General features: G+C 41.8%; 1 protein-coding gene across 1 annotated transcript; it reads left to right on the top strand.

The window, feature by feature from the left end:
* The first annotated feature begins 15,549 nt into the window (after window positions 1-15,549).
* Window positions 15,550-62,264, top strand: SEMA3E (semaphorin 3E). The gene is made up of 16 exons (XM_070947813.1): window positions 15,550-15,660; window positions 20,387-20,446; window positions 21,458-21,577; window positions 35,996-36,089; window positions 42,165-42,284; window positions 42,821-42,963; window positions 43,953-44,067; window positions 44,678-44,747; window positions 45,448-45,592; window positions 48,322-48,544; window positions 54,192-54,283; window positions 55,077-55,118; window positions 56,750-56,916; window positions 57,234-57,301; window positions 57,894-58,033; window positions 61,809-62,264. The coding sequence occupies exons 1-16, from the start codon at window positions 15,565-15,567 to the stop codon at window positions 62,262-62,264; spliced, it is 2,151 nt and encodes a 716-aa protein (XP_070803914.1). The 5' UTR covers window positions 15,550-15,564.
* The last annotated feature ends 9,825 nt before the right edge of the window (window positions 62,265-72,089 follow it).

Genomic DNA, 72,089 nt, shown 5'->3' with positions numbered 1-72,089 from the left:
ATAAATGTTGAACAGAAAGGGCGAGAGGACCGACCCCTGTGGCACCCCACATACAAGGGCCCTCAGGGTCAACCTCTGCCCCCCTGCCAACACAGACTGCGACCGGTCGGAGAGCCTTGAGCCTGGTGAGAATTGAACTCGCAGTAATTGCAGGCAGCTGGAAGCTAAATACTACCTTTAACAGTAGCATTAGTCTGCTGCGCCACTCAGGCTCTTTGAACTTTGTGAGCAGGGAGAGCTGATTTATCAAACTCTACCACTTTGGCTATAAGTGAACATTAATTTGGGATATCACTTCACAGTGAGTTATGGAAAAGTAATGGGGGAGAATCTAACTTTATTAACCTCTGCATTTTCTTTATTTTATATATAATTTACTAAAAGACAGTATTACACAAGATTGAAATAATTGCAGACACTTAAACAGAAAAATAGAAGAAATAAAAAGTATAAAAACTTAAAAAGTGAAAGACAGCAAAAGACAAAGAGGAAGGGAGGAAGTAAAGAAAAGAAGTAAAGGAAGGATTTAAAGATGCCTCTTCTCCCTTATGGTAATTGGTGCAAAAACTTGGATATCCTCTGTTTACCAGTTGTGCTGATTGGCCAGAAACTGAATTAGCTAATTTTCTACTCTCAAGCTTTTCGCTGAAGATTTTCAGACCTGGCATTAGAGGCGTTGGGGCCATGTGGATAGTTTCAACTAGATCATTTTCTTCAGTGTTCCCTTCATTGTATTCTTTCTTATATTATAGTATCATTTGTTTTCTTATTATTTCTTTGGTCTGTGATGATAAATCAGTACAGCAGAGTGTGAATAAAGTCCTGGTTCTGAAGCTGAAGTGGCTGAGATCCTGAGATCCAGGGGTGTGGTGGGTATTTCCCCCAGTCTCCCCATTGAGGAATCCAGCTCAGGAAGGAAGAGAGGAAGACCCTGGAAATGAACAACCGGCTGTGCAAATGGTGGGGGGGAGGCAGATGCAGCAGTTTCATTTCTTTAACAACAGCAACAACCACGGAGGCTCCTCCATGAGGAGATGGGCTGCACTTCACAGGATCTGGGAATGAGCTTTTGTTTGCTTGCAGGTCTCATCCAGAGACTTTTAAATTGTGGAGAAGAGAAAATGGTGTGATGCCAAATATCCAGCAATTCTCCTTCAAAACCCAAAAGGTCACCCATCCCCCTTCATCCGGCTGCTCCTTACTAGTTACAATCAGGCCTAGGGCAGCCGATCTAGTTGTCTCTTCTTTCAACTTTCTGGAAACAGGCAGTGATAAGGCAGGAGAGTAAAGAGATTGTTAAGGAGCATTTTGTCATCATGAACATGTCCAGCACCAGATGAATTTCACTCTGCCTTGCCTGGGATTTTTGAAACTGATGGAGGAGAACTGATGGAAGACACAAAGATGTGGAGACAGAGGCCACCACCAGGATACAGAAATAGGTTGACAGGCTGAACAACGGGCAGAAGACAAATTTCAATGTGAACATGTGAATTTTGGTAGAAAAAAAATCAAAAGCATTAACATGGAACAGGGAAAATCTTACAGAGCAACAGTACATACTACTACTACAACAACAACAATAATCCCGGTGTCTTGACATACCACAAGCTGATCAAGAGGCAACCGGACAATGCACTACAGTAATGGGATTCTAGCTGCCTCCATGGAAGTGAAGGGTCAAGATCAGAAGGAGCCATTTTTCTTCTCTGTCCTGCAGTGGTCAGAACAGAAAACCTCAACTTCCCAGGGGGAGGCCAGAGGCATTGGGTGTGCTTTGCCTGGAGAGGAGAGGGCTGTGGGCAGATACAATATTTGAAAGGCTGCTATGTAGAAGGCAAGGCATATTTTTTCAGAGAAGAAACAGCAACTTTAAATCACGATGAAGTACATTTGAATTCCTAACATTAAGCTTTGCTTAACAATGGACCAGACTAATTTAAGAGGGGTCTTGGAGGAAAACTATTTATGTGGTCGCTAGGAGTTGAAAATGATTTTGATGGCACATTGTCATCATCATAAAATTACTTAAAATCTTAATACTTCAAATCATCTACTTTGATCTTATAGTTGTTTTGGTCTACTGTATTATTTATTACATATATGATTGATAGATAATTTTCATATTTTGTACATCCACAGAACATTCCCAAGAAGTAGTCTCTGTCTCCACACATACAAAGTGCTTTGTAAAACCATAAAATAATTCATTTCAATTCACCCCAGCAAATAAAGTAAATATTTAATAGAAGTTACTTGTCACTAAGCTACAGGGCTTAACTGAAATTTACCTCTAAATCTGGTATTTCAAGAAACATAAACAATATGGTTTCTGCTTATAGTAGAGAATGTGAATATATGCAATGAAACATCTGACAGAGACAGAATATGGTAAAGAATTTGGACTAAGGAGAAAGGTTTAAAATAGTATTTTTCTATTTTTTTTAATTTTTCAAAAACATATCAGAATAACAGTTGGAAAGGATCTTGGAGGTCTTCTAGTTGAACCCTCTGCTCAAGCATCTCTGTTTTGAAAGTAATCTAAAACTTGCCATTGAATTTTCCATAAATTGGAGTGTTACCAGTTTCTTCATATTTAATAGTTTCAACCAAGGCATAAAAACCAATGCTGTACACAAAACTACACAAAACATACTGCTTGTCTTGGCAGTTACTGCAGCTTTAAATCTATCGTCCAATTGCTTTGCCTGCTAGAATTGATGGAGACAAATGCAAAGGCATGCATTCTGGGTATTTCAGAGTAGCAAGATATATATTTGACATAAAGAAAAGTATTTTCTTTCATTTTTCTTGTGGGAAACTGCATTTGCTTTGAATTTGTTAAAAAAAAAAAAGACTAGAAATTGGACAGTAAGGGAAACTAAAGTTTACAATGAAAGGAGAAAAATAGTCAAATTCCACTTACTAATACAGAAGGAAGCAAAACATTTTAGCATTGGACATATTGATGGATATTTTTGAACAATGGACCCAGAAGTTAATTTAAGAGTGCTTGTCTCTGTAGACAGACTGTGTTTAAAAGATGTTATGGAAGAGCAACAAGTGAGGCTGTTTTGAAAGTGGAATTAAGAATGACAAGCTAGGAGTATGACCTGCAAATATTGTTACCCAGGAAATTTTTATTATATTTTATTATAAATGCAAAAGCAACGGGCTGATGTATCAATAATTAAAAGGAATTTACAGATAATAGACTAAGAGAGTGACTTGAATAATTTTCCTATATTGGATTTACAAAAGAGGCTTGTTAAGCTTTTTTTTGTCTCAATTTATGTCCTTACAAAGACGATCAAAATGACAAGACAAAATATAACTTTTCAACCACAACAATACACAAGCACACAATAGATAACAAACTTGTGGTAAACCGTGATAACGTGATTGCAGAAAACACGACTTCAGTAACAGAGTCGTTAATGCCTGGAATGCACTACCTGACTCTGTGGTTTCTTCTCCAAACCCCCCAAATTTTAACCTTAGACTGTCTACTGTCGACCTCACCCCATTCCTAAGAGCTCTCTAAGGGGCGTGCATAAGAGCATCAGCGTCCCTGCCATCCCTGTCCTAATGTTCCCTTTTATATATATCCATTTCATGTATTCATAATTATGTTTATACTTATATCTGTTACCTATTACATGTTTGATGAAATAAATAAATAAAATAAATAAATACATTTGAAGAATTTCGTGAGAAAGCACAAAGAAAAAAATGAAATCAACATTTGGACCTTATTTGAAGGGACTAAAGGTCAAGTTGTTAAAAGGGAAAGGGAAAGAATAAAAAGTAAGTAACTACGTCTCTGTTGAGGGGCTGATTTATCTGAATGCCCAGCTTCCAGGATAACCTGGTGTTTTTAGAACTGGCTTAGTGTAGGATGTTCATTGTTTCGCAGCTGAAACTATAGTTGATTCTGTCCATGTATTCTGGGATTAAGAAGTTTCCATGGTGCCTTCGGACACCCTGTTGGTGTTTGGGGCTCAGCTAGCCAGAACTGGCTAACATCTAGGTCCCCAGTGTGGTATCTGTGGGCTGGGCATCACAGCCTTGTATTTTGATTGAAAGGCAGCCTCAGATGACAGACAACACCATGCAAAGCTAAAGAGGGTGGAGGAAACCAACCTTACCAGTTTTGTCTGGTAAAAAGGTGTTTTGGGATCACTCATCTCTATTTTAACAGCTTTTCTATGAGATTCCCTTTAATAGAATCTTAAAATTCCACATGTTTAACTGCCCAATATGGAGTGCAGCATTTTACAAAGCCACAATCTATGGAAGCTGCCAATTGTATCAAAAACAAAGAAGACGTACGCAATACATCAGTGCACTGACCTGGAAAGTAATCTACTGAACACAGAGAGCAAAGCAGAATTTTCAGCTTCTAGTTTAATTTCAGCTTTAGAATGAGTCAGAACATACCTCACCTTGGTTGACCTCAGAAAAAGTAATACAGGCTCGATTCGAACCTTGTCAGTGCTTCGGTGGGAGGCAACCGGGGAATTGCCCAACTGGGTAAACCTGCAAGCCAAACACAGGAAAGGGGAAAAATAGCAAGGCACATCTGTACGGTTGTCCAGAAAACTTCATAAACAATGGTCACCAGGACCGCAGCTAGAGAGAGATTATTCTCCTTGCTTAGATAATTTCATATATAGTTACCTTTTCTGCAGCCTCACTGATACATCCTTAAATTCCATTTTCCTAACTGTAAGATGACATAACTATATAGTTGTAGTCAAATGGCCTCACCATTGGAGACATTCTTCAGAGTTGTAATTGTAATGCCTTTTTCTTGCAATCCTTGCTTAAGTTAAATTATAAGGTGATCTTACATTTTAAGAATGTTCAGGTGGTTTCACAACTGAGTCATACTTAACAATTCTATTATTAGAGTTGAGACCAAAAGCATCTACATCTCGGCAAAAGCCACTTACATCCAATCCTGTCATTTTTGGAAAGCTAAAATGCAGCTATCTTTCTTTGACTTCCAAATAGGGGCGAAGCAAACATTTAAATAAAGGGAGCGTGGAATGAAAGTTTCCCTTCCTTGTGAAGTTAGCTCCAAAGGGAAACCGTTCTGCCCCACTTAGGGCCAAACCTCCATCCTCCTCCTGTCTGCCTGCCTGCAAGCAAGCAGAACCTTTCAAAGAAAGGGAAAATAGCAGGCAATCGAAGGCTTTGATCTCTCCCTCCTGGCAGGCCTAAAATATTGCAGGAACAAAGCCACTAAAAGTTGTTACAGTTAAATAAGGCGTCTAAGTGGTTACATATTTCTTATATTTGGTAAATAGAAGAGGCTCTGTCTCTGATGTCTCTCCTGCTTCTGATCTGTTATTAAATAAGAACAAGTCACTTTCTTTCCTTATCTGCCATGTGATATAATCTTGCTTTTTATAGAATACAGATCTACTTTGAACATGTTATGAAATTGTACCAATTTACCTTAAGGAAATAATAATGTTCAGCAAGTAATAAAAGTCTGCATCGAGACCAACTGAAATTTAGGGCTATGGTGTTTTTTTTATTTGTATTTTTTTTATTATTTTATTTTCTTCTAATACAAACATTCCATCTTTCATTGAACAATGTAAAATTATTTGTGTCTTAACAATTAAGCTTACTACCATATTCATTTCTTACATTCATTCTTATATTAATACTAAATAATAATAATACTGATAAAATGACAAAACCCTAACATTTCTCTTCTTAACTTATCTATCCACCACATATGATAATACGACCCCGATATCTGTTGACATTTCCAACATATAGTTGATTTATATTTAAACATTTTTGCCAGTCTTTTGGGTGATAAATGCCACCTGTAAAACATCTTATATAAGTTTTCCTTGTATGCAGTTGACAATGTTAATTTGTAATTCCTATCCCATAATTGCTGCCATTTATCTAGCTCTATCGTGTGATCAAAGTTTTTCGCCCATGCTATCATTGTTTCTTTGACTTGTTCTTCTTCTAATTTAACACGGTATTGTGTTCTGTATTTTACATGCTTTTGGCAACACCAGGCAGAGAGGCAAGGATGACAATCTAGCCTGCTTTAAATGGAATCTGGTTGCTCCTTTGGTGCCTGAGATTTCAGCAGCTGTCCTTCACCTCTCCCAGACAACCTTAACCTGTCCATTAAGTTTAGGCACTTGTTCCAAACCATTTCAATGAATAAATAGCTGACGTTCTCAATAAGCTGCATTCTGGTTTCATTAATAGGCACTCCCGAGAATGTGCAAATGCCATGAAAGCATGTCTTAAATCAGGCAATAAAGCCACAAACTCTTTCATTTTAAGGCACAGTACATTAAACAGAAAAACAGAGTGGGGGGGAGAGGAGACGGGGAGGGGGCTGTAGACCTGGTACTGTCCTGTAACAGATGGATAAACTCTGATGGCCCTTCACCCACATCAGGGCAGATATTTGTTCTTAATATCAACCAGGATACCCAAGATTGTAGGAGTCACATTTTAATGGATTATGCACTGGGTACAAATCTCAGGTTCTTCATCGTTAAGAGAAAGAGGCTAAATCTGAGCTTTTCTTTGTGTCTGTTGAGATACATGGCACTGCGTGATTCTCTACAAATATGTGTCGCTACCTTGCTCTGACTTGGAAATTTTGACCCAGTCACATCACCTTCATCCTGCTCTTCTTTATAAAAAGGCAGGCAGAGATTAGACCCATCTAACTCTTTTAATAATGGGCTTCTCATTCTTAAAATGGAGCAATAAAGACATTGATCTAATGGCAAAAAAAAAAAAAAAAAATCTGTTATTCCTACCAATCCCCGTGGGGCATCATTGGCATCCTTCAGTCTCAAGAGACGATGGTATCGTGCTCTGGAAAGAGGTCCTAAAACAGCATCTAGTGTGACTGAAAAGGCCAATTGGAGAGTGGCTATCAATCCCTTCCACACTGAGGGCAGATCCATTCTGTCCCCTGCTCAGCCCCCAGATTTCGCTGGTTCTGGGACTGCCTCTTTGCCTCAGCCTGCCGAACAAGTGTCTCTTCGAATTGGAGAAGGCCATGCTGCGTCTTTAGCCTCCAAGCTGAACGATCGGAGGCCAAGGTTTCCCAACTGTTAATGTCCATTCCCAGGGCCTTTAGGTCCCTCTTGCAGATATCCTTATATCGCAGCTGTGGTCTCCCTCTGAGGCGCTTTCCCTGCACTAATTCTCCATACAGGAGATCTTTCGGAATCCGACCATCAGTCATTCTCACGACATTCCCCAGACAGCGTAGACGTCGCTGTTTCAATAGTGAATACATGCTAGAACTTCCAGCACGTTCCAAGACTGCGCTATTTGGGACTTTTTCCTGCCAGGTGATGCCAAGAATTAGTCGGAGACAGCGCATATGAAAGGTGTTCAGCTTTCTCTCCTGCCGTGCGTAAAGGGTCCAAGACTCGCTGCAGTACAAGAGTGTGCTCAGGACGCAGGCTCCATAGACCTGGATCTTTGTATGTTCCGTCAGCTTCTTATTAAGCCCTACTCTCTTTGTAAGTCTGGAAAATGTGGTGGCCGCTTTACCAATACATTTATTCAGCTCAGTATCTAAAGAGAGAGTGTCAGAGATAGTTGAGCCGAGGTACACAAAGTCATGGACGACCTCCAGTTCTTGTGCAGAGATTGTAATACAGGGAGGTGAATCCATGTCCTGATCCATGACTTGTGTTTTTTTCAGGCTTATTGTTAGTCCAAAGTCTTGGCAGGCCTTGCTAAAACTGTCCATAAATTGTTGAAGGTCTTCAGCAGAGTGAGCAGTGATGGCAGCATCATCAGCGAAGAGGAAATCCCATAAGCATTTCAGCTGGACTTTAGACTTTGCTCTCAATCTAGAGAGATTAAAGAGTTTTCCGTCTGATCTGGTCTGGAGATAAATACCCTCTGTTGCAGTTCCAAAAGCTTGTTTCAGCATGACAGCAAAAAAGATCCCGAATAAAGTTGGCGCGAGGACACAGCCCTGCTTCACTCCACTTCGAATATCAAAAGAATCTGAAGTTAAGCCATCAAAAACTATCGTGCCCTTCATTTCCTCATGAAAGCACCTGATGATTTTGAGGAGCTGAGGTGGACATCCAATCTTGGGGAGAATTTTATAAAGGCCGTCCCTGCTAACCAAGTCAAAAGCCTTCGTAAGATCTATGAAGGCTACGAAAAATGGCTGTCTTTGTTCCCTGCATTTCTCCTGCAACTGTCTAAGAGAAAATACCATGTCAGTAGTGGACCTGTTGGCTCGAAATCCACACTGTGATTCTGGATAGACACTCTCTGCAAGCACCTGGAACCTCTTCAGTACGACACGGGCAAGCAGTTTCCCTACAACACTAAGAAGAGACATGCCACAGTAGTTGTTACAGTCACCCCTGTCACCTTTGTTCTTGTACAGTGTGATGATATTTTCATCCTTCATGTCCTGTGATACTCCACCTTCCCTCCAAAAAAGACAGTTCAGTGGAGATGTCCTCTTTGCTGCATTTAGTTTTTCTAAAGTTGGTTCACTGTCAAGCTCCTCCAAGACAGGCAGGCACTCAATATTATTTAATGCTTCTTCAGTTACCACATTTTCTCTGGAATATAACTCAGAGTAGTGCTGCACCCAGCGTGCCATCTGCTGTGCTCGGTCCTGGATAACCTCATCTGTAGCAGACTTCAGAGGGGCAGATTTCTTCTGTGTTGGACCTAAGACCTGCTTGATGCCATCATACATCCCCTTGATGTTGCCTGTGTCAGCTGCTATCTGGATCCGAGAGCAAAGCTGCAGCCAATAATCATTAGCACATCTCCTGACGGTCTGTTGGACTTTGCTACGAGCAGCTCGCAGAACTTGTAGGTTGCGCTCACTGGAACAGGCTTTATATGGAATTAGAGCTCTCCTTTTTTCCTCGATGGCTGGCGTCAACTCCTCCGAATGGGCTTCAAACCAATCTGCTGTCTTTCTGATCTTACCCAATACTGACAAGGTGCTGTTATAAACAGCATTCTTGAAATATTCCCATCGTTCAGATGCATTTACTTCAGCCAGGCCTGGGAGAGTTTCCTTGAGTGCTTGTGCAAATTCCTCCCCTTTGCCCTGATTGGGGGTCTTGTTGATGTCAATTCATGGTCTTCCTTCTTCGAGTGATGCAATCTCTTTGTTTGCAGTTTTATTCTGCTGCACACCAAGGAGTGGTCTGTATCACAATCAGCACCCTGATAGCTGCGTGTGATTGTAATATTGGGGAGGTTGGAGCGCCTGGTAAGAATCAAGTCGAGATGGTGCCAATGCTTCGATCTTGGATGTCTCCAAGAGACTCTGTGTTGAGGCTTTGTTTTAAAGTATGTATTGCTAACACAAAGACCATAGTAGCAGCAAAACTCCAGCACTCGTTGGCTATTTTCGTTCATCTTTCCGATGCTGAAGTGACCTAAACAAGTGGGCCAAGAACTATAATCAGCTCCAATTCTGGCGTTAAAATCGCCAAGGATAAACAGTGGTTCTTTCTCAGGGATTTTCTTGATAGTAGCAGCCAAATTGTCATAGAATTTGTCTTTGGATTCTACTGAAGATGATAATGTCGGAGCATATGTGCTAATAAGAGTAACAAGCCCTGCTGATGAGTGGAGCTGCAAGGACAGAATTCTTTCACTTCCTGCAGCAGGTGGAGTAACGGATCCTAGTAGGGTGTTTCTGACCGCGAAGACAACCCCATATTCCCTAGACTCGTTTGATGGTTTTCCCTGCCAGAAGAACGAGAAGTTTTTTTCCTTAATAGATCCCGAGTCTAACAGTCTTGTCTCTTGAAGGGCAGTGATGTCCATCTGCAGTCTGCTCAACTCCATGTCAATGGCAGCTGTCTTACGTACACATCTATCTCTTGTAAATCATCAGAAAGGCCGGGGGTCATTGTCTGAACATTCCAGGTGCCCAACTTTAGGGCTAAAGTTTTCTTATGTTTGTTGCATGGTGCAAAGTTATCGATCTGCTTGTCAGCTTTGACCCTAAAACCCATGCACCCTGTGAGGTTAACAGACCGTGGTGGGACAGCACCTTACTGGCTAGGGGCTGCCCAGCTTAAGGTGGGTGGTAGCTGCCCAATGAGGTACAATGACCTCTCCCACCGACGAAAGTGGCCCCTGGTGTCACACTCTATGCCAATGAAGCAAAGACCTATAACCGGTAACTGCCACTTCCCGTGTTGTTTCAATGCTGTATGCAAAGCTGGAGTGTCATCTCCAGAGCATGAGGCCTGGGTAGATTAATATGGAGGACAGACTGTTACCCAAGCAGCAGATCCCCCGTCTCCACGTCGTTGAAATAGTCCAATGGAACGGCAAAGCCAATACGATTAGTTCCAGCTGCGTCGCAGGAGTTACCAGAAAGTGATTGTACACAGTCACGAACTGCTTCCAGGACTCCGGCTCTGGATTTTGCTTTGAGGTTGACTCCTGAAGCCTTTTCCAGTAATAGATATAGCAGCCACAAGGCAGTGGAGGTTTGTAATCAGAGTTTCCCTTCTCCTAGAAGATGGTTCTGCCGTTTTATCTGCTGTTGGGCATAAAGCCCTCTCCCGCCTTCAAAACAGTTGACCTTCTTCTCCTGTAACCCTGGATAGGGGCCCTTACGAGGTGCTACCAGCCGAGCCAGCTGGACCAAGGTTTTTTTTAGAGAGGTATTACTCCTCTAGCACTCCTCCTCACCCCAGGACTCCTGCTCCAGGTTTTGCCTCGAGGTTGACTCCTGAAGACTTTCCCATAGATGGGTATAGCCACAAGGCAGTGGAAGTTTGAGATCGGAGTTTTCTTTCTTTTACATAAGTTGCCTTCCAAGGCTAGCGGACACCATCTAACCGGTTTTTCCCACGCACACAGCTAGCAAGACTTCCCACTTACACTCAATGAAACAGCCCCTCTCCCCTCCCCCTAGAAACAAGCAGATTCATTCATGAGGTGAACTGGAGCAGACCTTCCTCCCTGCAGTCACACGATTCACTCACACAAACAGACACTCCCCTTCCCCCTTAAAACAAGCAGATTTACCCATGAGGAGAGCTGGAGCTTGGGGGGAGAGGGGCATCAGTCTTTGAAAAAAAAAAACATCGTTTCAAAAGATTCTCAATAAGGGATGTTTTCAGAATATTCCATAGGCCACCTGTGAACTTCTCTGTAAGTCATATTTGTCCCCTGTTATTTCTGCACCAGTGTGCTACCCATTATCATGTCTTAACTCCTTTTTCATAAGGAAAAGATAGTTACCATCTAGCAGCTGGATTACTCAAAACATTTTGAACATCAGGCCAAAAGGACAACTGCTTTTCTTGCTTTAAAAATACAATCTTTGCTTAGCTTAATCTCATTCTCATTTCTCTGCTTATAGTTACCAGGATTGTGCCATGCATCAGATTTAAAAGGAAAACTGTCTTTTTGAACAAAACAGGGTACTCATGTAACAAGGACGATCTACATCTCTGTAAAGCAGCTGCAATTTTTCCCAGGAATGTGCCGCTGCAATGAAATCCTGAGAAAATATGACAATTGACAATTAAAAAAAGATTGCAAAAACAATGTACAAAGAACAAATTGATCCTACAATGTGCAGCTCCTTTATGTAGACTGGGGAAAATGATAATTAAATTTTAATGGGCTTTGGCAACAGGAGATTATTCTTTGGATGCAACTAAAATTCCTGCTAATAATCTGCAGAATGTTTGGATATCCAAAGAAAGAAAGAAACTGTAATTTATACCAACTGTTAAAATTTTGTTGGCTGTTTGAGATAAGAAACATGTGACCTTATCTATCACAAGTCAATAAATTCCTGTATTTTGGAATAAGTGATATTTTTGTGGTGGTAACATCAATTGAAATCTTAGTCCATGTCTGGTTTTTTTCTATAGATTGCATCAGTTAAAAATTCTTTTTCATGCACGAAAGGCTGACCTTGGTTTGACAAGGTAAAAAGATAAAGATGCCCTTGAGTCAGGCTTGACTTCTGGTACACACACACACACACTTCCCAGTCCAAATAATAACCCGCACCAGCTTGGCTTCCCAGTCCAGACAAAGTCAGATGCTTGCAAAGAAATGATATTTTTACTCCTGATTTATGTGTTGTTTCTTTTTTATCCACTCTGGATTCAGTTTTTCAAAGTTGCACTGTATTCGTCCTCCCACTTCTTAGGCTCCCTACATAGTGTATCCTTTGGACTCCCTCTGTCACACACAGAATCTTCCTTCTGAAAGAAGAAGCCTTGTTTGCTTGTCAAAATGCTATGGAAAGAATGCCACTTGGTCTCAGCTAGCAATAAGCCTATTCTGACTAAATCCTGACTGAATAAATAGTTTTCCCCAAGGGTTTGTCTGCCTGCATAAGTAGAAGACTGAACTGCGTTTTATGAATCATGTTTTTCCTAAAATTTAGTAAAGTGCATAATGTGAGCGTTCACTACAATTGTATTTTATGTTCATTACATGTTCATTATATTCTTGGCAAATAGTGTGAATTTTGTCCTTTTATTATGTATTACAGAAAGCCAGTTTGGAGTGGTTAAGCATCAGGTTAGAAACCAGGTGACGGTGAATTCTAGTCCTGCTTTAGGCGTAAAATCAGCAGGGTGACCCTGGGCCAGTCACTTTCTCTCAACCCTAAGAAAGAGGCAGTGACAAAACCTTGCCAAGAAAACTCAGGGACTTGTCCAGGCAGTCTCTGAGAATTGCACATGACTGAATGGAAGAAGAAGAAAAAATAATATTACAGTACTACAAGGGTTCCTTTTTCTTACACGTTGATATTTATTTTATATAGCTAAATGTCCAGACGAAATAGATTTGACGTTGGATTTATGTGGAGGTGTAAGTGAACTCTCTGTTATTTGCAGAATGTTGTTAGGGGCGCGTTGTGCAGTCATCAAACAAACCAACAAAAGATAAATGGTTCTGAAATTAAGACTTTCTGCACAAAAATTAGATATACAATTAATGCAATAGTACATTGTATGCCTAGTAAAAACCGGGGATGGCAAACTTGGTATTCCCTTAAAAAATGCATGTACATTCCACGTGCCAATATTCCAGAAGGCAACAATGCCCTTCAAAATCCAAAAAATATTTCAGACATGTCTTATCAGTAGTAGGTTGTCTGGATCTAGTAATGCAGTTTGCTGAATGTTTTGCAATTCAGAGATTCCTGGAATTGTGAAACCAATTTGAGCATCAACTCTAAACTGCTTCTCCTTGCAGGAATACCTATGAAAGCCTCCTCTGTCTCTGCCTGATGCCATCCAGCCCAGCAGTTCCCTGGGCCGTTAGTCCCCTTGCCAAAACGTTCTGACATTTAACCAGAAATTGCCTTCCCATAACTGCATCCATTATTCCTTCCCACTTACTCTGGAATAAGGGAGAAGAAGGCTTTGATTTTTTTGTCTCTGAACTCAGAGATGACCAATTCCATCCACCTTTCCTCCTGGGACTTAACTTTTGACCTCCTGATCATCTTCCGTGGCGTTATGGAAGGGAAGCAGTGATGTAAGAGGGTGGCAGGTTCATATCCCAAACTAAGCACAATTCTGGCTTTAAAATTAAGAGGCTTTCATTGATACTTTTCAAATCAATTTTCAAAAGGTTGTAATTGATCGAGGCAGATGTAAATGGCAGAGCAAGGACAATCTGGCGAATGTTAATCAGTTGTAAGTAATTGTTTTATTTACATGGATAAAATGAGATTTCATTGCAATTATGCTTTAGAGATTAGAGTATTTATTTTATAATTTCCAAATCTTGTTTCCTTTTCCCCCTCCTTTTCCCACCTGTTTACTTCTTTGGTAATAATTTTCATTTTTAAAAGATTGTTGAGTCTTTTTTTTTGTTCTCTCCTCCATTAGGCATTTAAAAAATCCTAATAAATTATATTCCTTGGCAGTGTGCCAGTATCCTGAAATGTATAACCAGATTCCAAGATTTCAGGAAACCCATTTATCAATGTTTTCCTGAATTGATAGTTGAAATACGAGATGCCGTTACGATGCTTCCTCATATTACATGAAATTTGTAGGTGATTCCATTGAGCAGGCTAATATAGTTTTGCTTGGAAAGCTGAGGCTTGCATAAATAAACCCCTGGCATGTTTAGGGTGTTCTAAATTCTAATCAACAGTTTGAAATAAATACGTTTTGAAAGAATAATCCGTGGAAATAATGAAAGTGAAAAATATTTTTCAAAAGGCTAAAGAACATGCGAAATAAACTAAACACTGAGCAAAATAAACTAGTAAAATCTTTCACCTTTTCACCACAGGAAAGCTCTTTCCAATTCTGGACATAGTATCATTTGTAAATTAATATTTACTCAGTGCCCGTTGTTTAAGTTGATAGTGGTTTAGGCACTTGAAATGGACAAACTCTCATTTTAACAAATTCACAGAGGTGTGAATCAACTGTTCTAAGTTAACAGTTTTAGAAATTATTGAGCACCGGCCTTTGGGTTATCTTGTATAGCTTTTCATGATTCAGATGAAAGCAGAAATGATGTGCACACTTACTGTCGAGAGGAGGCCGAGAGGGTTCAAAGGAAACTGAAGCTGCTTCGAGTTGAGCTTGAGGGCTCCTGGTGACTTTAAACAATTACCTAGTTTTCCTCCCAACAGAAAGAGTTGGCTTGCCACTGCTTTCTCCTAGGTTCTTTGGCTTTTGCCAAAATCAGCCAAGCTCAAGTTCTGATGAGCTTCCTGGAGAACAGAAGGGGAGGTGGGGAGGAGGAGCGGGTGGGCAATTGGGCAAGAAAAGGGAGAAAACTTGTTGAGGTGTTTTTAAGGGTGCTAATAAATTCACCACCGGCTGAGAAGGGCATCTCTCCTCATCTTCACAGACAAGCTGCATCTTCAGCTCGCTCTTTTTTGCTTCTTTTATTCTCAGCAACATACCTAAAACAACTATTTCAATTGGCATTATTTAGAGGTGGGGGCTGCTCTTCCTATAGATAAACGCAGCCCTTTAAAGACTGACACTTGCGGCAGCAGTATTTTTGGAAATCACGGCAACTGCCTCAGTTCTGCAGGATCAAAAGCCGGCAGGCTCCAACTCACCTTAAACTTGTCAGAATTCTCAAAAATTCCAGACGTTCGAACAGGCTTTTAGTACTTAACGGCAGATGTTTCATATGGACGTAGAAGATTCCCGGAAAGGGCATATTTCTTTCTCTCTGTGGTAGTGCAGGATTTCTGCTCTGGTCAGGTATAGTCTAGATGATCTCCAAGGGGCTTTCCAACTTTATGTTCTGCAATTCTGAGTAAAATCTTTGTATGCATTGATGCTGGGTTGTACATAAATATTGCATTAAAGAAACGTACATGTAGCCCTCTAAAGAATTTTGAAAGTAAAAACCGGGCAGTGATTTTCCTATCAACCTCTAGGAGAAGCTGAGCAGAGCGTTCCAAGTGTCTCCCATGCCCGAATCCTCAGTGTTTGTAATGCGGGGTCTGGTTCTATTTCAGAGCTGTGGGATATGAACCGGACGTCGGTTTTTCATGGTCCGTCTGGATCGCTTGGCCTTCATGTGATGCTTGTGGACGAGTATCAAGATCGGCTCTTTATTGGAGGAAAAAACCTGATCTATTCTCTCAGCTTAGACCGAGTCAGTGAAAATTACAGAGAGGTACAGTACAATTTACATATCCTACGCTAATGGAGGACCTGAGTTTTTGAAGCATGATAAAAGGGGAGGGGGGGGTTGGATTTCCAAGTGTTCAGACGTGGCCTATAAGGAGCAACACCCTCGAGAGCTTTGACTGAGTGGGCTCATTCCAGAATATTCATTTTATGGAGGCTCATTGCCCTGGCAGATTACATTTCTAACTTTTCCACTGAATTAGCGTAATTGAAAGAGGGATGGCTGTTTATTTTCTTTTTGTGCTTGACATCATCTTGATTGCTTAGCCTCCTCCATGGGCCCACTGTTGTGAGATACCCTGAGAGACAAGATTACCGCTCCTTTGCAGAGCGGATCCTCACGTGCCAAGAGTCAAAGTCCTTCTGCCCCAAACTAGGTGCAGATAGGGGGCATATGTGGCATAAGTTCAGCTACTTCGGAAACAGCACTTTACCCCATAGGTTAGCCAATTAATTATTACTAAACTGCGCTGGTTTATTAATTTGCATTGTGAATTGTTTAAAATTCCAGTTTTTCCATTTACTTTTTAAAAGTATGAAACCCTTTAAAGAAAGTTCTTTAATGGATTTGCAGGAGACGTGGTTTCAAGATCAATGGGCAGCTGCAGCTGTAAACACTCGAATAAATAAATGATATATAAAATCAATTTGTATACGGAGTTTACTTTGGTAGTCCCACTCAGCAGGACACTAGTATAATATTTAAGAAGAGAATAGTACAAAATCCTCCAAAATCCCCCGTGCCCCGTGGGGCTCAGCCACTCACTTGCAACTGAAAACAGGGGAGTTCACTGGACTTCCCAAACTGCCCCCAACCCCTTTGATTTCTGTTGTACCCACGGAGAGAAAGAGACCCAGAGAATAGCAGCCCTTACAACTGGTTTTCATTGAGAGAATTGGAGTGAACTAAATAATCAGGGAATGCATTAAATATTGTGGGATTAATCATGCTTAGTCTAGTTAATTGAATTAATAATGATTAACTGATGGGAATGGGATGGGACAAAGCAGACCGAGAGGGAATTAAATGCATCAGAAATAATCATACTAACCTATTTCATTAATGGAATGAGAGCAGGAAGAAGGAAGCAAACACAGAGGGGATATGGGTGCACAAGAACTTATCTCATTAATGAATCCTGATAAGGTTCAATTTGTTTGTTTAATTTGTTTACTTTAGAACCTGCAGGCCTTTTTCCCCCTTTTCTGCTCTAATCTTGCCTCTTTTGTGTGACTTGGGAAACCACACAAACGCAGTGTGTGAATTGCCTCCTTCACTATCACCAAGGTCTGTTCTATGTGGCCTCAGATTTCTCTGCTGAATCATTTTTAATTATTTTATCCCACCTTTATTATTTTATAAATAATAAATAATATTCAAGACAGTGAACATATCCAACACACCTTCCTCATCCTATTTCCTACACAACAACCACCCAGTGGGTTGGGCTGAGAGAGAATGACTGGCCCAAAGTGACCCAGCTGGCTTTCATGGTTAAGGCGGGACTAGAACTTACCATCTCCTGGTGATTGGTCCAAAGTCCCCAGCTATTTTGTCATTCCATCTGGCGCCTTCACCACTAGACCAAACTGGCTGTCCTCATAAAATGGAGAGAAGATGGAAGGGAGTTGGACATCATTTGGTGCAACATCCGCAGCTGATGGCCTCCCAGCCTCTCCAGTAGAGAATCTGCCTCCTCCCAGGATCCCTGATTCCACTGCTGAGCAGCTCTAGCCACTAGACAAGTGTTCCCGACCATTCTCCTTGAATTAAAACCCATTGTCTCTGGTCCTTTTTCCAGAGCAATTCAGTTCTGTCCCATCTTCTATCCGACAGCTACCCTGTGTCCCCGCAGTCTTTCCTTTCGCAAGCTAAACAGACCTCTGCCTTCCTGGGCCAACAATTACAAGTCCAGGAGGTCACTTCTGAGGTCTTTACAACTGGCCTTAATCCCAGGATTACACAGGAAAAACAAAGAATCTGAGATTCCATGCAGACGAATCCAAGATCCAGGAATCGGAGCGGAGGCTTATACCAGGCTAACGGTCTGCCAGAGAATAAGAAGGAAGTCAGGTCCAAGGTTGGACAGTGGTTTGTCCACCCAAGGATGATAAACCAAGCCCTTGGTTTATAACCCTGACTCCAGCATGCCAATTTCTACTGAGGAGCCTCCTTGATCATACAGTATATTCCTCTTCATGCAAAGGCTGCAGTAGGATTTATTCCTCAGGCTTTGAGTCATCTTCTGCAATGGGGGACTGACTGTTTAAATACTTCTCATCCTTCAAGAAACCCTGTACTTTCTGAACTCCCCTTGGCAGTATCTGAGATTACTGAGATCACGAACCTGCCAAGTCCTGTGATGTGGCTCCTGACAATCACAACCTCCAACTAAGTGTACCAAGAAAGATGCCTGTAAATGTTCCTCACATATTTTGCCTTAATTATCGTTCCAGGTCCTCTCTCTGGATAAGCCCCGTTTTCCTAATCTCCTTGTTATAATGCAACCCTCAGAATCAAATACAATATTCTAGTCCGATGAATGAAGAATAGACAGTGACGATGATTCTTGATTTTGACAGCCCAGCTCTCTTGATCAAGCACAGGACTGCACCCAGAGGGGGTTGTTTGTCTTACTGTTGCATCACGTTCAGGTTGTGATCTGAAAAGAAACTTTTTGTTTGGCATCTCACTCCGTCCCGTTCTACATACGATCTAGCAGACCAACGAGCTCCTGTTGTTTCAACATACATAAATTATTTATGTATAATAAATTATTTATCTTTCTTTGTTCACTTTAAAATATAAACTATGGTGGATGCCACACAATTACTGATGAAATTTAGAAAGTACTTCAGACTATGATTCTGTAAACTGTTATGATTGACAGCTAGCCAAAAGGTTTTTATCCTGGCAAGTACTCAATACCAAGCCATGGATATAGTCATTCTGAGTCATTTTCAGAGTTTGTATATCTTGAAGGAGAAATCATGGTGGGGGGAGGCATTTATAATCAATTAGTTTCTGGCTTTATATGTAGTACAAACTCATCTTGCATTCTCTATGTGGAAAATATTTAGCAATTAAGCACCAGCAATCAAGAAAAAGCACTGCTTTATGAAAGAACTGTAAATTTATTTTTGGGCTGTCTGTATATTTGTGCAAAAGAAAGTTAGCCAAGTAGCTTTCTTCAAGTAGAAGATGGATTTATCCTTGATAAAATCCATTTGTTGGCTCAATAACTTGCTGGTGAGAAATTCTGAGTTTGCAAGATATTTAACTTCATACTCTTTGGCAAAGAGAAAGTGAAGATTGGTGAATCTAGAATATGTGGCGGACAGGACTATGAATAGATTGGTCTGATTCCCATCAGTAAAATAAACTCGTGCATGTAGAGAGGATTATTTATATATATATTTTTCAAAACATTTGCGTATCATGAAAGCAATACGCATCCAAATACATATACATCAGATGCCTACCATAACAGGCAAAATTCCATAATACAAAATGATATTTTTTTGCCCATCACATGCCAAACCTCTGGAGGTGGGAATCTGGAGAAGATACTTCCAGATGTTCTCTATAAATCACCACTTATATATATATTTACAAGAAGAGCTGAAAAAAACCTGATTTTGTCACAACTGAAACTGATTAATCTAGCCCCATGAACCTGGATCAAGATTTTCAGATTTTTAGAAGATTCTGATGGGACATATAATTTGGCATTATTTTTCCTCTGTTAATATCTTTTATTTAATTTTTTGTCTGTTAGTTCAGATTCTTCTTTGCTCGGTCTATTAGCAGATCCTACAAGAGTACATTGGCTCCCGTTGCACTTAGAGTTCATTACTGTATGAAGGGGAAGCTACCATATTCCTCCTCTGCTTGCTGTATGCTCATTGGTTTAGTATCCAGGTCCAGAATTAGATGAACACCCAAATATTCATTAATATTTATTCCTCTAAGCCATCCATGTAAGTCACCATGAGTGAGTTGGGAGACCATATAAATTTCATAGATGGGAGGGAGGAGAGAATGGGAGAGAGAATAGATTGGATGGATGGATGGATAAAATATTGCTTCTACTACATATATATTTTTTTCATCTCATACTTGAGTCAAATACTAGTTGCCAATGTTAGTTCTTGATAATCAAAAGAAACCCAGCAACTGGGCTTGTGTAACAAAGCAGAATTTTGCTGCTTAGTTGTGGCAACATAGAGATCATGCAGAAACAGAAAGCAGAACCATACGACTTGTAAGGAAGCTTGAATTATGAAATGAAAGAGAGATGGGTTAAAAGGATGAGGGACTCCTGTTCCCAGGGCAGCATAATCAAGCATTCCGGTGGGTGTTATTAATGGATTTATGAGCAGGCTTTGCATTTAGAGGCATTTATAACAAATAAGAGAGGTTTGCTCGTTCATTACCCAAAGTGCTCCGTCGATGGAAAGATGGTTTGGTGCATAATTTTGCCTTATTAATCCGTCCAACGTTAGACTGCAGTTGTTTAGAGCAGGGTGTTTTTTTTTAACCTTAGCGAGTTTAAGATCTGCAGATTTCAACTCCAGACTTCCCCAGTAATACCAATAGCAATAATAACCCTTTAAATTATGAGAAACCTTTTGAAAAGCATTGGATTAAAATTTAATGAGAAAACTACATAGTTGTACCAACTTCTAAATAGAGCCCCATTTTCTTTCAGATTCACTGGCCCAGCAGCTCCCAGCAGGTAGAAGAATGCACAATCAAAGGGAGATCTATGGTTTGTGTTAATTGTGAAATGCTTTCTTTCCATTTTTGCTGATTTTTGCCTGCTGATTAGAGTTCAAAAGAATCTTGTTTTAATCTGATTTGAGCAACATGCCACTCTGAGGCTGGAAAAGGACGTGGGACAGAAGAGCCAGTTCAATAGTGAGATTCTCCTTTTAACTGAAGGTTTGGGTTATTTAACTGTAAAAACAACATAGGGAAACGGCAGAGATTGTCACCAGAAAGTATAACAAATGGGGTAACTGTGAACATCCATTTGTGTCCTCTAGTCCTTTACTCACATCTCTCCTTCTGTGATCTTGCACAGAGCATCCGATAAAGATGCTTGCTTCCTTTGATACATATTTCCTATTTTTCCTCCGTGACTCAAGGAAGGGATCCAGCTCTCCTTCCTCCATTGGTTGTGGGCTGAGAGGTCACCAACGGACAATGATCACCCGGTGACCTCCCATAGCTGAGGGTGGATTTCCATCAGGGATTCCCCTTCAGTACCTGGATTGCTACAACACATTGCTTTGTATTCTTTTTTTCCCCCTCCTTCTAATCTTCTCAAGCAGAGTGAAGCCAGATTAACACGAGAGAGATTAAAAACAGGCAGAAGAGCCTGGAATCGGTTCCTTTTCTTGAATAGCCAGCTCCAGATTACTCAAGAACCCTGAGACCTGATCCATGAATCGCGTCCCTTGGCCAGTCCACTGACAAGGGTGGCCAACAGCTGCCCTCCATTGGTCTTGGTAGAGCTGTTAAGGGGTCTTGAAGACCTGCAAACCAGGCCAATATTGTCCCAGCAGATTCCGGGTAGAGCAGTGGAGAAGTATCGGCACCGCCTCTTACAGTTCTGCTGTTTGCCTCAAAGGGCTTAATGCAGCTTTTGAATCCGACTGGCATAACGCCTTTTTATAAGCTTGACTCAAACTAAAAACTTCATGATATCACTGGAATAGAATTGCTTTAAAAAATACCAGCTTACTTTTTACCTCTGTGTTTTTACTTCCCCCTGTAGGAGGAATGTGCAAATCACATCTGTGCTTTACACCGATACAACCGAACGCACCTGCTGGTCTGTGGAACGGGAGCCTTCGATCCTGTCTGTGCCTTCGTCAGAGCCGGCCATCAGTCGGAGGTAAGGCATGATGATATGCCCCGGAAAGCAGGTCTCACACACACACACACACACACACACAAACCGGTCACGTTGCAGAGAGCCCAGGAGGGGGACCGTGTGCGTGATCTGTTTCCCTGCAGGATGGAAAATGTGCAAGGGATTCCCACTCAGCAGACTTGTCTCAGAAAGACAGACCGCTTACTTACTCCAGGCAAGATGTTTATGTCTGAGAAACAAAGTCCCACAAGGAACTGCAGGAAAGGTTTGGCTAGTTAACCGGGGTGTGTGTGTGTGTGTGTGTGTGTGTGCTGGGCTCAATATCAGAAAAGTTAAAGAAAACCAATGGAGAAATGTGCTCTGTTTCAATCGGTAGATGTTAGATTTGTCTTAGCACGCTTTAAATTTGAAAAGGCCTTTTCATGCAACTGTCGTATTGCTGAATGTTTTCTATTCTGAGTCAGTTTTCACTGTGGTGCCACTTGTTTTGCCATCTCACTTCACTAGTTTTGCCATCCATTCGGTAGAATGATAGAAAAATTTATTTATGGTTGCATTTTTTTTCCTTGCAAGGAGGAAAAGTAATCAGCCAGATACATTGTTCAAGAATGTCCTTAATTCTTAATTAAGAAAAAAAAATGTGAACGCTGGTTGACTTACTGTAGGTCTCGATAGTCATCTGATCATTATTACTGCTTACAAAAATAACCTGTGCAATAAATGTATACATCTCTATTACAAGATCATATATGATGTATGGATCAGAGCGAGATTGATATGGTTCTCATTTTAATGTAGCCTTCTCTAGCTCATATCTACCAAGTAATACATAAATTAGACTGCAATTCCCCTTCAGTTTCCACATTTTTCTTTACAAAAACTTTTTATAATGCCTCGAAGCTAACTGAGTTAAAATGCTGCCCATGCCTTGCTTTCCAAACTGCCCTTCTAATCAAGGATTTGTTAGTCACAAACCACAATGAATTTTCCATGATTTGATTGTGTTTTTTCTGATAATAAGCTAGAAGAAACAGATTTGGGGAAAGCGTAACCAGAATTAGTTGGCACCTATGTTAAATTGCAGGGGAGAGACATAGGATTAAACCACAACTAATTTTCCCTAGCCACAACTGCCAATGAAAAAGAGAATAATTCATGAATAATTTCTCTGGGAAATATTTTGAACAAGATCTTTTATTTCTTAAGATTTTGAAAAACTTCTAGTTGCTTGGAGCGCAATCCACGAGTGATATTTGTATTGTGAGCCGCCCTGGGTCTTCAGAGAGGGGCGGCATATAAATTGAATAAATAAAATAAAATAAATATTTAAATTGATGTAGAAATACTTCATACTGATCACGTATTTTTGTCAGCAGTTATTCCGTGGTTTGAAAGCCTGGTCTGAATTGGAGGCATAATTGTAAGAATGCCATTTGTGTTTATGCTTGCACACTTAATCTGAATACATCTTATTATTCCTAGGTTATGTATGCATGCAAACTCTAGGTAAATTGTGAGAATGCCTAACCCTGCCACTACGAGGCTGTCGTTGGCTCTTAGTTGTAGGTTGTCAGCAGTGATAAAGATTTGTGTAGGTAAAACCCTGCAAGCAGGTTTACTTGCGTAGGGCAAAATTAAGGAACCTGTTCCATATGTTAGCATCACGGTACTAATTCCTCAGGCAATCCAAGATAAACAGTACAGATCCAAATCTTTGGGGTTTTGAGGCCAAACGTGTGTCTGGGTATTAAAAGGTAAGATGAAGCCTTCTTTGAATCAACTCATGTGGACAACCAGGCAGTTTTCTTAGCAGTGATGCAGAAACTGTCCGCCATGTTTCTTCCTCTTTCCATCTAGTCTGTTTCATTGAAATGCCATTGAAGCTTTGGCCAGGCCTGACCTTCGCCATTTCAAAGGCCCTGGAAGGTCTGCCGGGTGCTGCCTTCTGCTTGTCAGATCAGATGAATATAACAACATAGAGAAGTATAGGGCAATCATTTCATTTCCAGATACATTTTCCTATTCTTCGGAATACGTTTTTCTTCTATAAAATTCCTTATTGCCAACTGCAACTTCCAGGTGTATCCAGCACAATTATCCTTGGAATAAAACTCCCTGGTAACAAGACACACATGCTTAATAGCGCTGGATGCTAGCAAGTTTCTTTGTAATGTCATACCATACCGTACCTCAGATATTGTGGCCAAGGAGCACAGTAGCTTCTAATTCAAAGGAATCCTGGACTGTCGGGAACAGGGATGAAGCTGTCCAGGATCCTTATTTTATAGGGAAGAAAAACATTAAGACGCCCAAATAATAACTCTTGTTATATAATCAAATTAATGACCCTGTGAGAACAAATTTGAGTGGGAAGAACCAAGAAGGCAGCTGATCCCAGCCGAACAGAAGGATTGGCTTACGGTGTGCCAGCTCGGCTTTCAAGGCACGCAGGTGAGACGAATGTTGGAGGTCAGACATTCGTACTGCATGCCTGTCTGTCTGTGTGAGCTGATACACTTGGAGTGCCAACTATGCCCACTTTGCCTGGCTATTTATTCAGCTCTTCCCTTGTTATGCTTAAGCTTTAACCTCAGGTAAGATTCCTTAGGAAGAAACGGATAAAAAATATGCTCACACCTTGCTGTGTTTACATTCAGCTGATACAGGGACTTTGCTCGGTTTGCCCAGAGGGAGAGCCTTGGGCTTCAGGGTGAAAGCAGGCAGGGCTTCCACTCCGGCGGCATTTTCCTGCTGCTCTCTTGCCCCTGTGCTCAGTCAAGGCCAGGCCCAAAGCCAGTCAGATCATTTGGGCGGGGGTGGGGTGGGGTGGGACTGAGACCCAGAGCCCCCCCCCTCCATGAAAGTGACTAACCAGCAGGTGATCCTCTTCCCTGGTATCCCAGGGCACTGCCTGAGATTGCAGTAAGGGATGATGGGCTGGAGGGTGGGCCAGCGCAGACCCTCTCCAGCTGACCTTCTGACCAAACACCTTCAGGGACCGTGGGGGGGGGGGGGGGTGCTGCTGTTCCTCGCCTGCTTTAATGCTCCTGCTAAGGAATAAGCAGGGCCAGTGAGGGCCAGTCCGTAAATCTCCCCAGGTAAAGAACAGAGAGTCCACGTCTCCAAGCGGACGGTTTCTGGGTGGGGACCGTGTGGTTAAAGGCCAGCCCGGTCCTTCGGCTGAGGGGCCTTTAGACACTGGGCATCTTTTCAATCCTTTCCACAGGATGATGGCTGCCTGGGCAGATTTCCCCAGCTTTCTCAGGGGAACTGTGAAGTAAACTGATAACAGCTGCTGGAGGACCCATCTGTGTATTATGGGATGTCAGCGTCTCATATGCGTATGTGTGTATATAGAAAGGGAAATAAAACTGACAAGGTGAAAAGCTCCATATTAATTGTCCCTCTAAGCTGTGTTGTTCCTCACTCGCTCCATCTGACAAAGAAAGGAACTGCAGATAAATGAATATTGCTGTATTAATAAGACATCTGTTAGCTGGGTGAGTTGTACTCGTCAGCCGGAGGAATTGAGAAATGGGTTTTCCCTCCTAGTAGGTTGTAAAGCGATTGCATAAATCCATCAGCTGAGCATGGAAATGAAGGATGGAGCCAGCCAGGGTCACCTGCAGCCGGATCTTCTCCAGGCCATTTAGCTGCTGGATGGAGTCCTCACCTTAGGAGCCAGGGACGAGTTTTCTGAAGAATGAGCAAAGAAACATTTTGCTTGCTCTCTTTTCATGAAAGGAAGCAAAAGGGGCACAGAAAACAGCCTCCATGTAAATGAACATCAGATTGAGATCGTTGTGACTTCCCTGCCAGCAGCAAAAAGCTACCGAAGGAGAAAGCACGGGGCAAGACTTGCAAGGTCCCATTTAGAAGACATTCCTAAACACGGACCATTACACTCTTTCAATGGTTTGCCTTTTTTTTTTCACTGTTTAAAAAATGTCTCCTGTTTTAATTTGATCAGTGCCAAATCTGCAATGTTTCATTTCTAACGAATCCTAGCTCTGGATGCACCTAGGTGGGTTCCCCCCCCCACTTCAAGAGATGCTGCTGAGTGTTTGGAGAAACTGAGGCCCTCCACGCTGCCCTCTTGCTGCTGGGATTTACACCTACCTAAGGGAATTGCTTCCTTTGTAGGCTTAAACTCATCTTTTCATATGAATGTTTCTCCAGAGAAGTTCCCACAAATGCATCTCTGTGTTTTTTCTTCTTTTTTTTTTTGCAACTTTTCATCAACTCAGTGGAAAAATAATAGGTCCAATTGGCAAATGACACAAATCATATTGTCATCCAAACAGCTAATCTTAGAGGCAGCAATAAAGTTTAAAATGATTTTGAGAGACTAAAGGAGTAGGTTGAGGAAATTGAATGGAACCAACTAGAAAATAAATGCAGGTAGCTCCTAAATTCCAAGAACAGGCCTCAAATATTTGGGGCTCCCGACTTTTAAAATTCAGAGAAGTCAAAACAGAGACAGAGAAGGGCAACGAGCATCATCAACAGACTGGAAATTAAACAATACAAGGAGAAGGTGAGGACAGAGAGATATTTAGTTTGGAAAGAAATGGCAAAGAGAATATATGATAGTGTTCTTCAGTTATCTGATGAGAAGCCAGACAGAAGAAAACAGAGACCTATTCCCTCTCATCCCAGGGTGCGGGATATGGAACAAGATCTAAAGTTATAGGGAGGCCAATTCCAGTTGAATGGTAAAAGCATTTCCCAACAAAAAGAAGAGCTGAATAGTGGAGCCAATGATTTAGGAAGGTTGTAGATGCAGGTTGGATTAATCGTTTGAGCGTCCCTTTCCAACTTTATGCTTCTACTATTTTCATTGAAAATAAACCAGGCCAAAGCAATGAATCAACAAGAGGCAGTTTTGGCTTGTAAAGGTTTTGGTTTAGTTACTAGTTTATTTACTTCCTATTTTCTTCTTTTATTTCTTTTCCATTTGCACACCAGCCATTCCTTGGCAGCAGGCTAGAGAAGGCCAGGAATTGTTGCTCCTTTGTTCCAAACATCATCATAAATACCTAGATAATGCCAAAATTTGACAGCAACGGAACTGTTTCTTTGCTATTATTAATTTCCGTACAGTCATAGATGAGAAATTAAGATTAAAGTCAGAACAAGATGCTTCAAGGCAAATTATTGGGTGCAAATATCATTAAAAAATGAAGCAACATGCTTATCATCAAGCATCATTTATCCAAATCTATTAATGATGATACAGAGAATCTTAATAGTTCTTTTCATAGCACAAAATGTTGCAAATTTTTCCAGAGATTCTGATATACCAATACTTTAATTAAAAAACTTAAAATCTATGAATAGGGTCGATTCACACAATTGCTAATATTGGGAAACATTAACGCACCCTGCTAGATAAAGGTGTAAAGGACAACCCTGTGTCCTTGTCTTGGTGCTCAAATAGACAGCTGTCACTAATGAAAGCTGTGATTTGATTTCCCTTCCAAGACCTTCGAAGAGAAAGGCATCCCGTCTCTTGCAAATGTCCTCCTTGAAGAGCAGGAAGGGAGTTATAAAAATACCGTGGGATGGTCTAAGGGAGCCACTGACGTCATATTAATGATGATTGAAAGTTTGAAATCTGTTCTGTAAATTGATATCATAATTTATCAATTTATACATGATGTGTATAAATTCTAAACGGAGATGAATTCTCTAGCAAGAAAACAATTAAAATAGGAACTAGCAATGCATATTTTATTATAAAACTGGAATTGTGTATCAAATAACTCAAAATGTCCTAATTGGTAGTTTTCTGGTTGGTCGGCTTCTTGACCAGACAGCGACATACTTAAGCACAAATACACCCTGACTTTGGGCAAATATTTCCAGGGAATAAATCGGTCACACTTTATAATGAGGGAGAGGGAGAGGGAGGGATGGCTGACTCCTGTTTGATCAGCAAAACCAGATGTTCCCTTCCCTTGGACAGCAGCAGGGATGAGGTCATTGGGAAATGAATCCAGGAGAAATAATTGCACAGGGCTGCATTTGTTTGGACTGCAAGATGATATGTCCAAAAAGATAGTTTCAAATAGCAAAAATAAACATTTGTACAATCCTTGCTTTCAGTTGGTTCCTGGTTTGGGTGGGTCATGTTGCTGAGAAGCCACTAGGAAAGCAAGCATAGCCCATTGAGAAAGAATGCAAAAAACACCATAATTAACTTTCCATCTTTTTTAATCGGCAGTATCTAAACTAAGGCTGCCTGTGTAGGTGACTGCGCACATCCAGACATCTCCCGGAGCTTCGCAGGGCTTGCTTCTGTTAGTAAGTTTGCTCACGTGAATTGCAACCTGACAGTTTATTCCAAAACCCTTTTGACTGGCGGCACAGAGTGGTCTGGTTTTCCTTCTGTTGACACAAAAATGTTGTAAAATGTTTGCACTGAATCCCTTGCTAGTTGTTCATCAGCTCCATAATAGGCTAATCCCAAATAGCTGAGAGGTTATTTTCTTACAGTGATTTCATTCATACAAATCTTTACAGGTTTTTTTAAATCCTTAAACTACCTTCCTTATACTGATCTGTATAAATACAGATATTTATATATCTGTTCCTTTCAAATCCCCAAAATTTCCCTCTGACCATTCCAGCGATAGATCTATCTAAAGTCTCCACAACAACCTAGTAGTGAATCTCCAACAGATTCCAATAGATCTCATACGTGTCAGTTTCATTGTGCATAATTATGTTTCCATGTACACCATTAGCTAATTAATGTACGTTTTAGCTATATATACTTGAAGTTTACAATTATTGTTAATTACAAAGTCTACATTTTGGGGAAAAAATAAAAATAATTACATCTTCATCAAGTGTCCCCCGTGTTCATCAGTGATTAATAAATTGATGTTAATATGGGAGAAGTCTTAATTTTGTTTCTACTTCAGGTTGAATTATCTTAGATCAGCTTGACGAATATCTCTCTTTTGAGTTTGGTTGACTTCACTCCTGAGCTTCACGATGTGGTTGTGCTGTAAACTGGAATAATTTGGGGGGGGGGAGGGGAACTATACTTGAAAATGAAGTCTAAGTATCGCAAATTCTCCCTCCCCCCCTTTTTTTTAAATCACAAAGTTCTCCAGTCCTCCCTTTCTCAAAAAGGTCACTGTGCAAGAATTCCCTCATTTTGTTCTTCTCATTTAATCACTCATATGGCATTCTAGTTCCACTTTAAAAATTCTTAGACTTTGAGAATTACATCTCCCTGTTCTCCTTCTTGAGTTCATGAATTGCAGTTGTTATTGGCCCAGAGAAAAGGCACCCAAATGTATCCTATTCCCCATCCCCACTAAAAAACAAAGCAAGAGAATCCCACTTTCCCCACAGTGAGAAGACTTGTGGGAGGGCTGTTATTTTCTCTGGTTAGGAAGAGAGGCAGCCCTGCGGTGCCCCTCGCAATCCTGAGGGTATCCAAATGGATCCGATGCCCCAGGCCTCCTCCCTGACCCTTCCTTTTCACCTGGCCCTTGGGCATCCTTTGGGTGGGGGGAGGGGAAGGAAATGGGAGCACTTCCATTATTGGGTGGTCTCGAGGGGATGCCCTCAATTACTTCAGAGCACAGTGGTGCCATTAACATGATTATAATTTCATTCAACAATTATGAAATGTTTAATTAGAAACATTGTGTTTGAGGTATAATGATGATAATCCAGATCTCCTCTTTAAAAAAATGTAACTGAGAAATACAACCAAGTTAAGGTGACATGTTTATGAAACCATGTTGCTTTAAAAGCTTCGTGGTATTAAACAGAGGATTACAGCAAACACCTCCTTGGACTCGGATACAAATATATTGTATATCATGCTGCAGGACGGTTACCGCCCGTTCCCCTTATCTCCAATGACCATCTTAAATATACTTTGCAGAAGCTTTACTGGACAAGGGCTCATCGCTTGAACTTTGACTTGAGCTTGACATTTATGTGTCTGACATTTATGTGTCTGAAAAAACCCAGGTCCTGTCAATAAATCACCCTAAACCTTTCAGGGTTTGCTTTTAATGCCCATTCTGGCTCTCCTATTGAAGTCCTAACTCAAGGACCCTGGGAAGTGGAATATTCTAGCCCTTTCAGGTGAAACCCAATGGAGAGTGCCTGTTACTTCCTGCTTCTCTGATCCAATATGATGCAATGGAGAAGGGAAAGAAAAGTCAAAAGTCATTAAATGGGGGAAACTCCTTCAGGGGCTACAAACACTTGGGAGAATCTCTGTAGATGTAAAACAGGCTAGCCAGGAATGTAGTCCAGGGTGCTTTGAGGTCAACAAGGAAGATCTGCAGATTGCAATATTTTAAATCTTTGCTGTTTGGGATGAAACCTAGCTGAATGGAATATTTTATACTTTCATGATATCTGTAATAATGAGGTTTTTTTAAAAAAATAAGTATAGGCTGTCTATGTCGATACTTCTCTGCGTAAGACAATGGAAATATTTGAATGCTAAAACTTAGTAAAATAGTCCCAGTTACAGTAAAGCTTCAATTAAGTGAACCATCTGGGCAGAAGATTTGTCACTTTAAATCATTTTTATGATTTCTTGATTATGCAAATGACTTGATCAGGAAATAGTAATTGGCCTAAATTCTTCTAGTATTGTGTTCTGATTATTTTTTGGGCCTGCTCAGTTGCTATATCCACATCAAGAAACAAACACAACTTTAAAAACCATGAAGGAACTGGCAATTTCCATACACAACTTATTCCTCTTAACTTAGAGGTATCATAAATTTAGAGAGAGAGAGAGAGAGAGAGAGAGAGAGATCCTGCTGAGCATCAATTTTCCCCTTAATGGCCAAGAACGGCTAAATCACAGCATGTAGCAGATCTGGACTGCAAAAATCCAGCCGGTCAGTAGATGGCAAAGAAACTCCGCAAACTCTCAACATTTTGCTTTCCCCTTGTAGTCACCCAGCGTTTTGCAGTTCAGATCTGGTATCCCTGATATTGAGAGGACGGTTTTCTACTGTATTGACATCAACACACATAAATCATCCGCATAGTGGGGGGACGACAACAATCCCAGTGTGGATTGTATCAAAGCCAACTGATGCTCTTTCTCACCCTGTCCTCGAAGGCCAGTATGGAAAAACTCTTTTTAGAGAAAAACTGTTGAAATTTTGCAGACGGCTTCCCTGATGAATGTGTACATCTGCAAATAGTTATGAAGAGAGCTTTGCTCTCTTGTTGAATTGGGGGCGGGGGGGGGGGGGATTCTGCCAAAGAAACATCTCAGAATTTTAGAGAAATGTACATTTGTGGTCCACCTTAACTTCGAAGGGTTCCTTGAAAACATAAGCCGTGTTATTCAATTAGTAATTGCAGCTGTGCAAACACACTGTAGATAACAAAAGATGGCAAAACCGCTGCTGGTTTGTCTTTTAGGCCTAAGCCAACACAACAAGTATTTCACATACAGCAGGCGGCTTAAATTGTACAAAGGGTGAGAGTTTTATTGAATAGGAGTGAAACATAAAGGGAGTGAAAGCTATTCTCTATAGGAAATCTCTGAATCAATACAGGCTTTGGGCTTTATTAAGTGAAAATATCACTATATTTTGGGGAAAATAATTTTTTCCCATAGAATAAATGGAAAAATTCAGAGGGGAAAAAATCCATCATTTAATTTGCCTATTGGGTTCTTAGTTGCTAATTCATATATATAAGCAGAGAAGAGTATCAATTAAGCAGAGCATGGAAACATTTCCTTAAAACAATTTAAGATTTTGTTAAAACAACCCATAAATATCAGGAACTTGCGGGAGGCATATCTCATTAAAATAAAGTTATATTTGGCATCCAGCACAATTGTTCTTTAAGAGGGGAATAATAGCAATTGGTTTTTGAAGAAACCTTCTATCTAAAATTATGTCATTATGTGTTGAAAAAAATGCTGAAATTTGGAATATAATATTTGCAATGCATTCATATACCCTGTTTTCCCCAAAATAAGACATCCCCTGATAATAAGCCCAATCAGGCTTTTGAGCGCATGGCAATAAGGCCAAGCGCTTATTTCAGGGTTCAAAAAAATATAAGACAGGGTCTTATTTTCGGGGAAACACGGTATTTGGAATATTATTTAGAATACAAATATCTAATATATAAATGTAGGCTATAATAATAATAGACTACTATAATGTAATCAGTAAGATCATAAATTAAGGCAATTAAGTGACTGGAAATAGAGCAGTTTGTTGCTTTTTCTTTCTTTTTTCTGGATTTATAGCAAAATCAGATATACTCTTCAGATATTCATACATTCAGCAGCTTTGAATTTGTGTTTCTTGCAAGCAGACAGACTATACATGCAGCATCCTATGGCAAGACTGCAATTCCCCTGAAGAAGTGGAAATGGCCCCTGACAGTCTTTCTGGATTTGTTCTGTGAGACTTCGGACCATTCTTACGTCCCGTGTAGCTGAATGATGAATTTGAAAACAGCCCCTCAGCTTCTCAAAGCTTCCCTGACCTGATTTATTTGAGGTGAAAACTGGTTCCCCTGCAAGGAATTTCCAGGCTATTTTAGTCTCAAAGACAGGCAGTAGGTAGGGGAAAAGTCTCCAGCTCTTTCAGTGTGAGCATAACTGTACTTGAGTCTCTGCTCCAGAATATCTGTCCGTTGCCATCATTCCTCTCCTTGAATTGTTTTTCTCACATTGACTCTTCCATTCAGTCTTTGGCTTAACCACATAGTGCAACCTTCCATATGCTAAGTGGGAGACAGTTCCTACAGTAGAACCTAGAATAAGAGGGTTGGAAGGGATCTTGGAGGTCTTCTAGTTCAACCCCTGCTCAAGCAGGAGACTCTGTACCATTCTGGACTAACGACTGTCCAGTCTCTTCTTAAAAACCTCCACAACTTCAGGGAATTTCTCCTTAGTTCTAGGTTGCTTCTCTCCTTGATGAGGAGCGTCCATCTGTTACTTCCTGTCCTGCCTGCAGGTGCTTTGGAGAATAAGTTGACCTCCTCTTCTCTATGACAGTCCCTCAAGTACTGGAAGAGTGCTATCAAACATCTCTGAGGAGTACTTCATTTGAGCAAATCTGCTTTGATCAAACAGAGTGCAAACCTATAACACCACCATCCTCTGTGTGTGGCTTCTCCATCCTTTAACATTTAACCCACCAGGAGACTGGACAGTGACAACAGCAGATATGAGAACTCTGGATTTCTTATAAACTGGAGTAACACATACTCTCCCCTTGACACAGCTTTGGTCTTTCTCCTTTCCTATTGACTTTACAATTATTTATTAACAATAAGATCAAAGTCAGAAAGAGAATGCATTTCTATCTTGTTCTTTGTTCTCTGTGATAAGGAAAAGAAACTATCCAATTATAGTTATGCTATATTAAAAATCCAAAGTGTTTCTAACAGGCAATAATCACTTTGCACCAAAACAAAATAATCAAACAGATTCTTAAGCACAAGCTTAAAAATAAACAAGGATTTTACATTTCCAGACAACTTGTCTGTCATTGCTAGGACTTAATTTATAGGTTTGCTTTGTTTTTTAAAAGTAATGCTATTTTCTGACACAGGGAGTGCACTTTGTGCTTTACAGTTCAGCTAATGATATTTTAAAATTAAAGATGGGAATCTGAGATAGCTTCCTTTCTGGAGATGGAGAAGTGAAGGGCACCTATTAAAAATTTGCCTCCCTTTCATTCTCTTTGAGATAGACATGGGTTCATTCATTAGAGAGATCAAAGGAAATTCATCCAACTTTGATCCTGATTTATATAAACTTCTGGCTCGGTCATTGCAAACAGTGATACGGCTGGAAGTGAAGAACAATGCAACAAGGCCCTTATACACAATGGCTTTGTGCCACTTGGGTTGTTGTTTCCAGATTTGTGTGATGTCACAGTGTGGGCTGTTTAGGGAGGCTTCTGGCTTTCTTCTGTTTCTCTCTGGATTTGGAAATTGCAAAAAAGTCCCCCCCCCACACACACCCTTTGAATTGTTGAATCCTCAGCCCTTCTGAGTAGTTGATTTTCCCATCAGTGGAAACGTTGTCTCTCTCTGCCTCCACCATCTGAGCTCACAAAGCCCTCCGTGTGTCCCACCCCATAGAGGCTGAGTCTCCTGCTGCTACAACTAGTCTCTTCCTTTGCTTTGAACCAATGTCCTCTCCCCTCCAAACCAACCCAGGCTGATTCAGCAACATGCAATCCTGGTCACAGTTTTGGGGAAGACATCTGGTTGCAAAACTGCCTACATACCATAATCCATGCAATTTGCAAAGTTTATAAATGCAACAGAAGAATTGGGGGCTTGGCCACCAGAAGCACCAGCATCTGCCATGGTCAAAACAGGCCAGATGATGGACACACTCCTATGTCTACTATGTTGCCACTTTTGAACACCCTTGCAAACACCCCTGACAGGACATTTCTCTCATAGGAACCATGACTTTGTTTGTTGTGCCAAAAGTGAAGTTGTTACAGGTGAATACAGAATACATAAATCTGATAACAAAGCATGTTGCTTTCACATCAGTGATGATCTTGATGGTTCCATGCTTGATACACCTTGATGTATCCTAGAAGAAAGAATGTAGAATAGAGCTGGAAGGGACCTTGGAAGTCTTCTAGTCCAGCCCCCTGCTCAAGTAGGAGATTCTATACCAGGGATGTCAAACTCAATTTCATTGAGGGCCGCATCAGGGTTATGTTTGACCTCAGGGGGCTGGGGTAGGCGTGGCCAGGATGGGCATGGCCAACTCAACATCACTCATGTCGGTGGCCCAAGTACTCTGACAGTGAAAACGGGTTCGAAAGCTCCATTTTCACCTGCGTGGCCTCCTGCAGCCCTCTGCCAATGAAAACGGAGCTTGGGAGGGCAACCCGTGGTCCTTGCGAGCTCTGTTTTCACTGGCAGAGGCACTGCGGGCCAGTCCTTTGCTCTTTCCCTGGAGGCCCTGTGGGCCAAATCTAAGCACCCCAAGGGCCAGATCTGGGCCCTGGGCCTGGAGTTTGACACCTCTGCCCTATACCATTTCAGACAAGTGGCTGTCCAGTCCTTCTTAAAAACCTCCAGTGATGAAGAGCCCATGATTTCTGAATGGCAAGTTGTTCCACTAGTTAATTGTTCTCACTGTTAGGAAGTTTCTCCTTAATTTCAGGTTGCTTCTCTTCTTGGTTAGTTTCCATCCATCGCTTTTTGTCCTGCCCTCTGGTGCTTTGGAGAATAAGTTGACCCCCTCTTCTTCTTTGTGGCAGCCCTTCAAATACTGGAATACTGCTGTCCCTAGTTCTTATTTATTGGGTTGACCATGGCTGTATGTCTTACTTCTTTTCTTGAAAGTGTTCCTTCATTCCCAAGGGATAACATTGTTTCAAAGTTACTAGAAAATTTAATATTTGATGTTTCTTTGGGGGAGTGAAATGATAAGCCCCACTTAGAACGGGCTCTTCAGTTATGATGAGTGGATGTTCCAGAGGAGATGGATTTTATACTGTAAGTCCAAGTTTGTTGCTTGTTTTAGCCAAGCTGGGCTGTGCTTGCAGTTGCAGAACAGAGATAACATCAGTGATTAACTTTTGTTGATTAGATAGTTGAGGCGTTTCTTGGAGACATAATCCTTGGTTGTAGCCTGTGCAGTTTGCAGATAGTTCAGTTTAATATTTATATGAATATAATATAAATATTATATAGTATATGAATTATATACTCAAACTTTGGATATTATCGTAACATGTAGCCTTATGGATTTATTGACCATTTGCAAAAGACCGTCTATGTCTCATAGTCACTAAATCTGTCGTTTATGATAAATCATGGATTACAAGAGAAAGTCTAGTCCATCCCAGGTTTACAATCTTAGGCTAATGGTGTGTCTTCATTTCCTGCTTTTGAGCAGGCTTTCCTTTGGGAAAGAGAAACCTGAGCAATCTTATTCTGTGAAGTCAAAGTTTAATCCTGTATTTAAATATTGAGACTTTTTACATGTTTTCTTTCTTTTCCTTTTTCTGATTTTTTCCTTATGTGTTCCTTTTCATAGAAAATGAGCAAAGGAGATTTAACATTATGTGTTTAACTACTAAATGATTTTTTTCCCTAAGAAAGACATTTTTTAAAAAAAGTGGTGGTAATTTTTATAAAATTATTACTTAATAAACTGGTCTTTCTGATTTTATTTTTCTGCATGGGTGGAAATGAAGGGAAGAGATTTAAATCTCTGCTTAAAATATCTGGATGACACATTTCAGAATATACATGAGGGAGGGAGGGAGGGAGGGGGGGGGCTCTAGATCCTCCAGCATCTTAGCCTGTCAGCCCTGACAGTGCTTGATTACATTGTTCTGAATAGAAAACACTGACACATCTGTTACCTTTGATAGTTTTTTCCGTCTGCAAGTATCTCTTCTAATACTCTCTGTACTTTTTTTAAAGGATCATCTCTTTCATCTAGAAGCTCACCGATTAGAGAAAGGAAGGGGCAGATGTCCATATGCACCAAGTTCTTCCTTCATGTCCACTTTATATGGTAATAACCTAAGAACTCCTTTCCAATTCACACCAACTCTCTATTCCATCTACAATGCATCAGTTCTCTTCTTGTTTACTTATGTCGGGTTCTGTTGGATTGAATCCTAGAGTCTCAGGGTTGGTCTACCCTCTGTCATGCCTGTTGCATCACACTGGGGAAACATCAGGTGTCCTTCAGGCATTGTTACCCTGACTGACTGTGTTGTTGCAATCCATTATTGTTATCTGTCATGTAATCTATTCTGAATGTGGGAGAAATCCCAGTTGTGCCAGTTTCTGCTGTCCCAGTTTCAAGAATTATTCTCTTTTGGAAATTCAATCCAAAGCCTACAGAAATGGAGGCTGCAGATCTATACATGTTTCTCCATTCCTGCACTTTATGAGAGCTCATACAGAACTCATTCACAGATCCATTTAGCAGACTCACACTGTAGTTTGGAAATGTTGATATGATATCTATCCTGTATCAGTGGTGAAATCCTCTGAGGTTTGCCACCGGTTCATGGTACGTGCCAAATGCACGCTGCGCACCAAATGCTCGTGTATGCACATGCGCAGTGCACACAAAATGCCCACTGCATGTGCATGCATACACAGTGCGTGCCAAACAACGCTTTGCGCGCATGTGCACTACAGGAGCTACCATGCAACACGGAAAAAGGAGGCTTAAGGTAAGTAGAACCTTAAGCGAGCTGTGCCGCGAGCTGTGCCGCGCGATTTAGATTCGCTAGAAAGCAGGATTTCCTGCTTTCTAGCAAATATAAATCACGCAGCACAACTGTTTGTTGGATATACTGGTTCGGATGAACCGGTAGCATTTTTTTACTACCGGTTCACCCGAACTGGTAGCTTTTATTACTACCGGTTCACCTGAACCGGTGCAAACCGGTAGCATTTCACCCCTGTCCTTTATTATACTGTATCAATATTGTCCAGCGCAAAAGGCACCTTTGGAACCATGTTAGCTAAAATAGGATTTGTTCCATGCTATCAGTACAGACAGGGCAGGGAGCAGCCCTTCGTTGTTGGCCCATGTACTTGAATCTAAAGCAAGCTCAGAAAAAACATGACCCAGTGAGAGGTGCATGTAGCCATGGTTGGGGCTGAGTAAGCCAGCATGGAATCCCCATCTCTAGGGGAGACCCCAACTGCAGAAGACAGGAGAGTGGGCTTCAGCTATAGGTGCACATGCTTTTTGATACAAAGTTCAAGATGGTTGCTCTATTAGTGCTCCTCTAATTCCAGTACAAACAATTTAGAGCTTATCAATTTTGTTTTCTCACAGAGAACAGGGAGGAAAATGTGTTCTCTTCTTTCATTCTAGTTTAGTGTTGGAAAAAGTAAGCGCAGAAAGTCAACACAGAGAAGAATAGGGAAAGTTTTGTTTCATCTCACCTGTGAGACTTTGTCCATTCAAGCCATCCATCCACACATTTGGATTCATTTCGGACCTTCAGAGCACACAGAAGCTGAACACAGAGCCTCTCTGAAGCTCCTTTCTAGGGCTTTCACAATGTTTTTCAAATTGTAGTTGTTTTAAAGAGCTCCAGACAGATTCATGTATTCCAAAATATCGTTTTGGAATTGAGTTCAATGTACTCAACATCACAACAATCAAAGCCTCATGGCACACTTTGGCAATTTAAAGTACATTGCATGTATTTATCATTTTTTAAGAACTGTCATGATTCAGAGTAACTTTTACTGAAATGTCTGCATTACAGCAGGAAAAAAATGTAGTATAATCTTTTGCGGTTTTGTGTGCATTAAATTAAAATACTGGGCAAACTCCAATCAAACTTAAGCTTTTCTAAAATGAAATTATTTTAATGGATGAAATTTAAGCACAAATTTTCCTCAGTAGCAGAGAAGACTTAAATTGTGCTCCTTCCCTACCACTTTTACTTAGTTTGGTTGCTCATTTGACATTTCCTTGTGAATTAGCTTCAGTCTGGGGAGAGATTATTTGATACAAAGGAAAAACAGTAAGGAATAATTCTACTTTTGAATGAATAAATTCTGAATGACAATCAGAAAATGAAATAAGCTTTCAACCATGGCTAATGCTATATAAAAATGTTAAATGATTGGGCATATTCCATAAATAATTTTATGACTCAAATGTCTAAAACAAATGAATTCTCCAGTCTGCTTTCAATAAAACAACTTCCTACTTTGTAATGGAGCTGACTGGTGAGTTAACAAAGACCACACAGGTTTTTGAAAGAAAGGCTGTTTTCTTTAGGCGTGTGGCTTTTGACAAATGGTGGGCCTCTGATCTGCCTCCTTTCTGCTCCAGAACATTTCAGCTGCTGTGGATCCCCTGTACCATTGCTTTTCTTGGTTGACTCCCATTATTTCCAGTAACTCTGTGTCCGTGGGTGGGTGGGTGGGTGTTGATGTGTGTGGGGGTACGGGTCTGTTCTGGGGAGGGAGGAGCAAAGAATGCCGGGAGCATACATTCCTAGCAGGTCGCTGAAGGCTTGAACCCCGATGCCCAGCTAAACCAAGCAGGCACCCAGATGAAGCAGCCCTCATGGGGGAAGATGCTGGAGATGGAAGGCCACTCTAGCAACAATGGCAAAGGGACCATTTCATGCTGAGAGGAGGGAGAAGGCACTTCTGTATTTTCCCAGGGAGAGACTGTATTGATAGTCAATCTAGTGCCAGGCAGTGTCGCCCATCAGTCAGATGGCACTCAATCAGCGACTGAGAAAGAACCAAGGATCTTCCAGGGCCCTAAGGGGACTGTGATGCGGCTACATACACGTCTTCAAGTCAGCCAGATCCTCCTGTTGAAAGGCTGGAAGGATGTAGCAAAGACGTATGGAAATTGGGAAGAGATATTTCTTTTTTTCAAACGTTGCTGAATAAATCTAATCAGAGGCTGTTATCACTGCATCAAGATGTCATCATTGAAGGAAGATCTAGTCCTGTGTGTGGATTGATATTTCAGTGTTCTAGAAAATGCTGGATCAAACAATTCTGGCTGAGCACAAACATTCTCATTGAAAGTATTTACAGCCAAGTAAATCTAACATTATTAATTATAGATCTCTAAAAATGTTACTACTGAAAAAAGGCTGACTCTGCCTTGCAAGAAGAAAATTACCAGTAAAAATGAGTTTGAAATACAGTTGCATCTTTTCTAAAGGGCTGATCTGCACGTTAAATTTCTCAATCAATCGTTTAACACCATAGGTGTACAATTATGCAAATTCTCCAGCACATTTGCCAAGTTAATTCCACGCTTGAAATGGGCTATTAGTTATATTTTTATTAGCGAGCTATTTGCAGATATGGCTGCAGTTACTGAAAAGTTTCAAGAGATGTTTGGCTTCTTATCTTTGGGTTTTCCCATCCCAGAAAGAAAACGCAGCTTCCTCCAGAAAAGTCAGAATAAAGATGGCTGCTTGTTAGCCACAAAGACAGGAGGCCTTGAGGCCCTTTGAAGACACGGTTGCTGAAGCTCGTGAAAAGCGCCAGGAGGGCCCACAGAAAGCTGGCACCGCCAGGGAAGACCAGGGATGTCAGATCAGACTAAAGAAGCCCCAAACTATAGAACAGGGAAATCACAGCTATACGGTAGTGTAGATAATATATATATGCAGAAACTTTTATTTTACAAATACCCCCCTCCCCCCCCCCCACACACACACATACACACACAAATACAAGTTTGGTCTGGGCAGCAATACTAAGGTAAGAATCTTGAACAGAGATAAAATGCTCTTGCAGAGACTGAAATTATGACAAGCAGTTTCTGAATCTGCTGTGGAAGCCTCAGACAGACACAGCTGCTTTCATGAGTCATAGAGAGAAGCTCCAGACTCCTATGAAAACCAAGCTGAGTCTGGGGGAATCCAATGATTAGAGTCCTGCTGGTTAAACAATCTGGGTCATAAGGCTAAACAAACATACACACACACACACACAACTTCTGTATTTCTCTAAATGTCAAGGTTGTATCTTCTAAAGCTGAGAATTAGAGAATGTGATTACATAATTATAGTGTAGACTCTGCCATGAAGTACCACATCAGTATGAACTGCTAAAATTTATTTTACATGCTAATATTTTACTTAGCTTCAGGACTTCATGAGTTTGAAATCAATATTTATTCAGTATTAAGCAAAACCTAAGAAATAATAACACCTCTCTTGTTGGAAACAGATTTCAGAGTCTACCTAGTAGAGAGTTTACATTATTCAAGTCATTATTTAAAATCATAATATAATTGTTTTCAAATTGATATAAACCAAAATCCATCCTTCTTGGCAAGTAAAAATTGTAAATCCTTGAGAAAATACACTAATAATTAAAATAATAGTATTACTCATGTTAAAGGTGAAATATAAATTAGAAAATGTGTTTGTTTTCTTTCAAGTTTAAAAAAGGAAGAAAATAAATACATTATTATGAGAGAAGACCATTCTTTTTGTACGCATAATATGTTCTTTCCACTATTTTGTGGCTTGGCTGCCATCTCGTGGTAAATATATGCAAGTTGTTTTAATTCCACTGATATCTATATTTTAAGAAATGAATCAGTGATATATAATCCTAATTGCCCTTAATTTATGTTAGGGAAAATATAGAGTCTAAATATTAGGTTACTGAATCTCTGCCTTATTTCTAGTTACTGTACTTGTAGAATACTCGCTTGTATAATATCCCACTATTATATATTTATACATATACATACATACATACATTATATATATATATACATATATATATATATATATATATATATATATATATATATATATATGCAAAAACTTAAGAAGACATTATATATATATATATATATTTGTTTTCTGAGGTTTTCATGGGTGTTTGTATGTAGGTCTTTGGTTATTCGGGTTTTCTCCCGCGTAAAATTGGAGGTGTCTTGGCAACGTTTCGACGAAGTCTCATTCGTCATCTTCAAGCACGAAGCCGAAAACACCAGCCTGAAGCTTTTTTCCTTCTGGCAGCCAGCTTTTTTCCTTCTGGCAGCCAGCAGACCCTTTGCTGCCCATTGGGAGACTAAGATAGATCTATTTCGGCATTATAAGGCCTTATATATAGCATATATATATGTAAGTAAGTAAGTCTTGGTGTATTCGGGTCTATATATATATTTCTCCTCAGCCGGGTATTTTCCTACGTAAACCAAGATTTTCAAAATGCAGCCATAGCTCAGAAATCACATCCACTATTTCTAGGCTTTATCAGACAGCCAGGAAGCAGTTTGCTGCCTTTTGGGAGACTAATATAGATCTATTTCGGATTAATTAGTCCTCATCAGTTAGCCACACCCTCATCACATGTTTCCTCCCCATAGAGGTCAAACAATATATATATTGTTTGAAACTCATACATACAGTATTTATATCAAAATCGGGCTTTTCCACATCTGTAAATTTAGAATTAGAAGATGGGTTTGACTACTGTTCTGAGTTAAAAGAACCTGAAAACATAGAAGTATATGCTGACTCCTTTCTGATAGCCTGGATTTCAATATGCAACAATTCTTGTTGTCCGAAGATGTTGGGCCATTCTGGTACACAACTGAAGTGCTACACTCCAGAAGTCATTTGTGGCATTGATGTCTTTGTGGTAAAGAGGATTTGCAAAATGGCTGCTCTGACGAAGGAGCAAGTCTGGGGTTGGAGAAGAAGGTTGAGGGGCAGAAGACCAGATACCAGAGAGGACCACAGAGAGAGAGAGAGATTCCTCTTATCAGGCTTATACAGACTCCCCAACCCTCCTTCTACCCTGCCTGGCCTGGACTCAACTCATTGCCCAGACCAGGAGCAGAGCTGGGGATGTCTCAATTTTTGCATATTTTGGCCAGCGTGACACAAATGAGCTCACAATCACAGTCTGTGATACAGGATTTCTAAACTTGAGTGTACCCTGCAAGCCAGAGACATGCACACCCTCAGGGGACCGCTTCCTCTGAGGACGTCACTTCCATGCTGTGGTCAAGAAAACAACATGGCTGTAGTCATGCTGTCATTAGGAATTGAGTTGGCCTTGCTGGAGGCTTTACTTAACTCCCTCCCTTTGTCTCTTTGATCTTCAGGAAGCGAACTATTTACTGGACTGTACAGTGACTACTGGGGGAGAGACGCTGCCATCTTCCGCCTGATGGGCCGCCTGGCTCACATCCGGACCGAGCCTGACGATGAGCGGCTGCTGAAAGGTACAAATGGCTCTAAGTAATAATGACAGTGAGGAGGACAACAGTGGCAGTCGCCAGCATGAAGCATCAAAAACGCTATTTCAGGGTACATTGCTAGCCTCAGGTTGCACGGAGCCTCGGCCGTAGGTCTTCTCCCACAAAGCACGATGGTCAGTCCTTACATTATCGTCATGGAGAAGGGCCATGATACAAGTTATTTTAGAGGGGTTCATAATCTTGTATGGGAAAATGCAAATAGAAGTTATGCTTTGCAACGTTTTGATTAGCCGAGAAGTTATGCCCTGCCATAGTCTGCCTAGCCAAACATTCTTTCCTGCAATGCTAGCTAGTTCTACAGCAGAAGAATACATGAGGACACCACAAGAACAAAATACCTTTGAACTGGAAACACTGCCTTAGAATCCGGAATAATTGTTTCATATCCAAAATGAGCTGTTCTGATGTTTTTCAAATCTTACTGTAGATCTTGAATGCAATTTTGCTGACATTGGAATTGAATCAGTTTCATCAATGCATTATCTCACTGTCTCTTTAAGAACCTAAATTTGTTAGTTCCCACGTGATTCCTGATAATGAAGACCGGGAAGACAACAAGGTATACTTCTTCTTCACCGAGAAAGCATTGGAGGCAGAAGCAGGTGCCCATGCTCTCTATGCCAGAGTGGGCCGAGTCTGTGTGGTAAGAAACACTTTTATTACTGGGGATTGGGTGCTTTTTTTCTTCCTTTCTTTCTTTTTTTTCTGTGTATTGAATTCAGCTTTTCCCAACTGGACTCCAACAGATATGTTGGGCTTCTTAGTTCTAGAACTGATGAGCGTCCGTCCCAGAAAGTTTGCTGGTATGAGCCTGGAGGAGGCAGTTTTAGGAGAGCTGAAATAAAATAAGAACACACTCTCTCACACAAGCCAAGCTTGAATTGTGAGTCCAGCTCCAGCCTCAGTATCCCCAGCCACCCCTACGGCCACCCACCTCGCTGTGACTCTGGCTCACTTAGGCTCGGAGAGAGAAACAGAGAGAGGCATCAAAGAAGACATGAAGGGCAACCTAAAAAGGAGCCCAGGGAAAGAGAATGGAAAGAAAAAGCCACCCCTTGTGTGTAGAACTGAATGCAAAGTTCAGGTCTGCTCCTTATTTTAATTCCAAAGCTCCGTTTTGTATTGTGATGGCCTGAACAGGTCAGCCAATCCCACCGGCTTCCCGTCCCCTTTCTGCCTCCTGCCTCTGCTTACCTGAGGGGAGTCTCTGAGGCTCATGAGTGGCATGTGGGGCCCCTCCAGACTTCCATTGGTCCCACAAGAGATTAGAAGCTCCCCCTTTTAGCTTTCAAGATTTTAGAGCATCACAAGCATGCACCCTCTTCAAAGAACTCCTTTGCCTTGACCTAAAATACTGCAGTGAGTTAGTCAAAATCATTTGCCTGCAGGGCCTCCGCTCGGCTGTGATCAGGTAAGGCGTCATCTGAGGGGCCTAACCTCTGCTTTCACACAAGACACTGACTTGAAGGGTTGGTTTTCAACTTTTGTACACATATGCAGCTTGGGTTAGTTTGTGGTCTGGTCCTTTGCGCTGAGCCGGAAGGTGGATGGACTGAGTCATGTTGTGTGAATGCACAACTTAGCAGAGTGTAGCCTGGCTCTGAGAAGGACTTTCTTGCCTCTTCTTCTCAGAATGACATGGGAGGACAAAGGATGCTGGTGAATAAGTGGACCACTTTCCTCAAAGCCAGACTGGCATGTTCTGTACCAGGGATGAATGGCATTGACACACATTTTGATGAGTTGGGTGAGTTACGTGGTTGCAAAAAGTTTGAAGGCAGAGCCCTCGTAAGGACTCAAAGTGAAAAATAGTTGCATAGCTGTATTTAAATATTTTACAACAGGAAGGTCATGTTAACAATAAACAATAAACCATGATTTCATGCAGCAGCCACAGTGGCAAGTTTCACACATTGGGCGATAATGTCACCTGCTTGGTGTGTGAATGGGGCCAGTGTGGCTTTTTCAACAAATATTGGTTGAAATATTTAGAATACTATTCCACACTATTCCAGTTTAGAATAGTGTGGGAACCAGTTTCAATGTGCACATTTTCTTTCCACTTCTTCTTCCAGTTCAGTGTCACAGAAGATTCAGGAAGCTCTCACTTCTGTCTTTAATTAGCCATAGCAATAATAAAACTTTCAGTTCTCCTTGCATTTCCAACAGAACAGGAGACCGATATAGCATGATGCCACCCATCTGGGTCAGTAATAACCCCACAGAATTAGGCATGTGAAATTATTTCTTTGCTAGGTACCATAAACAAGTCATTTGTCTATTTATTTATTTATGTATATTGTTAAAACATCTAATTGTAGTGCAAGTTAACCTGCCTCATGTTTCCATTTTTGCAGAGGACATATTTTTGCTCCAGACTCGGGATAACAAAAACCCGGTGATATTTGGACTCTTCAACACTACAAGGTAGACAGATACAATGTGGGAAGGTCATGGAGCCTCTGATGTACAGGCCACAAGCCCCCCTCGCCCTATTAGCAAACCAACAGGACAGTTAGGTGATAACGATGTAAGAATGAGCTGATACAATAAATCAGGCTTTATTCCTGGACAATAAAATGGTTGACATTGGATTAATTGCTTCTACTCTGTAGGCAGAACCCCTTCTCCTGAAGGGGCTCTGGAGGGTCCAGATTGAATTTTCTCTGTAGGCAATCACAGATCCCAGCCAGCCCCGATCTGGTTCTTACCGTTCATATCAAAAGAAGTGATCACACAACTGGATTTAGGCAAATACATTTGATAGGATGCACTGCAAAGCAATCTGCCCATTTTTCCCTGCTTCTCTTCGCTCCCTTCTTCTCAAGAATAAAAACAACAGGCAATAACATGTTCCTTTGAAACACTAAACGATTTTCATAGCAACCCAACATTGTTGTCTGAGAATTAAATGCCAACTGCCTGAGGAAGCCATAGGCGCCGCACCACTCACTGAGAGAGGAAATCTGGAACTAGGGACACTGTTGTCCTTTGTCGCCGCTTCCTGCTTCCCTCAGAGAGAGAGGGGGGGGGGTTTGAAGCCACCGCTCTACAAAGTGGTTATGTAATAACAAGCTTTCCATGAAGAACTTTCAAATCATGAACTTCTACCCTTTTTGTCTTGCAGCAACATATTCCACGGGTATGCGGTCTGTGTCTATCACATGGCCAGTATTCGGGCGGCTTTCAATGGACCGTACGCTCACAAAGAAGGGCCTGAATACCACTGGTCTGTGTATGAAGGCAAAGTGCCCTACCCAAGACCTGGATCCGTGAGTTTTCCCCTTTGAGACAATCGTTTCCTGTTTTAAATGGTAGGAATGGAAGCGTCCGCATCGTATTTCTGTGCAGGTGCCTTGCTGACTGCTCTGAGGTTGCTGAGATTTGTAAACGTGCTTTCGAACAACTTGGCCCTAATCAGCGCAGCCTTTGCTGACCTTGCAAACCAAGGTTTATTACAGCAGGAACAAGCCACAGTGGCCAGCTGTACAATCATACGTTTGATTCTTTTTTTATTTTAAAAGGCGTGTGAAACTACATTATATCTTCTTTTTTTTTTTTTTTTTAATTTGATGTATATGCCGCCCTTCTCCGAAGACTCAGGGCGGCTTACAATGTGCTCAGCAATAGCCTTCATCCTTTTGTATATTTATACAAAGTCAGCTTATTGCCCCCACAACTGGGTCCTCATTTCACCTACCTTAGAAAGGATGGAAGGCTGAGTCAACCTTGAGCCTTGGAGAGATTCGAACCCTGCAGTAATTGCAGGCAGCTGGTCTTAATAAGCTTAATAACAGGGTGCCTTAAACCCCTGTACTACCAAGTTATTCAACAAGCCACCGTTTTAAATGAAATTTGAAGATTTATTTATCTCCTCATTTTCCCAGTCTACCTACAAGAAAGCAATGGGAAGCATTTTCATCTTCTTTTTTGAATTAAGGACCACTATTTTTCCTACTTTTTAATCTCATCCTTGCAGAAATACAGAGAAATTTTGCACTGAAGGAAAGAGGGACCTGTTTGCCCAGTCATTGTAGGCTCTACAAATCTTCTATCTAAATATCCCATTCTTATTTAAGAATTTCAATCACAGCAGGCCATCTGTTAGCCAACTCCCTGACATTCCCATGAGCTGCATGCCTCAGCCCAGTGAAGTTGAACAACATTGGACCGAGGTGTGTAAGTGAGCAGAAACATTGGCAGTCAGTCCTGCAACTGATTCTAAACATTGATCCGTTCTGGAATAGAATTCTCACTAGAGCAGTTGTTGAAATCACTCAAACCCAACAGCATAATTGTTTGAACCCCAGAGTGGAACTTTTCAAATTGCCTTGCTGAATAATATGAGAGAACTACCTATGTGGAATATGATGACCTAGTTATATTTTATAAAATATAGGAGGCTTCCTTCCTTCCTTCCTTCCTTCCTTCCTTCCTTCCTTCCTTCCTTCCTTCCTTTCTTTCTTTCTTTCTCTCTCTCTCCCTCCCTCCCTTTCTCTCTCTCTTCACAGACATACGCGCGCACACACACACACACACACACACACACACACACACACTTCCCCAGCTCAGTGCTACATGGTCCAATCTTGCTGGAGACAGACTTTTCCAGCAGGATTTGGCCTTCAACTGTCACTGACTGAGTCGATCTGCAGAAAACCAGACCTTGAACATCTGCTGAGAGCCACAACTTCTGTCATTTGTGACAAGCAACTGATGAAAATTCTGCTGCTGTCTGATGAGAAAGTGAATTTTCAAACCATCACAGAGCAAATAGTTCAGAAGAGCCAAGTCCCAAGAAAAGGAAAATAAACGCTGCCCCGTTGGACAAGCGTTGGAGTTTACGATCGTCAATTATAGTCTTGCCGCAAGTTAAAAATGAATGTTTCCAGTAAACATGATGAGTATTTGATTTCACTTTATCGAGTGAAAATCCAATTTAAATGGGGAGGGTCTGAGCTTGAAATGTTTCTGAAAAACTACCCTGTTTTCAAGATCTGTGGAAGAAGTAAATGATCGCTCAGATGTTTCTAGCAGAATCCTAAATGGTTCCATTAAAGAGCATGAAGCAACTTTTGAACGGAAGGGTCCAGAATGAATTAAAGCACATTATCCTCTCCGGTTGCTGAAGGAGTTAAAAGCTTCCTGTTCAGAAGAGCCCCTGATTTAGTGCTTATGAGGCTGGCCATGCAAACAGGTTTACCTGGGAGTCAGCCCCCCCCCCCCCCGCTGTCCCCCCTTGGATTTCTTTTAAGTCAACACATAAAAGACTGCAATGCAAACTGATTTGCTTTAGTCAGTTGGCTTGCTTGCTTGTTTATTATTTACTCATTAAATTTATACCCACAGATTTCCAGTGGTCTACAGCAATTAAGAGCATCAAAGGAAGACAAGTGCAAGCCAATTAAGATACCAATTTCATAAAAATGTAAAGCATCAAAAGAACCTCAGTTGTCCAGGGGGTCTTGTTGCCCCCGGTTGCACCCTGAAACAATTTCCTCAGAAACCCTAGCCTGTGGCTCAGTCTGATTTCTAAGGGGACACCATCCCCATAATAGAGGGGCTGCTGCCAGAGGTGCAGAAAGGAAAGGATCCTTGCGTCTGTTGTACAGAGACATATGTGTTCAGGCTGGTAGGGAGGGAGGTTTATCATGTCCTTAGGCTGCATTTCTATAAGATGATCCCCAATGGCATAGAGTGCCATTATTACGGATGACATGTGTCTCTTTTCCCAACCTTGGCAAGCTTGACAGCCCGACTGGCTACATCTTAAGGTGGAAGATGTTGCTGAGAGAGTGGTTAACCCTACGGTTGTGGCCGTGGAGGGCTCCAGCACTGGAGCTGCAATCCAAACAATTTGGCCAAAATTAAAGAAACCTAACTCTTGCTTGGCGTGTGCCTCCCTTTAATGTCTTGATGTGATACATACAATTGCTTAATCACAGGCACAAATGCACACCTAACCTTGGTGCACTCACATTACCTCCTTTTTGTTTGGCAGTGTGCCAGCAAAGTGAATGGGGGTCTGCACGGGACCACCAAAGACTATCCGGATGAGGCCATCCGCTTTGCTCGAACCCACCCGCTGATGTATCAGACTGTCCGGCCGGTGCACAAGAGGCCAATTCTTGTGAAGACAGATGGAAAGTACAGGCTCAAACAAATAGCAGTAGACCGAGTGGAAGCAGAAGACGGCCAATACGATGTCTTATTTATCGGGACAGGTAAGAGGAAAAGCAGGGGATTTAAACTTCCCTCTCTGTCAGGGTATGTTGGACTGGTTCCATTCGCAACCTGCCTGCCCTCCAACCCATCCATGCTGCTTCATGCCTGAGGCCGACTCCTTGCTTGTTATTCCTAGCCAGGGATTTCTTCTTCCTGCTTTCATCCTTCCCAACTGCCGTACCTTGTAAGACTTGATGCATGGCGAACAGGGAGGCCAACGTCCTTTCAGTCTTTTGATAATCGTGTGATGCCGCCCTTTCCATCTCCCACCGTAGGCCCTCCTCTCCTTTCCTTCCTGCCCCACCCTCTTTCCCCCAGAGCCACCCTTGCACCCTACATTCCTGCACCGGCAGGCGGGACCTTGGGGGTTCCAAGATGTTGTCAGGAGCCTCCTAAATTATTATTGCCTCAGCTTAGAGTTTCACTGGGAAACCTCTGGGCAGGATCAAGGGAGGCCTCCTTTGCGTTTTAGGCTCCGTGGCTTCTCACCTCTTGCAAAAGTCACTGAGAGCACTCCGGTGGCACAGAGGGTGGGTTTATGGTGCTCCACCGTGCTAGTAGGACCAGGAATCAGTGCATTATATAACTATGATCTATGAAGCATGAAGGTCTGCAAGATTTATGTATTAATTCAGAGGACAGGAATAATCATTTTCCCTCCTCTCAGTCCTTTGTTTCCACTCTACTCCATGGTGTGTGCCTATGTAAGGACACATAAACACAAGACTAAAACGAAACAACAAACATGACTAACTGAGAGTTAAACTCACTCTCCAATTAATACTAACTAATAGCCTCCTAACCAAACATTTCAATACAATCAAGTTCTTTTAATTATCTACAAAACAATTGGCCTGTTTTTTTCAAGATTATAAAGAATTATATAGGTTTAGGTTTAGGTTTATTTGATTTGTATACCGCCCTACTCCCGAAGGACTCAGGGCGGTGAACAGCCAACAATAAAATACATAAATACAAAAAATTTAAAAACCAGATAAAATCAAATTAAATCATTTTGGCCCAGACAGATTAAAATACCCCAATAATTTAAAAACAGATTAAAATTTACATAATTAAAAGGGGAAGAAATTAGGCCAAGCCCGCCTGATGGAATAAAAAGGAATAAATAGGCTATATAAAAATATAGCCTATTAAGTATCTATTTAATCTAATAAAACGATCTTATCACCCTAGGTTTAACCTTTTTTTAAGCCAGACAAAGCATCTGTCCCAACTTTTATTATATAATGAGTCTTTCTTATCTTTTAATGTATATGTTAACCTGTCCATCTCAGCACATCGAAGAATCTTATTTATTATCAGATGGTCGGGGGGCGTATCTGCATCTTTCCACAGTTGGGCAAATGCCATTCTTGCCACTGTTGTGACATGGACAAATATGTACCAATCCTTGTTGTCAATGTGGTCCGGTCTTATTCCTAGTAAGTAGAGGTCTGGGTGAAGGGGAAAGCTCACACCTGTTATTTCCAGCAGCCACTGCTGTATTTTCCCCCAATAACGTCTAGTCGACGGACAAATCCACCACTGATGGAAGAAAGTACCCTTGGCCGACCCACATTTCCAACATCTATCAGAGGATCCTGGGAACATCTTAGCGATTCTGGCAGGGGGAAGATACCAACGGTAGATCATCTTATAAAAGTTTTCTTTGAATGGGGAAGAAAGGTCAATTTCATAGTTTTGTTCCATACATTTTGCCATGCATCAAGCTGAATTGTTGTTCCAGTATTTCTCCCCCAGGCAATCATCGTGTCCTTTACAATCTCCTCCGCCATAAAATTGGATAGAAGAAAATTGTAAACGTTGGAAATAAATTTCCTTTGGCCACTTAGGAGAAACTTGTCAAAAGTTTGTAAATGAAGAGAAATACCATGTTCCTGTCTATCCCTAGCGAATCTAGTTTGAATTTTCGCATAGGACCTCCAATCTATGTCTAATCCTCTAGTTTGGAGATCGGCTCTAGGTCTAAGTCTCCCGACTTCATCCAACAAGTCACCATAAACCCAGTTCCTCTTTGTGTTGTGCACAGTCGGAAGGGTCACTGCCTCTAACGGAGACACCCATTTAGGAATCTGTGTGTAAACTTGCTTTTTCACCATTTCCCAAACCCTTAATAAAATTCCTATAATATAATGATTTGTAAAATATTTGGATTGTTTGTCTTTCTGAGACCACAAAAAGGAATGCCATCCCTGCTGCAAATCATATCCTTCAATTGCTAAAATGCGCTTTCTTGAGAGGATCACCCAATCTTTTATCTAAACCAGGGATGAAGCTTAGTAGTAAAGCTCCCACATAGGGAGCCCCAAGCCGCCTCTTGTTTTGTGCTCTTGCAGCATTTTTCTTTTTATACAGGTTTTTTTACTCTGCCAAATAAATTTACTTAGAATTTGGTCTAATTTCCTAAAAAAAAAATTATCCAATCTTGCAGGAGCCGTTTGAAATAAAAAGATCCATTTCGGTAAAACATGGGCTTTTATCGCGGCAATTCTACCCAGAAATGAGATCTGAGTATGCCGCCATCTCTCCACTTCGTTCGCTGTGTCTATTAATAATTTAGAATAATTGAGCTCTTTGATAGAAGAATATCTATTTGTAAGCCAAATACCTAAATATTTAAGTTTTTTGACACAATTAATCCCCATAATACTTTGGATCTGTTACTTTTGGCACCTGACAAATTTTTTGTTAACATTTTGGTTTTATCCTTATTGATTTTTAATCCCGCTATCTCCCCGTATTCGTTTAATTTCATAAGTAATTTTGGTCCCGTATTAAGGGGATCTTCTAATATGAAAACCAAATCGTCGGCGAATGCTTGGAGTTTGTATTCTTCCCCTTTAACTTTTAAGCCCTTAATTTCCGAATCCTGCCTGATCGTCTTAAGAAGTGGTTCAAGTGTTAAAATAAATAGCAGCGGTGAAAGAGGGCATCCTTGTTTGGTACCTTTATAAATCTGTATCTCATCTGATAGTGATCCATTAAACAATAGCCTTGCTGACTGTTTAGAATAGATGGCTTGAACTGCCCTTGTAAATTGAGACCCAAAACCCATCACTTCCAATTGTTGTATTATAAAATTCCAGCTGACTCTGTCAAAAGCCTTTTGGGCATCCAGAAAAATCATTACCATTGGTTTATCAGAGTGTGTCTCATAGTATTCTAAGGCAGTGGTCCCCAACCTTTTTATCGCCGCGGCCCGCTGAGCGCGCGCAGGGGTGGGGCCGCGGCCCGCTGAGCGCGCGCAGGGGTGGGGCCGCGGCCCGCTGAGCGCGCGCAGGGGTGGGGCCGCGGCCCGCTGAGCGCGCGCAGGGGTGGGGCCACGGCCCAGGAGCCTTTGCGCAGGCCCATTGCGCACGGCCCAGGAGCCTTTGCGCAGGCCCATTGCGCACGGCCCAGGAGCCTGAGCCTTTGCGCAGGCCCATTGCGCACGGCCCAGGAGCCTTTGTGCTGAAGCGTTCCTGTCCCCCGGCCGCTGCGCGGCCCGGTGCCAGGTACTTCACGGCCCGGCACCGGTCCGCGGACCGGGGGTTGGGGACCACTGTTCTAAGGCATTCAATACCACCCTTACGTTATCTCTTAGGTGCCTATGAGCAGGAAGCCATTCTGGTCTTGGTGGATAAATCGGGACAGGAATACCGGAGTCTCTCAACTAGTATTGTCGCAAAAATCTTATAATCCACATTCAGGAGCGAGATTGGTCTATAGTTCTGGATCAGAGTTTTATCTGTTTCGGGTTTCGGGATTAGGGAAATGTAGGCTTCCGTCCAGGACCGGAGTATCCTAGAATATAGTAAAACCTCATTAAATAGATCTTTAATATGCAAACTAAGTGAGTCAAAGACTCCTTTATAAAATTCACTAGGAATCCCATCCGATCCTGGAGTTTTGCCATTGGCTTGTTTCTTGATAGCTACTGCTATTTCTCCAACTGTAATTTCTGCATTTAAAATCTCTTTACAGTGATCCGGAATCAACTCCAATTGTAGATTCTGGAGATAACTCTTGAGTTTATCTTCCTGATAGATTTCTTGGCTATATAAAGAGGTATAAAAATCTTGGGCCACCTTTGCTTTTTGCTCTGTAGTACCTACCAAATTTCCCATAGAGTCCTGTAAAAATTCAATCTTTCTAGATTCTGCCTCTTTTCTTAATCTATATGACAACCACCGGCCCGGCTTGTTAGCATGCTCAAATTGATTTTGTCGACATTTCCGGATTTTATTCGCCAAATCGTTTTGGTCTAGGATAGATAACTCATGCCTAATCAAGTCAATTTTCTCCTTAGTCAAATTATTATGCAGATCTAAACGCAGTTCTCCTTCAGCTTTCTCCAATTCAGCCATTAACTCAATCCGTTTGGCTTTCTCCTTTCTCCATTTGGTAGCTGTATATTTTATTACCAATCCCCTAACTACTGCTTTAACAGTATCCCAAAGATTTTGAAGGGAAGTATCTTCTCTCTTGTTTTCGGTAAAAAAATGATCTAATTCTTTTTTAATCATATTTATAAATCCCTCGTCTTTCATGATCTCAGCCCTCATAGACCATCTCGCTCTTCTAGTGGACCCCTTCCAATTTGTTACCAGGGGGTGGTGGTCTGCCCATATATTCGTCCCTATTTCAACCGAATTTATGTCTTCTTTCAGACCTGATGTCGACCAGACCATATCTATCCTGGACCATGATCTGTGCCTGGGGGAGAAATATGTAAAGTGCTTTTGCATAGGATGGAAGTCTCGCCAGACATCTCTTAACCCTATTTCTGTTTTTAGGTTATCCCATGTTTTAGGGAGTACCTTCCTATGCCCTTTTTTATATTTAGGAGAGCCCTTTCCTGGATCATAATCAATTGAAGTATCAGCAATCGCATTGAAGTCACCTACTATGCATACATGCTCGTAATTTAATTCATTGATTTTTTCATACAAATCTTTAAAGAAACCCATTTGGTTAACATTAGGGGCATATATATTTACTAACAATACTATTTTTGGCCAATACTAATCTCTAACATCATTATCCTACCCTCTGTATCTGCATATACTTGACGTTTCACCAGGCCTCTCCGATCTTAAACAACAACTTCCCTTTTCTTCTGGTCGGCCAAGGATACATACAACTTCCCCAGTTTAGGATAAATTAAAATCTTAGAGTGGTCTTTCCTTATGTGGGCCTCCTGTAAACATATAATATCATGATTATCTTTTTGAAGTCTAGCCCAGACCTTTTTCCTCTTAATGGGAGCATTCAGGCCATTGATGTTAACGGAAAACAGGTTGAGCACCTCATCCATACCTCTACTTGCCTGCGTTCTTGAGTTTCTGGGATCTGGTCTCCATTTGGAAATCTCTCTGTTCTTAACTTGGCAAAACAGTCAGTCTGAAAATATACTATTCTATTCCATTCCGTTTTGTTGTTGTTAAACTTCGAACATTTGAAATTGTCTAGATGTGGTTCCTGTTTCTGATTATTTGAATTTATATACACTTATTTTTGAATGGCTTGCAGATTTAAATGTTGGCATGTTAGTTTCAAACGTTTTTATCTTAAATGATTGACACGTTGTTGTTGTTTAACCAATTCCTAATTATCTGATAGATTTCTTTTCATGTCCATCTACAGATACTGGAATTGTCTTGAAAGTTATCACAATTTACAACCAAGACACAGAATCTATGGAGGAAGTGATTCTTGAAGAGCTGCAGGTGTTCAAAGTAAGTGAGCCTTCTACCTCTGGCTTTTAACACTAGCCTCCCCACGGACACTTCCATGCAGGACACACATCACACCCGTACTCTTCCTGACATGGGACAATCTCTGCCACATCACTCATGGGCCTACTTGTTTAGACTGCTTGTCCCTATTTATTTAGACTACCGTAATGAACCCTACATGGGGCTGCCTTTGAAGACTATCCAGGCTCTCTCTCTCTCTCTTTGTGTGTGTGTGTGTGTGTGTGTGTGTGTGTGTGTGTGTGTGTTAGATTTTGCTTCCTGCAATGATGCCCAGGAGGCCTTAAGAAATATGGCAGGCAGGAAAGGCTTGTTTAAATCTTATTTTCAATACAAACTGTGCAGCCTCTCTTAATTCCATGATGAAACGGCTCCCTTTTTAGAGGCTGGAATAGGCAGACAAAGGCAAAAGGCCACTTCCAGCAGTTACGAAGCTTTTTGGATCATTACTTCTGTTATTCCTTTGCCTATTCATTTATGTGTTCTCCGGCAGTTATTTGAAGGTGGGCCAAGAACCTGTCAGGAGATAGAGTGGCAGGGGAGGTACACATGGCAATACGCTGACTGTGGATACAGCTGCTCCTTGCTCGCCACAGAAAGCTTTGGGTGGCCTGAAGAATGGCCAGAAGGCAGAAGGAATCTACCTTTGCAGTAGGTTACTAAGCAATCTTGGCACAAAATGTGCAATTCTTGGGTGGACCGATCACCAATATGTAGCTATCTTAACTGCATAGATAGCCTCTTTCCTAATTAAGAAAAATGTTTTCACTTTCAGGTGCCAGCTCCTATTATTTTTATGGAAATTTCTTCCAAAAGAGTAAGTGTTATTCCTTTTTAAAAGAAAATTATTTCATTCTTAGCTGTGTGAACATATCCAATATGTAGACATTCAAAGATAATAAAATATTTGTTCTAAACTGTTATTTTTTTTTTTCCAATGGTCCATCAGGATCCATGCCCCAAGAAAGAGGAATCTAAGGCACCCAGTTTAAATTCTTTGCCTTGCAAGATGGGATGTTCTCCTATGCTATGAGAGCTTTACCAATCAAGGGACTCCGATCGTGCTTTAGTTTTTCAGGTCTGCCCCTGCCTTGAAGCAAATGAAGCAGCCAGGCAAATATTCCACAGGTGCAGATTCCCAGTATAGGCAGAGGATACATGATACATCTCTTCAGGGCATAGTATGTCTTAAAACATTATTTTCTATGTTGATTCATCAAACACAAACCAGCCCATAATCTTTCCACAAAGACTCTAAGTTCCAGTCCCGCCTTAGGCGCCAAACCAGCTGGGTGACCTTGGGCCAGTCAGTCTCACTCAACCCTAGAAAGTAGGCAAAGGTAAACCATGTGTGGAAAAATTTACAGCCAAGAAAATTGTAGGAACGTGTCCAGGCAGTTGGAAAGGGGTCAAGACTAACTCAAAGGCACCAAAAATTAAACCTTAGAAACACCCACCTATTAGTAATAGTATTTTTATGTATAACTGGTTTATATATCAGTTTAAGTCAGTCAAATAATATTCAATTCAATGCATTTATGTGAAACTGAGGGCTCTTTCTATGTTATCCTTTGTAAGGTCAGATTTGCTGCTTTCTTATCTCTCTTTGTTTACCTTCTGCTTCAGGAGAGGCACTGCTTTAAAGCTCTTTTGCTACTGCAGTGCAACAAAATACGCCATATAAAATGAATTTTCAGGGAGTGGTCTAGAATGTTAAATATTAATGTATAGTTGTGCTCTACTTTCCAGAGAAGCGTTCAGATATATACTTGCCTCTCTCCCTATGTGTGTTTGTGTGTGTGCATACACATACAGTAGATGCATGTGTGACTGTGTATATACTGCTTGATACAAGCTGTGTCCAATTTCCTTCAACTGTTAGGTAACCGATCCCTTTTTCCTGATTCATAAAATGTGAAATGAGCTCTTGCTGCAGCTATTGATAAATAAAGCATGGTTCTGGTAAGAAGCAGAAAATTTGAAGGCATCTTAAGCGATTTAATACCAAATTCAGTTGATACTCTGATTTTTATTTCTCTGAGCAGTGAAGAGATAGGTGACCCCTTTCAATAACGCTAGCTCAACCTTGTTTAGTAAATTTTGTCAATATTTACAATAATTTTTACAGAATTTTACAATAATTTATCTTTTGCCATGTAATGTCAAAGCAGAAAATGCCCACAAGCCATAAATGAGGTTTTAATTCATTATAACTTGCAGTAACGTTGCAACCTCATTACAGAAGCAGGAAGTGGAGGAAATGTGTCACCCAAACCAAACTTGATCCATGTTCTTTCAGCCATAACAACATAGGAAGTGGCTTTTTTTCACCCTATGTTCGTAATAGGCCTTCTCCTGGCCTTCCCGTTTGAAGCCACGGGTCGTCAAGACAAAGGAGATACGGCATTCACTGGAGATGTGCTAAAGAGAGTTTTGCTTTCCTTACAGCAACAAATCTACGTTGGGTCTGAGTCTGCCGTTGCACAGGTGAAGTTCCACCAGTGTGACATGTATGGGTCGGCCTGTGCCGACTGCTGCCTGGCAAGAGATCCCTACTGTGCCTGGGATGGGATCTCCTGTTCCAGATATTATCCCACAGGAACACTGACAAAAAGGTAAGAATCTTACCTGGCCTGTGAAACGGCATGCAACTGGCAAAAGTTCTACATTTGAGGGCACCATCTGCCCGCTTCCTTTTGGAACCATCAGCCTTTGTCAAAGGACAGTGAAGCCTCTCTTAGGGGCCAGATGACTGTTTCTCGGGGAAGTCCTGGATTGACCGATGGAGGTGAACTAGACAATCCTCTAGTGACGCCCTTTCTGGTCAAAGGCTGGGGTGATGAAACAGGTGTACCCTGGTAATTGAATTAATCCATTTTCCAAATTCATAACACATGGAAGCAAATTGCCATTTGTTTTTCATTTTGCTCAGACGCTTCCGTAGACAAGATATCCGTCATGGAAATGCAGCTCAGCAGTGCTTCGGCCAGCAGTTGCTAGGTAATTATTTCCCTTCTGTGCCTAAGAAGAAAGTGGGAAAGATGGTTGGGATGGAAGTTTGCAACAGGCTGAGGGCAGCCCTAGGTTGCATCAGCAGAGGGAGGGTATCAAGATCACGTGAAGCGTTTTGGGCGGGTGGGATGAAATGGGGGGACCTTAGAACCACCTACAGTCATTGAGGTATATTTCCTACTTTGGCTTCCAATTTCAGGCAAGGAAAAGCAATGCCTCATCTTAACCTTGCTGCCGGAAGGAGCTGTACAGATTGTAACCTGGCTTGCCCCAACTCAGACGTTATGTGCAGAGCGGGGGAGGGCAGGGCAGTGTCTGCTGATAGGATTTTCTGTTTATTCTGTAATAGGAGATAAGTGTGTAGGCAAAGTAGCTGTGCGAATGTGCTCACTGTTTATATATAAAAAACCATGTATAGAATATACATGGCTGCCCCAAAAACAGAGTGTATGTGGAAGGTCCTCCTTGTTGAATGCTTACTGACTCCTGATGAGGGGGGGTGTTCTCTTTCTCCTCTCTCCAAAAAGGAGGTGGGTGCGAGTGGCCCTGGGTGCTGATGGGTGTCTCCTCCCGTCCGCAGGAGATGCCTCGGGCAAGGCGGAGGAGCGGCTGGTGTATGGCATAGAGCACAACAGCACCCTCCTGGAATGTGTCCCCAGGACCCTGCAAGCCAAAGTGATCTGGTTTGTACAGAGAGCTCATGAAGCCCGGAAGGAAGAGGTATTTGCCACTGCCCTGGCCCTGCTCTTGATTTCATGGGGTTTTTCTGTGCAGACCGCCTGGTGTCCAAGGGCAATGTGTGATTTGGGGTACAGGGGTGCAAGATGCAGGGAGGCGCCTGTCAGCAGGCATCTGTGTCCACCAGGTTTCTGCGCGTTCCATCGGCCGAGGGCTCAGGGTAGGGGTGGTGGGGTGGCGGTTATTATTAAAGAAGATCTGAGTCCGAGGGAGGCCACTGTTCCTCAGATAGCCGGATGTGAGTCCCTCCTTGTGAAGTGGGGTCGTGGGCTTCAGATGGGCCTGCTGACTGCGTACCTGGCTCCCTGCCACGTAGCAGCAGCCCTGCCCGAGCTACTCGATGTTATAGCCGGGGTGGCGGTGGATACCCCCAGACTTATGGTTATGGGAGATTTTAACCTGCCGTCCGTCGGCCATAGCATGCCAGCTATGGACATGACCCAGGTAGTTCATGGCCCGACGCACACAGGGGGACACACTCTGGACCTGATTTTTGTCTCAGGTCAGTGGCTGAATGATCTAGATATAGGGGATGTAGTCATCGAACCCTTGTCATGGTCTGATCATTCGCTCCTCCGACTGGATTTTTGTACCGCTGCCCCCCGCCGCAGGGAGGCGGAACCGGTTAGGTGGTTCCGCCCCAGGTGCCTGATGGATCCGGATGGATTCCAGAGGGAGCTTGGGCCATTTCCTGAGGTTCTGGCTCATGATTCGACCGAGGACCTGGTAGCCGCCTGGGATAGGGCGGCCGCCGGAGCCTTGGATCGCGTCGTGCCTTTGCGGCCTCTGACCCGGTGCCGATCCCGTGTGGCTCCCTGGTTCTCCAAGGAGCTCAGGGAAATGAAGCGCCGGAAAAGACGCCTAGAGAGCAGTTGGAGGGCCAGCCGATCCGAATCCGACCGGACACTGGTGAAGTCTCATATTAAGACCTACCTAGTGGCGATAAAAGTGGCAAAATCTGAGTATTTCTCTGCTCTTATCGCGTCATCAGATAATTGCCCAGCCACCCTGTTTAGGGTGACCCACTCCCTACTCCATCAGGGAGCAAGGGACGATCCCTTACACGGAAGAGCTGAGGATTTTGTGCAATATCTGTATGACAAAATCGCTCAGATTCAGGAAGGATTGGACTCTGACTAGGTAGTTTCAGGCGGGGTGACGGAGGCGGGCCTTGAGAATGTCATTTGGGAGGAGTTTGACCCTGTGGCTCCCAAGGATGTGGACAGGATTCTGGGCAGGCTTAGCGTGGCCATATGTTTACTGGACCCATATCCCTCCTGGTTGGTACTGGCCTCCCGGGAGGTTACATGAGGCTGGCTCCAGGGGATTATCAATGCTTCTCTGAGTGAGGGTAACTTCCCCGTCGCCTTGAAGCAGGCAGTGGTAAGGCCTCTCCTCAAGAAGCCTTCCCTGGACCCGGCTGTATTAGCAAATTATCGTCCTGTCTCCAACCTTCGCTTAGTGGCGAAGGTTGTTGAGAGTGTGGTGGTGCGACAGTTTCCCCGGTTCCTGGAGGAAACGGTTTATCTAGATCCGTTCCAGTCAGGTTTCAGGCCTGGGTACAGCACGGAAACGGCATTGGTCCCATTGGTGGATGATCTCTGGACGGCTCGGGACAAGGGTTGTTCCTCTGTCCTGGTCCTATTAGATCTTTCGGCGGCTTTTGATACCATCGACCATGGTATCATGCTGCGCCGACTGGAGGGGTTGGGGATAGGGGGCACCGTGTTGCAGTGGTTCTCCTCCTTCCTCTCCAACCAGTCGCAGTTCGTGTTGACGGGGGCAGAGATCGACCTCGAGGTGCCTTGTGTGTGGGGTGCCGCAAGGGTCGGTTCTCTCACCCCTTCTGTTCAACATTTATGTGAAGCCGCTGGGTGAGATCATCCGTGGTTTCGGGGTGAAGTATCATCTGTACGCTGATGATACTCAGCTGTACATCTCCACCCCGGACCACCCCAATGATGCCCTTCAGGCTCAACCCGTCCAAGACAGAGTGGCTGTGGCTTCTGGCATCCCGATATAGTCAGTTGGTACCATCGCTGACTTTTGGGGGCGAGTCGTTGGCCCCCACAGAGAGGGCTCGCAACTTGGGTGTCCTCCTGGATACACAGCTGTCTTTGGAAGAGCATATGACGGCTGTGGCCAGGGGGGCTTTTTATCAGGTTCGCCTGATCCACCAGTTGCATCCCTTTCTGGATCAGGATGCCTTACGCACGGTCACTCATGCCCTCGTCACGTCCCACTTGTAATGCTCTCTACACGGGGCTCCCCTTGAGGAACACCCGGAGGCTCCAACTGGTCCAGAATGCGGCCGCGCGGGTGGTGATGTGGGCGACCCGACATTCCCATGTAACACCTCTCCTGCGTGAGCTGCACTGGCTCCCAGTGGTCTTCTGGGTGCGCTTCAAGGTATTGGTTACCACCTTTAGAGCGCTCCATGGCTTAGGGCCTGGGTATTTACGAGACCGCCTTCTGCCGCCAGTAGCCTCCCACCGACCAGTACGCTCCCACAGAGAGGGGCTCCTCAGGGTTCTGTCGGTCAAACAATGTCGGCTGGCGGCCCCCAGTGGGAGAGCCTTCTCTGTGGGGGCACCGACCCTCTGGAACGAGTTGCCCGTGGATCCCGGATCTGCGCACTTTCCGCCGTGCCTTAAAGATGTTTTTGTTTCATCAAGCTGGGCTTACCTCACCATATTTTTTAAATTGTTTTAATTTTAGATTGCTAAATTATGGGTTTTTTAATATGGGGGTGTTTTAACTGTGGGCCAAATTAATTTAATTGGTTTTTAATATTGTTTTAATTTTTGTATTTTCTGTATTTTATCTGCTGGCTGTTCACCGCCCTGAGTCCTTCGGGAGAAGGGCGGTATACAAAATAAAATAATAATAATAATAATAATAATAATAATAATAATAATAATAATAATAATAATAATAATAATCTTCCTGAGGGATCTTTCTGGGAGTTTCAGCAGCTTCAGGTGTTCCTGACAGGTTCTGCTCCTCTGCTCTTCCACGAAAGCCCGTCCCATTTTGCCCTTTGAAACGGAACCTCTGCACACCCCTAACTCCTTCTATGCCTCCCCTCACTACGTTCAGTGTTTTATCAGGTTCACACACACACACCCTCAAGCACTGCTTCTATTTCATGAAATATTGTTAACGAAAGAAGCATTGTGTGCATTCTATTAGTCCCACTGAGTTTGTGATTATGCCTTTCACACTTCCACTAATATTCCTCCCCAAATAGTTTTAGCATCGTTCAACATAGCTAACCGAACCTAAACTGCAACATTCTGAATGAAGCATTCTGAATGGAATGAAGGTCACTCAAGTCCTCAGCCTTTCTGGAGAATGGGTGCTGTGGACTCCCAGATCTGCTGTGATCTCATCTACTTTAAACAAGGAAGTTAATCCCCACCACCACCACCATGTTGAGGGCAGCTTCTAGACCAAAAGGGTATTCAGGAAAAAACTACAAATAAATCAGTAAAACTAGTGATGACTTCAAAGACTTAACTTTGGGGTGCATTGTGCTTCAAGTTATTTGAATTTAACATCCCTGAATTTTATTCAAAATTTTCTAAATTTTACTGATACATTTATTAGACTCTTCCTCTAAACCCAATTCAGTTATACAAGTCTGCAATTGTATCAGGAATGTAATCATTTACTGCTAGTCGATCTTAGTTGCATCAGTCTATTTTTTTTTAACCTTCTTATGGATGAAAGAGTTTCCTCTTTGACCCGCACGCAGGTGAAGGCTGATGAGAGGATCCTTAAAATGGACATTGGCCTGTTGTTTTTAAGACTGCACCGGATGGATGCTGGGACTTATTTTTGCCAGACAGTGGAGCACAGCATCGTCCACACGGTGAGAAAAATCACCCTGGAAGTGGTGGAAGAGGAACGTGTAGATTACATGTTCAGCAAGGACTATGAAGAAGAGCTGGCTCAGAAAATGCCCTGCCCTGCCCAGAGCAGCATCTCCCACGGATCGAAGCCCTGGTACAAGGAGTTCCTGCAACTCATAGGCTACAGCAATTTTCAGAGAGTGGAGGAATATTGCGAAAAAGTCTGGTGCACAGATAAGAAGAGAAAAAAGCTGAAAATGACTCCATCTAAGTGGAAGTATGCCAATCCACAAGAAAAAAAGGCACGTATCAAATCAGAGCATTACCGAGTTCCCAGGCACACCCAGGCTGACTCCTGATGGGGGAGAACCCATAATAGCGTCCAGCCCCTCCCCCAAAATAAATCCATTCAGGAGACCTTTGTGGTGTTTGGACCCAATGAAAGGGGATGTTGAGACTGGAAATGAGCTAAAATGCTTTTAGTAAGTTATATACTTGATGTCTATTTAGATGCATTTTTTAAAAAAAAAAACTACTTAATTGTTGAATTTTAATTGTATCATTATGAATCAAGCTTCAATTGAAAGACAATCTGACAATCTTCATATTCAGCATTTAGTCCAATTAATCATGGACATGCTTGCACTGTATATTTTAGTGTATTTGGGGGTATTTAAGTGAGTTCAGATTGCTGATGTTTTGATAAGCAAAGCAATAGTAAATTGTATCATTTGGTGTTTTTTTTTTAATTTCAAACATAACTATAATTGATTTTCATGTAGCATATCCTAAAGCCTCGTTCTAAATTCTAGAAATTTTTCAGTTTTCACTTCTGAAAAGCATGTTTCTAATTCTTGCTTGGTTTGCATATGTGAGGGCATGGGAGGAGCGATGAGCAGGAAAAAGATAACCATAAATAAAAGCTGAAAAACAAACGAAAAGCAAAACTATTTGAGCAGTGCAGCGGCGCATATCTGCAGAAGCAATGAGAAGGTGTCTTTCTTGCAATGAACACATTAGCAGGTGCAAAATATTACTGTAATTTTTTCCTCAACTGAGTCCAATTATTTCACTGATGGCTTCCAGGCCCTTGTACCAAGAAGGATAATGGATGATCCCAGGTTCATCCTGTGAGGATCATTTAATAACTCAAGAATATAATGATACAAGCCTACAAAACAAGATTCAAAATTAGCCATGTGTGTGAATGTGATAGGTTTATTAAAGAGAAAGTCTTGCCAGTTCTATCATTTCTGTGTTTTGTCCCTTCTAGGTCTGTTCTTACCATAAAGTCCTTCTCATACATGTAGAAAATTTGTACTAAGCAGAATGCCTGTTGGAATGGTTAATATTGGTAAAAGGTTAGCGAGTGTCTGCAATTTATTGCCACACTTGATATTATTTCTATCTGCTTCTCAACTACAGCCAAGGTGCATTTTTCTTTCAAAAGGCTGAGATCAGCATCTACGCTGGGAGGAAGGGGCCTACTGTTAAACACACACATACACACACACACACACACACACACACACACACACACACACACCTGGCAGCAAGAAGGCGCACCCTCCACGCACTCTGTGCAGGCACGGACCTCTGAATTGGAGATTGGATTCGAATGAATGGACTTTCCAAACTTCATTAGTGAGTCACATTAAACCTGGTGTCACAACAGCGGTCTCCTAACCAATTGAGTGATTTAGAAATACTTTTTCTCACATTAATTTGAATCATTGGATTGGGGTGTCAATATTTTAAACTGAATTGACCATTTTAATGAAGTAATATTCCTAATATGCATTTTAAATATCCGTATAAGCTAAAAATAGGCAGGCTGCACTAATGATGTTAAGTGACTACATGAAAATCCTCAATTAAATAAGCACTGCTGGGTTGGGCCATTCAAAGGTCCACCTGTTGATGAGAATGACTCCAGCCATGAATTATTTCTCAACATCTCAGACCTGCTGGCCTGGCATTTCTTCTAGCATCAACTGTTAACTGCTGCGCCAACACTTTCTTCCACTTCGACTCCCTGACTTCAGTATCTGCTTCCTGATTTGCCATGTCCAACCCGATCTCCCTCTTTCTAACCCTGGGATTGTTCTGCAGATGTGCCTCACGTCGCATTGCCTCCTCTGGAAAGGCTGTAGCTCTTCCCAAGCCCATGCGACCAGGCTTGTGTCTCTGGTTCCTGAAGTACAAACTAAAATTCCAAAGATACACGCTGCGGCATCTGAGGTTTGAGGTCCAGATAGCACTCTCCTGTAGCACAGGAGAACAACGCAGTGGAGGTACTTAGGGACTCTGCCTGCTCTGTGTCCAATGGCCATTTTGAGGTCACTTTGTTCTAGGAGTGCAGCATGGAGTACAAGGCGTTAGACTCTCTTCCAAGGGAAACGCAGTTAGCCAGATACTAATGTCTTGAATGGGTTTCAAAGGAATAAATCTCCTTTCTGCTAGAGTTATAAAAACTGCTTCACTAATCGTTGCTCAGGGTTAAGAATTCCACTCTCAGGCATGCTAACACGGAGAGAGAACGAATGCTACAACCAACGTGTGATTATACATTCATATTTTCCGATTATAAAAACTAGAAGAAATGTTACAAATTAAAAGTACAGTAGCTTTTCTTTTCTTTTCTTTTCTTTTCTTCTTTCAAATAGCAAGATTTACTGTAAATCATTTTACCTCTTTTGTAACTGAAAATGCTTCTAGGTCAGAAAGAGGTGCTAATTTATTTTAGGAGCATTGCAGGAAGAAAACAGTTATTGCAATTAATTAATTATGGAAGAAAAAAGTCTCACAAAGACAGCGTTTGTAGCTGACCTAAATATAGAACCTGGAAGGCAAATCAGCAGCTTCTGCAAGTAAAGAGCTGTTTTGGTTTTAGCAACTGACCCAACCCCACCCCAACCCCTCGAGCCAAGCTGTTTTAGGAGGCCACAGAGTCTGGGGACCCCAAAATCATTCCTTCATAACACGAACCCCAACTTCAAAACTTAGCCACGCCGCTAACTGAGGGAACCTGCGCCTTTTGTCGTTGGCTCCAATCCCACCAGGTCATCTTCACGGAACAGCTGAACCGATTCTGCTTAGTGTGTGGATCCCCTTAGGAATCCCCTTGGGAATCTGTCTTCCATTGGCAGGAGCTCCTGGTGCTCTACCTCTCGGCCCCTCAGCTCCTCGTGCCTGCCGTAGTGGCTAAGTCACTGGCAGGCTAACTTCCCCTTTCGGCAGATTTCCTATCTGAGCTGAAGGCAACTGTTTTATTTATAGTTTATTTATTTATTTTATTTATGTTATTTATTTTATTTATTTTATTTATTTATCTATCGAGATGAATTTGGAAAGCTTCAAGAAGATGGCTGCAACTGTATGGTTTCTTCTATGTGTGGCATGTTCAACTGCACAGCCATGGCTGCCCTCTTGTGAAACCCCCTGCCCACCGTGCAGACCCTCCTTCTTCCCATTCCAAAACATTTGTCAAAGTTTGAACTATCCCATCTCTCACATCTTCAGCAGGCTCTTCCAGAACTGCCTCAACCTCAGACAAAACTCCTCTCTTGATTCCAGTAGTGCCAAATGATCTCCAATAAGCAAGCATCTGTTTGATTGCCTCCTACATTATGGAGCAACTGTTAAATTCTCCAGGATAAGAAATCCTCTAATTTAAAAAATAAATCTAATTTCAGAAAACCTTGTGCACTTGTTCCTGCCTAAAACTAACCATTTTACAGAACCGCCTCCCAGATGTTGTAAGAAGATGGTGAGACCTAGCTTCTGCTTCAAAAGCTCACATGGACCAAACAATTGTGTCATGTTGTATCTGGAGGAAGGATGGGTGCCTTCTCAGGTACCAAAATGTCATAGGAACCCCTCTCCCCTTAATTAATGTTTGGATCTTTTGAGTCTCATTAAAAAGAGATAATCCACTAATTCTTTTCAAATTGAAACTAAGATTGGAAATTTAAAATGTAATGTCTCCTTCAGATTGAGCTCAATTCTTTTTTGCTCCATGGACATTTTTTTTTTTTTTTTTTTGTGGGGGTGACTTCATAATCTATCCTAGAGCCCAATTTACCAGAGATTTGCGAGGACTATGGGGAGCCCTTTTCAAAAGGATGTGCTTCGTATGCACAATATTAAGTGTACAACCTTAAATCCCAGCCAGGTTGAAGAAGATTCTTCTAGAGCTGAATGTTTCTCTACAGCATACCATAAATATATAAAAATGCAAATTATATTTTTATTTGATGCTAATTAACATTACTGGAAAAGAAAAATGTGAAAGATGCTCTTTTTTTTCTGCATATGATGGATTTTATTAAATTCTGAGTTTATGACTGAACTCAGACTATTGCACCCGTTTCTGGGCAATGCATTTTAGGAAGGACACTGATGAAGAAGACAATGTCCAGAGGAAAGGAATAAGCCTGGAAGGGCAAATATACGCGAAAGAATTGGAAATGTTGGATGGATTTAGCTTAGGAAAGAAGACTGCAGAGAAACGTGACTTAAGAATTCAAGTACCGTCATGAATGGCCGTCATCTAGAATGTGGAGTAGAGTTATTCAGAATCGTTCCATACTCTGGATTCTTTTCAGATGATAAAACTCATTTGTCTAAAGTTGTTCCAGGACACAGGACAAGGCGAAAAGGAATTAGATTTTGTTTAACAAAAATGGACATTGTTTTTTTAAAAATGTGTTGGTAAGAGCCTTTGAAAAATAGAGATGATTTAGAACCTAAATTACCTCAGGAGGTCCTGACTTGTTGGGCTTCTGCCGGGATGCTGCCATGGTGGGCAGCAGGATAGTTTAAATGGTCTCCAAAGTCCCTTTAGAGCTGGGAGAGCGTTGTCAGTGTACAAATAAAAAAGTGCAGCAGCAATGATGCATGCCTCAGATTCAGCTCTATTTCAAAACCAGAAATAAATTTGCAATCCTTTCTAATCGCTTGACTATGTGAGTTAGCATTATGAAATGATTGCATTTCAGCATAATTGATCTAGTGATTAAATTTTTATTATAGCTAATAAAAATTCCCTCTTTCTCCCTTCCTCTCTGCTGGGGTGGGTGTGGGTCCTTGAATCCTGGAGAACTAGATTCCTTTTTACGTAATAAATTCATTCCTCCTTTATTTTTATGCCAGTAATGAAGTCAGAGATATTTCTGCCCCTGAGTCTCAAGGCTCATAAAGCCAGAGATGCTTTAGGAAGCTGCACAGTTCAGATAAGAGTTATCAAAAGGGAGGGTTTTTTTTACAGTTGGCACCTCGCAGGTTCTTTGTAATTCCTGTCAATTTACTTTAGTGCAAATGGCTGTGTTATTTGAAGCTTCAAAAGTGTTAGGGAATAGAATCCAGTGACAAATTATTGGTGACGATGAAAATGGGTTTCTCAGTTTTTAGCTGACTGGTTCATACAGTGGGGCAAAAAAGTATTTAATCAGCCACCAATTGTGAAGTTCTCCCACTTAAAAAGATGAGAGAGGCCTGTAATTGTCATCATAGGTAGACCTCAACTATGAGAGACAAAATGAGAAAACAAATCCAGACAATCACATTGTCTGATTTGGACAGAATTTATTTGCAAATTATGGCGGAAAATAAGTATTTGGTCAATATCAAAAGTTCATCTCAATACTTTGTTATATATCTTTTGTTGGCAATGACAGAGGTCAAACGTTTTCTGTAAGTCTTCACAAGGTTGGCACTCACTGTTGCTGGTATGTTGGCCCATTCCTCCATGCAGATCTCCTCTAGAGCAGTGATGTTTTGGGGCTGTCGCTGGGCAACACGGACTTTCAACTCCCTCCAAAGGTTTTCTATGGGGTTGAGAGCTGGAGACTGGCTAGGCCACTCCAGGACCTTGAAATGCTTCTTACGAAGCCACTCCTTCGTTGCCCGGGCGGTGTGTTTGGGATCATTTTCATGCTGAAAGACCCAGCCAGGTTTCATCTTCAATGCCCTTGCTGATGGAAGGAGGTTTGCACTCAAAATCTCACGATACATGGCCCCATTCATTCTTTCCTGTACACGGATCAGGTCGTCCTGGTCCCTTTGCAGAGAAACAGCCCCAAAGCATGATGTTGCCACCCCCATGCTTCACAGTAGGTATGGTGTTCTTTGGATGAAACTCAGCATTCTCTCTCCTCCAAACACAAAGAGTTGTGTTTCTACCAAACAGTTCTACTTTGGTTTCATCTGACCATATGACATTCTCCCAATCCTCTTCTGGATCATCCAAATGCTCTCTAGCAAACTTCAGATGGGCCCGGACATGTACTGGCTTAAGCAGAGGGACACGTCTGGCACTGCAAGATCTGAGTCCCTGGCGGCGTAATGTGTTACTGATGGTAGCCTTTGATACATTGGTCCCAGCTCTCTGCAGGTCATTCACTAGGTCCCCCCATGTGGTTCTGGGATTTTTGCTCACCATTCTTGTGATCATTTTGACCCCACGGGGTGAGATCTTGCATGGAGCCCCAGATCGAGGGAGATTATCAGTGGTCTTATATGTCTTCCATTTTCTAATTATTGCTCCCACAGTTGATTTCTTCACACCAAGCTGCTTGCCTATTGCAGATTCAGTCTTCCTAGCCTGGTGCAGGTCTACAATTTTGTTTCTGGTGTCCTTCAACAGCTCTTTGGTCTTCACCATAGTGGAGTTTGGAGTGTGACTGTTTGAAGTTGTGGACAGGTGTCTTTTTTTTTTTTTTTTTAAATTTTTTATTGATTTTTCCAAAACAAAAAAGAGAATGTACAATCCATCTCTACTTTCGGAGGTACAGTGTATTTACAGTATAATAAAACAAAGTTTAGAAAAAATAAGGCTACAATCATAACTATACATGATACTATACAATATGACTATAGTAGATGTGCCAAGTCAAGGTTCTAAAGTCATGTTTTCATCTTATTTTTAAGCCAGTGGTACCAAATACCCCATACATCATAATATCTTGAGTTGTCCTCGTTTTTTAACTCGCCTGTCAGTTTCGCCATTTCTGCGCACTCTAAGATCTTTTTTATTAGAGTTTCTTCTGGGGGTATAAGTTTGTTTTTCCACCATTTTGCGAAGGCTATTCTAGCCGCAGTTATAATCTGAATTATCAGTTGGGTTTTGTTGTTGTTTAAGCCCTCTTCAGACATGCCAAGGAGGAAAAGTTCCGGAACTAGGGCTACCTCCTGTCCAGTTATTTCACAAAGCCAGTGTTGGATTTTGGACCAGTACTTTTTAGTCTCAGGGCAGGTCCACCATAGGTGGTAAAAGGTGCCGACCGATTTTCCACATTTCCAACATGTGGGAGAGAGACAGGTGTCTTTTATACTGATAACAAGTTCAAACAGGTGCCATTAATGCAGGTAATGAGTGGAGGACAGAGGAACCTCTTAAAGAAGAAGTTACAGGTCTATGAGAGCCAGAAATCTTGCTTGTTTGTAGGTGACCAGATACTTATTTTCCACCATAATTTGCAAGTAAATTCTTTCCAAATCAGACAATGTGATTGTCTGGATTTGTTTTCTCATTTTGTCTCTCATAGTTGAGGTCTACCTATGATGACAATTAAAGGCCTCTCTCATCTTTTTAAGTGGGAGAACTTGCACAATTGGTGGCTGACTAAATATTTTTTTGCCCCACTGTATGTACCTATATTACATCTTCCAGATCTGATCTGGAAAAATCTAGACAGCCTCCTGAATCTGAACATCTCTTTTTGCCAGATAACAGACACAGCATCATGAATAATCCCAGTCCTTTCTCTATGCATATGCTGTGAAAACCAGAATTTCTGTTTTTCTGAATATATAATCTTCAGATCTTTATCTTTCTGTAATTTAGGAAACTGTGCTTGATGCCCCATTAATAACTGTTTAAATTGAAATCCCTCTCTAAATTGTCATTTGCAGATAATCAAAGAAGATATGAGGTATAATGCAACGTACAACTATTATTAGGAACACATTGGGAAGAAAAAGTGAAAACATTGCTCAGAAGATAAATTATGTATTATGTAGATGAGTGGCAGTCTCTCTCCCTCTCCCTCTCCCTCTGGTTGGGATCATTCGTTTCCTTCCAGTTGCTTGGGAGCATCTGCTTGGCTTTTATGGAAAGAGATGCTGGGCTGCAGGGCACAATTCTTCCATTCGGATTTGTGGGGATATCCATTCACGCATGTGTTTCATTATGTGCACTCGGTTCATTGCATTAGGGCTCCTCTAGAGAAGGAGCTTTAGCTGTAACAGGGTGGAGAAACTATTGTCTGAAGGAGGAGATGAAATGGCTCATATCTAACTTCCTCCAGGCAATGCTAACTAAGTCATTGCTCCAGGTATCCCATGTAAAGTATATGTCAATTTGGCTTTTATCTAATAGGAAACATCCATGTGTGAACCATTTCTTGATGAGGTGATAAGGAAAACCTGCATTACTTTGCATTTTGTTCAGCAGAAAGGACGAATATTTAAATCTAAATATTGCTTAGCATCACCTGAGAATAGGCCCGTCTTCTTCCTCCTCCTCTTCTGCTGCCCTACAGCTAAAGTCTCAGCATTCGGGGCTGGTCCCAGCCTGGAGCAAAATTGAGTTGTCAGTTTAGACTTGCATTGGAAGCTATTTGTAGAGCTGTGCAAAACGTCCAAAAGAGCAGGTTGTGTGAACTGTTGAGACTTTATAAATAAGGCTGTGCAGGGCAGGGGTTCGGCTGTTCCAGGTTCAGCCTGCAGGTGCCCATACAGCCCCTGGCAATGGCAGCAAGACAGCGGGGTCCCGTCCCCCCCACCCCCGTGCAGCTCCAGAAACCTCCTGGGAGAAGCCCTTGCCCTGCTGACAGAAAGAGGACTTGGTCAGGCAAGGAACACAATGAAAGACGCGTAGTTTTGTCAACAACTACATCAGCCCTGCAAACTGAGCGAGTAGAGGCCAAATGGAGGAAAGCAGCCCATAATCGCATCACATTGCACTTGAGTCAGAAGCACCAAGGTGCTTCTGGGTTGAAAGGATTAGCCGGTGACATCACTGTTGCCTTGGGAACACCCAGTTAGGGGCAGCTTTTGTGTCCCCCGCAGGAGCTGGAGCGAAGGACAGGAGCTCACCTTGCCCCATGGCAGCACTAGGGTTTCGAACGTGGTTGACTTGCTGCTTGTCAACCAAGTGTCCTAAACAAGATGCTCCTTGTGAGATTATAATAGACTCTTAGGTTCCCATCGTACCAGCACCCAATATTGGGTGGGCCTCTTCCTTATCTGTGTGTATTACAACCAAATTATAGAGCATGTTACCTCACCAAATCAGTAGCATTTTCAAAGAGATGGAGTGATGATCGGTCCAGCTGCACTTAAACAAATCTCAGTCCAACCCAAAGGATTTGTAATCCTCAGCTCTCTCAGATTCTAAAACATACACTACATGTTTTGATATTGATTTGACACTTGGTAGCCTGATTCTAATAAAAACCGATATTTAGAAATTTAGCACTTCTTTTAATACTGAATTGAAATCAATTTGACTGAAGAAGTATTTCCCTGTAAGTATGGCCTTGACTTTCAAGTAGAAAGTCGGTTTAGTTGAAAGAGAAAAATCCGATTTCTTTAAGTAAAGCGATACAGTGTCTTGTTCTTAATCCTTTGAATATAAATTGCAGACAAAGCATTAGATATTTACATTCATTAGCATTTGTGATCTTAAGTATTTTTCCCATTTTGAGACACCAAGTTTAGATATAACTGGAGGAGTAATGCAGAATTTTCTACTTTTCATAGCATATCCAAGGAAATGCACTCATCTAACAGAATATTTGGCTTTCAGATATGCTTATGTGGAGTTAAGGAAACCCTTGTCACGAGTGCTGTGGTTGTGCTCCCCCATGATCGTGTCCTAGAAGCATTTTGTCCTAACTGAGCAATGTAGATGCATTCCCGATGTGGTAGATGGGCACCAGGCCCTCCACTCTGGACAGGTTCTGGATCATGCGGGCTTTCCATTTAGAGACCTAGAGCCACACAAACATACGACTATTCTGGGTGCATTAAAAAACGCTCTGGGTGGAGATCACCACCCTTAATTAGAATCCACCTACTAAAATAGCCAATATTTATATGACAATTGCCTTGGTCTAATTGATAGGCTGTTCAGACACAGCATGCCATCAAACAGAGAGCAAACGGGGACTCGTTGGGAG

This window comes from Pituophis catenifer, unplaced genomic scaffold (assembly GCF_029215685.1).
Source record: "Pituophis catenifer annectens isolate HBS135680 unplaced genomic scaffold, rPitCat1.0.hap2 SCAF_7, whole genome shotgun sequence".
NCBI classification, from domain to species: Eukaryota; Metazoa; Chordata; class Lepidosauria; order Squamata; family Colubridae; genus Pituophis; species Pituophis catenifer.
This window is presented reverse-complemented; position numbering and strand designations above follow the sequence as displayed.

Excerpts from the sequence above, each read along its gene's own strand:
- SEMA3E (XM_070947813.1), top strand. The coding sequence starts at position 15,565 with ATGCTTGTGGACGAGTATCAAGATCGGCTCTTTATTGGAGGAAAAAAC. Across the intron at positions 20,447-21,457 it reads CAATCAAAGGGAGATCTATG|GAGGAATGTGCAAATCACAT; the intron begins GTTTGTGTTAAT and ends TTCCCCCTGTAG. Across the intron at positions 55,119-56,749 it reads TGGAAATTTCTTCCAAAAGA|CAACAAATCTACGTTGGGTC; the intron begins GTAAGTGTTATT and ends CTTTCCTTACAG.